This window comes from Heteronotia binoei, chromosome 3, assembly GCF_032191835.1.
Source record: "Heteronotia binoei isolate CCM8104 ecotype False Entrance Well chromosome 3, APGP_CSIRO_Hbin_v1, whole genome shotgun sequence".
Lineage (NCBI taxonomy): Eukaryota > Metazoa > Chordata > Lepidosauria > Squamata > Gekkonidae > Heteronotia > Heteronotia binoei.
The window spans coordinates 159,372,453-159,444,541 of NC_083225.1; the positions used below are offsets into that span (position 1 = coordinate 159,372,453).

At 42.4% G+C, this 72,089-nt stretch overlaps 1 protein-coding gene and 2 long non-coding RNA genes across 3 annotated transcripts; all 3 read left to right on the forward strand.

Moving 5' to 3' along the window:
* The first annotated feature begins 297 nt into the window (after positions 1 to 297).
* LOC132568674 (uncharacterized) lies at positions 298 to 23,999 on the forward strand. Its single transcript, XR_009555206.1, has 5 exons — positions 298 to 456; positions 2,346 to 2,542; positions 6,391 to 6,484; positions 23,071 to 23,129; positions 23,378 to 23,999. It is a non-coding gene; the product is annotated as an uncharacterized LOC132568674 (long non-coding RNA).
* A 12,016-nt stretch (positions 24,000 to 36,015) lies between these two features.
* On the forward strand, positions 36,016 to 39,422 carry HMGB1 (high mobility group box 1). Its single transcript, XM_060234725.1, has 4 exons — positions 36,016 to 36,191; positions 36,363 to 36,508; positions 36,734 to 36,908; positions 37,509 to 39,422. The coding sequence occupies exons 1-4, from the start codon at positions 36,042 to 36,044 to the stop codon at positions 37,686 to 37,688; spliced, it is 651 nt and encodes a 216-aa protein (XP_060090708.1). The 5' UTR covers positions 36,016 to 36,041; the 3' UTR covers positions 37,689 to 39,422.
* Positions 39,423 to 51,206: 11,784 nt separating this feature from the next.
* Positions 51,207 to 57,108, forward strand: LOC132568992 (uncharacterized). Its single transcript, XR_009555233.1, has 2 exons — positions 51,207 to 51,294; positions 56,962 to 57,108. It is a non-coding gene; the product is annotated as an uncharacterized LOC132568992 (long non-coding RNA).
* The last annotated feature ends 14,981 nt before the right edge of the window (positions 57,109 to 72,089 follow it).

Sequence of the window (72,089 nt, forward strand, 5' to 3'; positions counted from 1 at the left end):
GGATCGGTGCCAGATCGGGCCGCAGCAAACCGCCACCGCTCGTTCCTCAGGCTACGTCTTCTCTACGTCCAAACAGGCCGAGGCCTTGCGCAGCTTCCGGCGTGTTCCTCTCAACTGTTCCCGGCTGAATAGGGCCTGGCTCCTCCTCCTGGCTGAGGCAGGCATGTGAGAGCGCGAGGAAGGAAAATGGCAGCCGGGCGAAGGGGTTGCTGGTGGTGTCCGTTTTCGTTTCTGTGAGCAAGAGAGGAGGGGGAGGAGGTGGGTAGAACTAGGCCGGCCGTCCCCTCAGGCTTGAGCGAGGCGTTGAGGAGAAGGGAGTGGAAAGGAGGACGCTCTTCTGTCTTCTCTTTCGAGCCCGAAAATACACATGCGTTATAAAGCGCAGGAAGTTTGAAATCCGTGCTTTAAAAAGGCTGAAGAGGCGCTTTTCTTGTCAAGGGCTTTTCAAGCAGACTGGTAGGAAAGAGATTACTCTTGCCGAGTTTCTTGCTTAGCTTCAGAGAGAGAAATGGGATGGGGGGACTGAAATCTATGCAATACTGATAGTAGTTTCCTATCAAACCTACACTTCCTTTACTGATGTACTACTTAAAACGCATCACGTATAATTTAGTTAACATATGAAATTCTAATCTTTGGCATATGTATTCCACTTATTTTATTGGCATTGTTTAAACTCTACCTTTATTGCTGAGACTCAGCAGATTATTACAGCATATAAAACAGTGCAATGAACAAAAGGCAGCTCATGGACAATGCAGTAGGACTAGGGCAGGGGTGGCAAAATTTAAGAGTCACAACATAGACATCAGATGTTTGAGAGCTGCAAGACAGGAAGGAAGGAAAGGTGGAAAGAAAGCAAATAGATGGGTGGAGGTGGAAAAAAGCAACTTTAACTGCATTTTCCAAGCTGCTGACTGGCTTGGTTTAGTGATGTGATTTAAAGAGACAAATGCCTTCTCCAGGCTGGCCGGTGGGGTGGGGGACTTTGAGAACTACACAATATTTGTGAAAGAACCACATGCGGCTCCCAAGCCACAGTTTGACCAGCCCTGGACTAGGGTTAACAAATTACAGATTGTGAACAATACTATAAACAATACAGAATGTGAATTGCAAAGTATAAAAAATGCAGTGGACTGCAATCCAATTCCACTGTAAAGGTGACTTCCTAGGCTGTTCCATTCTACTATGGGTCTGATCTCTTAAAAAAAAGGAACCACTCCCTTGAAAACACCTTTTGCACATTCTGTGCAGTGATAGAAGAATAGGAGCCTTCCTGATCTCAGGCCCACCATTCCATGTTTATGGCATTTAAAACTACGTTATGGTTTTCTATAAGAAAAGTTGCAAATATACCCACTACTTGAGAATTGCAAACTGCTGCACCCTGTGTTACCTTAAAACATGTGTCTTAATTTTTGTCATGTGAGAGAAAGGGGGGAAAGGATGAAAGTAGAAAACAAATTCTGTGGTAAACAAAGAATAAGCATATCGTATCTGGACAGAAACAGTCTTACAGGTGGATAGTCTTATCGAATAGGTAGGACTTCCAGCATATTTGGTTATCAAGGTAAGGATTAATGAAAACACTGACCCCTTTAATAATGTATCATTTGAACATGTTACAGCATATTAATTCTTGTTGCCCGAAATTATTTACATTTAAACCAAAAGTCTATCCCAAAATGTTGTCTGTGTCTTCATTGTGTGTATATTATCTTTATATTATTTTATTTGGGGGGGTGGGGGGTGGGCTCCCTCTGGGAATCCTACCCCCCCAGGGAAAGTGTATGCGCAATACATAGCCTCTCCTCTCCCGGTGTAGTGAACGCCGCGTGGTCACTGTCTGGCTATGCCTGGCAGATGGTCACTGCAACGGCCTCTCCTGCATTACTGCATCCGTAGCAACACCTTCTCGCTGGTCCCCCCCGTTTTCACAGAGTTTGCTACGTCATGGTGCGACCGAATGTCCGGCGGTATAACCGGATGGGCAGGCTGGGCCCACCAACCTCGCCAGCCTAAGAGAAGGAAAACTCTAACATCAAACCCGGGCAGATAGAGCCCGTTAATGTAACACCTACCACCTGGAGGACTCGCTGCCGGCGTCCCGGCTTACTGGGCCATGGCAGATGACCCCCAGGTGAAAGGGTGGAGCCAGTACCGCGCACACTGCGCTTCACCTAAAAAATTCCTCTGCGCAGGCCTGAAGGGCATATCCACATACACAACCCACAACGCAGACGTGGACTATTGCACCCTTCTTAAATCTTCGTTCGCGAAGCCAAGCCGAGAGAGAGAGAGATTATTTTATTTATACTGCTTGCAATCTGCCTTTCTCATAGGGACTCAAGTACAACCAACATGACATAAAAATGCCAGCCTCCAGGTGGGACCTGGGAATCCCTCAGAATTGCAGCTCATCTCCAGACTACAGAGATCAGTTCCTCTGGAGAAAATGGATGCTTTGGAGGGTGGACTCTGTGGCATTGTACCCCACTGAAGTTCCTGTCCTCTGCTTGCTCCATCCCAAAATTTCCAGGTAAGAGTTTCCCGACCCTTCCCCCCCATCCCTTGCTGGTGGGCAAGGGAGACCTGGCAACCCTGACATAATGATATCTAAAATAAGAAATTTCATACAATACATTGAGTAAAACTTTACTGTAAAACTGTGTCACTAATTCAAAAAGCAAAACAAATTCATAAGTTTCTTTCACTGCTTGCCAAAATTTCCCATTTTTCTCCAGATCTGTGCACCTCTGTTCTGAGGTATTTTCTCCTTCCTCATTTGCTGATTCTCCACCTGCCTTTCTTGTTCATTTTATAATCTTAAGGATGTTTCATTCCAGGATTTCACAGTGGGTTAAATTATTCATTGAATGTGCAAAGTGATGGACAGATTTACGCAAATATCTTCAGGTAATTCAAATAAAGTTTACTTTAGACAATGAACAGGTTTAGCAGTCCAGTGAGTGCTTAACATTCAAGCATCACTGAGGAAATTTTTCTTGGGCTAGTTGGATGACTGACAAATCTTTTTTTTAATGGTTATATTCAGAATGTATGGATGTAAAAATATAACAAAAATGTCCTGTTTTTAATCCATCAGTCAAATTTCTGTACCAGCTTTTTCCTAAGGAACTCGGGGTAGCATGGAGTGGTTCTTACTTCCTCTGTTTTATTGTTGTGATAACTCATTGATCTTGTGTGACAGAATCATAGAGTTGGAAGGAACCTCCAGGGTCATCTAGCCCAACTTCCTGCACAAAGCAGGAAATTCACAAATACTCTCCCACAAATACCTGAGTCGTACTCCCTCAGCCTCACCTACCTTATAAGATTATTTTCAAGGTAAAATGGAGAAGGAGAGAGCCACGTTTCCTCTCTGAGGCACTCAGGAAAAAGGTGAAATAAAAATGTGATGGATATGATAGATACATTTTGGTAGAACTGTAAAAAACCTCAGTACATATAACTATATTGTTATAATACTGCATTATATTAATGAAACTCTCAGGTTTTAGATCAGTAAGTACAAAGTCTCTCACTAACTGCTTATTGCCTCATTTGTCCTTGATGGAGTGGTGTTTGGTTACCATGCAGAGTATGATGCCACTGCTGTATCTGCTTCCATGTCCCTCTAAAGCAAATATTGAAAAGCTCTTGTGGGTCGGATGTATCCCACCAGCTGTAGTTTGTTTGTAACTTTTTACAGTTCATAGGCTATAGTATCTAATTATACCTGCTCTGATCAATATAGTTACCAACTCCTGGTTGGGAAATTCCTGGAGACTTGGGGGTAGAGCCTGAGGAGGGTGGAGTTTGGGGAGGGGAGGACCGCAGCGGAGTATATTGCCATAGATGCTACATTGCTAGTTAAACTATACTACTACAGAAGTGCCTTATTAACATATGTACTAGTATAGCATAGTTCCAGAGGGTAGACATGCTGGTCTGCAGTAGAAGAGCTAGATTCCAGTGTAGTAGCACTTTAAAGACCAAGAAGATCTTTGGGATACAAACTATCAAGAATCAAAGCTCCTTTTGTCAGATAAAAGTTGGAATGGAGTTAGTTCCTTGAGTCCTTATATTCTAATCTGCAAGTGGGAGGTGTAAGCCGAAATGCCCTCAAAACGAGGTTGGGGAATTAGTTAGGTGGGCACCTGGCTCACTAGGAATCTTTTTACCAATATATACCAGGCTCAACCATCCAGAGGGTAATGCTCAATAAAAGGACTCTAATTTAATAAAAACCAATTGTAATTTATTTAGAATAATAGTTCTTCCACACAAGATAAAAATACAAAACAATCACACATTCACACAGGTCTAAGAAACACAGATAGCTTGATAGGGGAACATATAAGGGTAGACAGACAGGGTAATATTTACCTCTCGCAGACTTCAAGGAAGGCTCCGGTGGCGACAGTTGAGGGAATGGGGGAGGACCCGAAACTGATCAGGAATCGGGGATGGATCTATGCAGCGGAAGGTGGGTTGCTGATAGAACCACACCTGTGGGTAGCTAGTCCACAGGTTATAAGGCCTCACCTGTGCCCTTAGGGGATGGGAGGCAACGGGGAGGAGGAATGGGAGGCTCTGTGATGACCATGAGGGCTGGACATCAGCAGAGCCAATGGTGAGTCCTTTGGTGACATCCAATTGGGTGTTTGCTTTGACCAATGAACTTCACCTTCGTCCTGGGCAACCTGGAAACTTCCAGGTTGCGACAGGGCCTGGGGCGGCTCCAAGGGTGTCAGTATGGAAATGGCTAGGTACTTGGGATTAAGTGGGCTTATCTGGGAAGGTGACAATAGGGAATCAAATATTGGCCTAGGTATCCCCGGTGGAAACAAAAGGACTTGGTTGTGACAGGAGATGTTCTTCCTCTTTTCTCATCATCTTCTGGGCAAGAGTTATTGTTTAGGATATTGCTAGGCAATCAGGACTAACAGTTGAGCTATTAATCCATTCATGGGGCAAATGGGTTGCTTGCGGGCTAAGGGTGACTCAGGGTGTGTACGTGAGCTTCTCATTATGAAGGAATGAAGTCCAGCCTGGCAGGAAGATGGCTACAAGTGGTGTTAGCGAGACAGAGTGGATTCCATGCTCAGTGCTTCTTCACCGGTTGCCTGGATAGCTCCGTGGCGGCGCAGCTTCTTCCCTACCATGGCGGACCCACGCAGTGATGGGGAAACGTCCGTGCACGTTGGCAAGCACTCTATACCTGTTTAGAATGCTCGCACACTTAGGCTGTTTGTACACATGAGTCCCTTTTAGTCCCTGGATGGTTTTGCTCACATCCTCTGGCCAAAGGTGTGCGAGCTCACTTCTCCAGGCGCCCTGGCAACCATACTGGTGACTATGATATTGGGGAAAGATGGGTCATTTCCTCACAGAGGTTTGTCACAAAGAAAGGAGTTAGGATGCAGATGTACAATGCGAAAATATAATCAACTGAATTAGCATAGTTGCCAACCTCCAGGTGGAATTACAGCTATCTCCAGACTGCAGAAATCAGTTTCTTGGAGAAAAGGGTGGCTTTGGAGGGTGGCATCTATGGCAACATACCCCACTGAGGTCCCTGGAAAGCACTGGTGTAATTGTTTTCAGTGTTCAAACTTACAGCTAGTCTTTTTGTAATTGTATTTGATTACATCTGTCCAAATAATACACTTCTTTTTTGTTCCTTCCAAAATTTACATTGTCTGTTTTCACTTTTATTTTTTCTTACCTCTTAGATGCTTAGATGGCTTTGGGTAAAACAGTTTGCAAGTCTCAACTATTTGATATATCAGGCTGCTCTGAGACTGCTTTGGTGGGGAGCATAGGGAATAATTTGAACTAATAAATAAATAATAAATTTCCAGTTTTGCTTCTAGAAAACTAATAATTTATACTTTTAAATTTCATAGATATATCATGGTATGGTTTTTCTAACTTTTATGTTATTAATACAGTAAGTTTGGTAAGAAGATATATTTCCATTTTTTCTTAAAATGCCTCTAAGATACACACCCCTCCCCCAATGTTTTTCAAGGCTTCAATCATTTTTAAAATGTACATATCTCTCCAGATTGTGAATTAGGGTTGCCTTGCTATAGTATTTCTGCTTCTCCCCAAAGAGTCAGTCTGACAAAGTAGTACTGGGTGACTTCATCTCCACTTAGTGATATTTGTGCTGCAAGGTTCAAAAGGGGTCCATTTTGCACTGTTAACAGTGCAATTCTAAACATTTATATGCTTCTAAGTCAATTGAAGTTAATTCTCTTTAGGATTGCTCTTTAGATAGCTATGTGAAATCGATGGGGAGATTGTCCATGAATATGCCATTAATACAGTATGCTCATCATGACACTCATCACTGTTTCTCTTTTCCCTTTGTTTCAGAAGCGGTGGCTTTCTAGAATTGATGCCTGCATCCGTGACAGTCTGAAGAACCAGTAAACTGAAACTTAATCCAGACAAGGTCAATGTCCCATTGGTAGGTGATGTTGCTGTCCATGGAAATAGTACTTAGTATGTTTTGGATGTGGTTTCAGTCCTTGAGATTAAGGTTTGCATTCATTTATTCATTTATTTTAAATTCATTTATTATTCATTTATTTTAAATATTTTTGTGTTGTATGTTTAACTGAAGCTATGCAGAAACTTCCTTTGAATATTCAGTGTCCAGGTGCTTGTAGCTCAAAGCGCCTCTACCGATCTTTAGTTGATGTGTCAGTTGTGAACACACCTTTAAATCTGGTTGTTTTGGTAGCTGTCTATACCTTAACAATGTCCAGGTTAGATTGTTGTGATGAACTTTAGATGGGATTGCCTATAAAAGTACTTTAAAACTTTAGTTGTTGGTAGTTGATTACGTTTTGCCAGTGCTAAAACATTTTCACTGCCTTCACCCATCCCAGTTCAAAATGGAAGGAGTCCTGAATAGTCTGAAACAGGAGTATCTAAAAGACAGTTTTTTCTTGTGTGAAGTTGCGTATTCGCTAAGGTCATCTGAAGGATGCCAAACTGAAAGTAACAAGGGAGCAGGCCTTCTCTATAATGGCCCCCCACTGGTGGAATCAACTACCGGAGGAAGTGCAAGCCCTGCGGGACTTTAATCAGTTCCGCAGGGCTTGCAAAACCACCCTCTTTCTGCAAGCTTATAAGGAACCCTAAAAGCGATATCTAACCATCGGAATATACCTATTGAATATAGCACCTTAATTTATTGTAGTTTTAAAATTTTATGTAACTGTTTTTTAAATGTATTTATTAACTGTATTTTATAATTGTTTTATATAATATCATGGTATATACCATGTCCTGTTAGCCGCCCTGAGCCTGCTTCGGCGGGGAGGGCGGGATATAAATAAAATTTATTATTATTATTTATTATTATTATTATTATCTGAAGCCCTCTTCTGGATATTACCTCTACCAGAAGTCTAGTGAGTTTCCATTTAGGCCAGAACTGCTTCTGTGGTGCTCTACCAGAAGTCTAGTGAGTTTCGATTTAAGCCAGAACTGCTTCTTAGGTGAACTTCCGAAAGGCTCACCAGGTGCCTTCACTTCCTCATTTAACACCAGGTAAAATATCCTATTTGTAAATATCTTTGATGGGTTGTTATTTAGGGTGTATTCTCCATGATGATCTGTGGAAGCAGGAATCAGTGGGGTGGAGACATGTGAGAATGGATGGCCCCACATACCCTGTCACTGAATTGTTCATGGCAATTGCTGCCCCACCCACAACCTGTTTGTCACACTGGCAGAGAAGCACCAACGCAATGAGAATCTTGCTGCCTCCATTTTGAATGCTTGAATTTGCTTGACTAAGCATCTGCACAGACATTTGCCCATGGCCACCCTGCTGTTTTTCCTGTGAGCCAGAGCAAAAAAAAGCGGGGGTTTGCTCAGGCTTAAACAGAAAAAAATCCTTTTCTGTGTCTTGTGAAAACTTGGGGGGGGGGGCACAGTGGGAGGGCTTCTAGTGTCCTGGCCCCACAGATGGCGCCTGGTTTTTTGGCCACTGTGTGACACAGAGTGTTGGACTGGATGGCCCATTGGCCTGATCCAACATTGCTTCTCTTATGTTCTCCTCCCTCCTTCTCCCTGAGGGAAGAGGAAAACAGCAGAGGCTGCTTTGCTCGGCTGCCTCAATTGCACTGGAGGAATGCAAAAACACCTCTAAGACCTTTAACACAGTTTTATTCAAGGTATCAGGGCTCTCCTCAGTGCAGCTGAGTTCCTCCCACTTTTCACAGTGTCAATTCCCTGATCCAGTCTTTCTCAATAGATCCAGTCTTCCAGCACATTTCCTGTGTAGACTGCAGATTTTGAACCTAGGCTTCCCAGATAGTAGGCTGTTAGTGACCACTATACATCTGTGTCTCTATTCTTTCACTGCCTCATAGGAGTTGCAGTTATTTTTCTGGGGAAGATTATAATTTTATAGAAGATAAACACAAAGCCCTCAGTCTATGTAATGGTGCCTTCACATGTTCTTAACCAGCACACAAAGCAACTTATGTACAAAAGCTCACAATGCCCAACCATTTCATGTTTTCCCCAGGGTCGTAGGGCACAGAGCATTGACCATGAGATTTCTGTAGTGAATGTCAATAAATCAAAAGCAGGCTTCCAGTTTACGGATACACACCTTAACAGCATAGTCAAGATTGCTACAGCACAGACATTGTCTCTGGATTTTGATGCAATAATTCAGAGCAAGTGGTGTCAGTTATCAGAGACAAACAAAAAATTCAAATATGCTAATGTTTTAAGCATGTTTTATTTTAAGTAAAAGATATATCTTTAGTTGTGTTTGTGCCCTGTAAAGTTTATATCTTCACCATCTGGCATTAGATTTTATGACACACATCGCCCGGCCCAGCAAGGTTTCATTTATGTCCGATCCAGCCCTCATAACAAATTAGTTTGACACCCCTGCTCCAGATCTATTTTTCTTTGTAGTTTTTAACTACTAAACAACTTTTATGGAGAAGCTGGAGACCTTATGGGATTGTTCCGTGTAATTATAGCTGCCATACTGCAGTCGGAGCCCTCTGCTCATGACCTGATGAGAGCCAGTTTGGTGTAGTGGTTAAGTGTGTGGACTCTTATCTGGGAGAACCGGGTTTGATTCCCCACTCCTCCACTTGCACCTGCTGGAATGGCCTTGGGTTAGCCATAGCCCTGGCAGAGGTTGTCCTTGAAATGGCAGCTACTGTAAGAGCTCTCTTAGCCCCACCCACCTTACAGAGGGTCTGTTGTGGGGGAGGAAGGTGAAGGAGATTGTGAGCCGCTCTGAGACTCTTCGGAGTGGAGGGTGGGATATAAATCCAATATCTTCTTCATCTTCTTCTTCATCCCAGCGGAAGCTGGTTCAGGTAACCGGCTTCAGGTTGACTCAGCCTTCCATCCTTCTGAGGTCGGTGAAATGAGTACCCAGCTTGCTTGGGCAAAAGTGTAGATGACTGAGGAAGACAATGGCAAACCACCCCGTAAAAAGTCTGCCGTGAAAACGTTGTGAAAGCAACGTCACCCCACAGTCGGAAACGACTGGTGCTTGCACAGGGGACTACCTTGTTTACTCTTGTTTTACCTTTTTATACTTGAGCATGAATCTGGCAATGTGCTGAATAAAAAATTTATGCTGTGATCAGATTGCTAACTTCTTCTGACATGGGTCATATTGAAGCCTGATGCTCCTACTTCAAGAGATATGGCAGGCTGGAAAAAATTGAGAGAGACCTTTCCCCTTGTTTTTTCCAAAGACTTTTGCCCCCAGTTTTTCAAATTGAAAAGTTGATGAATTTTGGAGAGGACAAAACAAATTGTAATGAAATATTTTGTTTTATAGAATGAGTGACATACATTTTAAGACAGTATTTTAGTTACTCAAAATGTGTACTATGAACATTCTTAGGTAAAATAATTTACAGCATTGATAATAGTTGTACACATTGTATACATATAAATTATCAACATATTATATTCACTTATTTGGGAAAGTTTTAAGCTGTCCCTCTGGAGACTTACAAAGGCAACTTACAATTAAAATAAAGTCTGAAAAGTGAGTGAGCCATTAAAAACAAGTCCAAGTACATAAATAGAATAAACCTATACTTAAACAGACCTTGGGCTGGAAATAGATCATAAAACAATTGAAAGGATAAAATCCCTAACAAAAAGCTGTATAAAAAGAAATGTTTTGGCCTGGAGCTTGAAAGACTGCAAGGTAGGGCCTGGGTAAGCCTGAAGGGAGGGCATTTCACAGGCATGGTGCCACCACAAAAAATACCCAGTCTCTAGTCATCTTCTACCTCACCTGTGACGGTAGAAACACAGAGCAGAGCTTCAGAGGCAGATCTTAACTGGTGGGCTAGACAGTGTGGAACAAGATAAGAACTGAAACTTTGAATTGATGGCCAATGATGTATAGTGGCTAAAGTGGCAGACTGGGATCTGGGAGACCTAGTTTCAAATCCTTACTCTGCTGTAGAAGCATGTTGAGTCAGTTCACACACACTCATGTTCAGAACTAAGAAACTATCAACTTGGTATTCTTAAGAGGAGTAGAGTCTGAAAGGTTTTTTTTATGCGTATTTGTAAAGTAACATTTGGCACCCTATTATCCACATGTTATCCACAGGGTTGCTGTGAAGATAAAATGGAAGAGAGGAGATTGATATAAGTTGCATTGGGTCCTCACTAAGGAATAAAGCAGGGTATAAATGAAGTAAATAGTGCCCAGAAAGAGATGGTTAGCCAGTGCAGGTCTCTCAAGTTATTAATCTAGCAGTTATTAGATTTATAAATTTGAGTCATAAACCTATTAATTGTTAGATTATTAATCTAATAAATGTCTTACCTCCTTCTCCACTTCTCCCAGTAGCAGATTTTCCTGTTAACTTACTTTAAAGGGGAAATTAAAGCAGGTTTTTCTTCAGTATTGCTCAGTGTTGTTGTTTGTTTATATACTGCTTTTCTTCCAATGGAGGCCCAAAGCAGTTTACAATGTTCTCCCTTAGTCCATTTTATCCTCACAACAGCAAACATGTGAAGTAAGTTAGGCTGAGAGGGAGTTACTGGCCCACAGAGTGGAGATGCAAGCGCCAGGGTTTTCATCTGTGATGATCTTCTCAAGAGTGAGCTTCTTTGGTGGCAGAATTCTGATGAATTAAGGGTTCAACTTCATGTGTAAAGTGCTACAAGAATTGTGAATCTTGAAGGGGACTGGCTTCATGTTGGTTTACTATTCCCAAGTAGATATGTTAGTGAATTGGTTTAACAAATCCTTAAATAGTTGCTCTACAAATGTGTGGCCAATGAACCATTCCAGTGCCATTGATTCTTGACCTCCTTATTGTTAGCAGTCAAGGAGGGTGCCCCAAGGCATTGCTATGTTTGTTCCTCCCCACTTTCCTCTTTTCTGTTGCACCTCAACATGCAATCTCTTAGGTGCTGGTAGACTGTGTCTGCTCCATGCATTCCAAAAGGCGTTCAGGTCCTTGAGCATAAGAAAAATGGTTTTTTCCTCTCCCAGTTACTGTGTCAGTGGGACCTGCCTGTCCCCCTTGGACAAATTTGAGGTTATCCCGTCCATTCTAATGTGGTCAACTCAAGGCATTGGATTTGTGTCACATTTTGAGATAGCTTTTAGCTATTGACATCTACACAGCAAAGAAGTACCCTAGGGAGAAGGAGGAAGAAGGTGGGGGAATGGACAAAGAGCAGAAGGGAAATAGACACGGTGCAGAAGGAAAGATTGGAGGAGGAAGGGAGTGGCTGATCCTGGAAGGACTATGCGTCCCACTGTGGTGGTTTGAAGGGGAAGGTCCAGGAGGGCGGAGCATGAAAAGATGTTAATGACTCAGTGCGCAGAAGTACTGGAATAGAGGGGCTGGATGAATGGAACTGTGCCCCATCTGTATTAAAGACTAGACTACATATATTTGAGCCTGTGCACTGGCTTTTTGTGCACCACAGATTCAGTGTTCCTCTTCTCTGAGCTAGAAGCTCAAGCAAAGAATACCAGGAACCTGAATTTCCATATGCAGGCAGTCCCATGTGTAGTCTAATTGGGCTGACTCAAGTTAAGATATCTCTTGGCAGTTCTTATTTTACTCATGACTATGAACTGGGAAGATACAGCTGTAGACACAAATGTGGTCATTATTTGGTTGCATTTTAGCACTGAGATTCAGAACTAAGGCATTGTCAGCTTGGTGTCCTTAAGAGGAGTAAGGAGTCTGAAAAGTATATTCTCTTGATTGTGTTGCTTTTAATATGTTTGGTTTTTTGTATTGAGAGCGTGTAGAATAACGGAAGTGTCTAGAGCAGGGATCACATACTGAATACACTTCTCTTGATAAATTAAAAGGTAAGATTGATTAAGCAGTGTATTTTAAAACAACTGCTTTTCAAGAATATAAGAATCATAAGTAGTAGACATACTTTTTGTAGAAGCATTTCCTCTTACTTTCACATATTGGTCTCCCACTATGCTGATTTTAATTACATAACATTCTAAGAAAGTTTCTGTTTCTACAAGCATCTTAGTGATTATAAACCTGTGTACTTAGGAGTGAAATATTGATTAGAAATGAAAAACTAAACTGTTGAAAGTAGTAATTGGAGCAGCATAAGGCATTTCTAAATCAGCCAAGTGGGCACTGTGTTTTCAGATACTCTGGGAAAAGTGCAGATAGGATTCAGGGGTCTTTGCAGAACATAGTTTCTGCTTATGAAGTGGTGTAAAATGCAGTGAATCTCTCACCCCACTCTCCACTTCTCCCAGTTGCAGATTTTCCTGTTAACTTATTTTAAAGGAAAAGTTAAACCAGGCTTTTCTTGATTTGAGAGTCTTGTTATGTCAAGGTTCTCCTGTTTCCCTGTTCTGTGAACTATATCTTTTTACATTTGTGTACACAATTACAGTTGTTCAAATTCATTATTTAAGGAGGGGGACTAAGATGTCATGGAGGGGGCGGAAGTGTATGTGGGAAATACATTAAAATTTTATACCAATAAGGTGAACAGTCAAATGAAATACAGCTTGCTTGATGTGATGGTAAGAATGGACCCTAAAGAAGTTTGTCAACATTGCACCTATTGGAAGAGAGTATACACTGGTATTACAGCAATTGCTTAAAATATCATCCTGTTATATAGAACACAGACAAAAATACATTGGCTGCTATGTGTGAGAACTAACAACAATTTTTTAGAATAAGAGCCAGTATGAACCACAGGGTCTGAAATTAGAACCAACTTTTATGTTCTTCGTTGGTGTGTATAACATGGAACACCTCTTATGTTCTTTAGGGTGAGGGACAGCTGGCATTCTGAGCTGTGATCCATTCTTAGTTAAATGCTGAGCTGCTGTAATGTTGCACAGTATTTTATATGTATTCTTGGAGCCAATACAGATGTTGCTACAATTTATTAACTGCCGTCTATAACTGCTCCTCTTGAGTGAGCTACTGGCAGGGCTTTTTTTTCCTGGGGGAAAGTGGTGGAACGGAGTTCTAAAACCTCTTTGTGGAAACAAAATTCTCCAAAAATATTTAAAAGTTCGTGAGAGGCACCTGTGGGTTTCTCCATTTCCCTCTTGAGAATTCTAGCACATCTTTTTCCAGAAAAAAATCCCTGGCTAATGGCATGAGATAAAGAGAAACACAACAGATTACAGAAGCTTGTGTATTTTGTGTCCTTCTTTCAAACACTAACTAATTTATTGAAAAACAAATGAAAATCTTAAATATAGCATCTGCAGCTCAGCAAATGGCAGTGGGTCAGCCATAGAATGTTGGCCAATAGTTCAGCTACCTGGTAGAAAGCTGCTTATTCACTTTATTTGGGGTAGAGAGAACTACCTGGAGGCAGACAGGAAGATGTGGCAGAGGGGAGGGGGTGGGACACAGGGAACATTCAGCAGATGCCAAGCAGGAAAGACAAAGGATAGCACAGCTCAGACTTTATTGTGCTGGAACCGAGTGCAATGGTATCCCAGGTACAACATGGACAGTCTCGCCAGAGGCGGGGCTCCACTCAGAGCAATGGGCAGGAACAGCTGACTTAGCAGGGGGGAGGGTAGGAGCGCCACAAACGGAAGTCTCTGTGTTGAATTCCCACCTGCAAAACAGAGACAGAGATCAAGAGCACCTGCAGGAGGGGCAGCTGGAGCAGGGGGTGGTGTTTCAGCCAAGGATTTTCTTAAAGGGACAGCCTCTGCCCCACCTCCCCACAGGCATCAGATCAGCTGCCAGACCACACCCCCTGACAGGGATGGGAACAAGGCAGAGAACAGACCAAGGGAAGGGGGCTAGCAGTAGCAGGGGGCGGCAGCCGTCCCCGCCTGAGCCCACTGCCTGGTCCAAGTGCCGGCGTTGCTGTCATACCACCCCAGCACAAACAAGGGGAGGATGAGGAAATTGGGGGTGCACATTCACACTTACCCAGCCATGGGTGACCGTCGTCACATGCTGAGCCTCAAGATGCTGAGTACCCGTTGAGACTTGGAAACGAGAGCGGTTAGCCCCAGGGGAGAGATCTCACTCTCCTCGCAAGTCAAAGAGCTTGCCCTATTTATATCTAAGCAGCCTTGCTGTGCAGTGTCTACCCCCAAAGGGCCCCAACCCCTGCATATCAGGGATCTCCCCGGCAGAGTCCTGTGCAGCGTGCCCTGCCCTACCTAAAGGGTTGTGTAGGCCAGAACGGAAGGCTTTGTAGGAGGGGGTGCTATGATTGGGTGTTGCAAAGGGGCTCATCCCGCCAAGGGCATGTGCCATTTAGTTGGCTCCCAAAGGGGTTTTGAGGCTGCACCAGGAGCAGCAGCAAACTTTGTTTTCAGGATCCATGGGTCTCTATGGGATATGCCTGCATTCCTGTCACCATAACTTTGCGCCTCTCGCAGGGGGCATTCCCAGGCTGAAAGGTCTTAGGAAGCCGACTAACAGTGGCCACGCCCCTGGGACTGCCGCCTTGTACACCGAAATAGCACCATGCGCCCCAGTTCCGCTGCTGCCTAAGTGCAGTGCCGCCTCGCCAGCAGCCATGGGTGGGCATGCACTGAGGCGGGCGTAGGTGCAACTCCCATTTGCACTGGCAGAGAGGGAGTTAGAGCGTCACAAATCCAATTTCCGCTGGAGCAGCAGTTAGTTGGCTTCCAAAGCGCTTTCAGCCCCCCCTCTTAGGATTGCTCTCTTAAATTCCATATTCTAAATTACAAATGTTGCATTTGGTGTTTAAAGTGGGAAAGTAAGTATTGCATATATTTCAGTTTTCTCCAAAATTTTCCTCAAAAAAATTGTGGCTTCAGAATTTCTGGAAATAGTACCTCTCTGTCTGTTCCTCTAGATCAGAGGTGTCGAACTAATTTGCTACGAAGGCTGGATCTTACATAAATGCCACTTTGTTGGGCCAAGCCATGCGTGCCATAAAATGTAACATGAGATACCGGATATATACATTTTATAAAGGTGATTTCAGATGTCAAATGGCAATAGCAGGTGAATGACAGTAGCAGGCTTGATTGGATTAGGTGTGATATGCAGAGGGGTAGTAGGGATGGAGATACCAGTGTTGGTAATGAGACAGGAAACCTAGGTCTCAATTCCATCCAGGAGGATTTAGTCCAGGAGGATGCAAAATAGACATAAATCTAATATGAGAAACCACAATATTCAGTTGCTGACCTAAGAGTAGCAGTGCTCTTGTAAAAGAATTTCAAAGGTGGATTAGAAAGCAAGACTGCTGAATTGCAACTGATTAATGAAGCTTAAGACCCTGCATCCTCCAGGACTGAATTGAAAGCTAGTTTTCCTGTCTCGTTACCAATTTGTACTATTATAATTTCGCATCAGAAATCACTCCACTCTTCAAGATATAAGGACCAATCCAGGTGAACTAATTTCTAATCAGGGACTTTTTGGAAGGAAAGAGATCCAGATAGGAAGAGAAATCCTATTTTTTTTAAAACAACTTTTCAGGATAAGCCAAAATGTACATTGTACTTGTCTGAAGAATTCATCCACCCTCCCTACCTCCCTCTGAAGGAGTATGCTTGTGCACAAAAGCTTATATTTGGAATAAAACATCATTGGTCTTGAAGCTGTTTTCTTTCTCTCTCTCTCTCTTTCCTTCCCCTCACTTTCTCTCCAAAAGAGTAGCAGCAGCCCTGGAGAAGGAAGCAGAAGCTCTGTGTATGTGTTTGTGTGTGTGAGGGGGGGGGGGCTTGTCTTTGTATCTCTCCCGCAGGAAGCAGCCATGGAGCTCTCTGTGTGCCTGCATGTGTATTTGTGTGTGTGTAAGAGAAAGAGTGAGGGAGGCAGGGAGGGAGGCAAGAGGTAGGAAACAGGAAGTAGGAAGCAAAAAGCCACACACACACACATATACACACACTGTGGCTAATAGCCACTGATACACCTCTGCTCCATATTTTTATCTAACCCCCTCTTGAAGCTGGCTATGCTTGTAGCTGTTACCACCTCCTGTGGCAGTGAATTCCACGTCTTAAATCACCCTTTGGGTGAAGAAGTACCTCCTTTTATCCATTCTAACCCGACTGTTCAGCAATTTCATCGAATGCCCACGAGTTCTTGTATTGTGAGAAAGGGAGAAAAGTACTTCTTTCTCTACCTTCTCCATCCCATGCATAATCTTGTAAACCTCTATCATGTCACCCCGCAGTCGACGTTTCTCCAAGCTAAAGAGCCCCAAGTGTTTTAACCTTTCTTCATAGGGAAAGTGTTCCAAACCTTTAATCATTCTAGTCGCCCTTTTCTGCACTTTTTCCAATGCTCTAATATTCTTTTTGAGGTGTGGTGACCAGAATTGCACACAGTATTCCAAATGAGACCGCACCATCAATTTATACAGGGGCATTATGATACTGGCTGATTTGTTTTCAGTTCCCTTCCTAATAATTCCCAGCATGGCGTTGGCCTTTTTTTATTGCAATCGCACACTGTCTTGACATTTTCAGTGAGTTATCTACCACGACCCCAAGATCTCTCTCTTGGTCAGTCTCTGCCAGTTCACACCCCATCAACTTGTATTTGTAGCTGGGATTCTTGGCCCCAATGTGCATTACTTTGCACTTGGCCACATTGAACCTCATCTGCCACGTTGATGCCCACTCACCCAGCCTCAACAGATCCCTTTGGAGTGCCTCACAATCCTCTCTGGTTCTCACCACCCTGAACAATTTAGTGTCATCTGCAAACCTGGCCAGTTCACTGCTTACTCTCAACTCCAAATCATTTATGAACAAGTTAAAGAGCATGGGACCCTGTACTGAGCCCTGTGGCACTCCACTGCTTACCGTCCTCCACTGCGAAGACTGCCCATTTATACTCACTCTCTGCTTCCTATTAATTAGCCAGTTTTTGATCCACAAGAGGACCTATCCTTTTACTCCATGACTCTCAAGCTTTCTAAGGAGCCTTTGATGAGGAACTTTATCAAAAGCTTTCTGGAAGTCAAGGTAAACAACATCTATCGGGTCTCCTTTGTCCACATGTTTGTTCACCCCCTCAAAGAAATGTAACAGGTTAGTGAGGCAAGATCTTCCCTTACAGAACCCATGCTGAGTCTTCCTCAATAACTCGTGTTCATCAATGTGTCTACTCATTCTGTCCTTGATAATGGTTTCTACCAAGCTGTCTTAATGTCTAGGTGCTCTACAAGCATATTTCTAGATGATGCCACACTCAGTAGTGTTTTAAGTGTAGCACTTTTGATAACTGGTGCAAAAGTCTCTGAATAATCAGTTCCAAATTCTTGTGCATAGCCTTTGGCTACTAGCCTTGCTTTGTAAAAGTCTATAGTTCCATCATCTTTGTACTTTATTTTGTAGACCCACTTGCATCCAGCAAGCTTTCTTCCTGCATGTAGCTTTGTAAGAGTCCATACATTTTTTTCATAAATGGATAGTATCTCTTGTTCCATTGCTTGAATCCATTTCTCCTTTTCTTCATTAGGTAAATCACATACTTTTTTCCAGCTCTAGTGTTCCTCTTTAGGTTTCACAGTCTCTCTAGATCTCACAGTGTCACAGTATCCATATTTCTGTGGTGGTTGCCCTTTTGTGCTCCTTTCTAATTGTCTTAAAAGGAGTGGAGGTTCTGTCGCTCCCTGTGGTGCGGTCCCCATTTCCCCTTCTGGTTCAGTAGAGTCTTCAGAACATTTTCAGTGAGTTATCTACCACGACCCCAAGATCTCTCTCTTGGTCAGTCTCTGCTGGTGGTCACTACAGATAAACAGAAACACCAATCTTCAGAAGCATCATCATTAACCTCAGGATCAGATTCAGATTCTGCATGCTTCTGTGTGCTAACTTTACATGCCAAGCATAAACACATCTCCTATGGTCACACTTTATGCCTTCAGTCTGGCAAACAGTCTTTTCCACAACATCAACACCATCTGACCTTTCACTTACATCCATAATATAATGAACTCCATTTCTTTCATCCAGTTTAAAACTAATTCCAGAATTCTTCTGAATAATTTCACCTTTATCAAGATATACAGCATAATTATTTCTTATAAGTACTTGGCTTGAAAGTAAATTCTCAATTGATTCAGGTGCATAAACTACATTTTTCAGTCTTAGTGGCATTAAATCTCCATCAGTGGTAAGCAATTTCATTTTGATCTCACCCACACCACAAACTTGTAAGGGTTTCTGGTTGGCACCTATCATTTCAGGTCTCTGACTTTCATCCAACTCTGAAAACATGCCCTTATGTCGACAAATATGCATAGAAGATCCACTATCAATCAAAAATCTTCCTCTTTCACCAATAAAATTCACATTATTAATATGCATGATACTTTCTCTGTTCTTTTCTTTGTTCCCACCTGGGCCATGTGACTTGGAAAATTTCTGGTTTAAAAATTTCTGGCTGCTATTATTTCTATGGCCACGAGATGGTGCCCGTGTTCCCTCATTTGAAATATGTGCTTTAACATTGCTATTCCTTTGTTCAGTAGCAGCATCACAATTATTACAGTATCTTGCGATATGGCCTTTTTGCCTACATCTGTGGTATATTATATCTCTTCTTGACTTATTCCTATACTGTGGTTTCAGGCTTAAAGCAGACATAGAATCAGACAGTTCAGGGTCCTTGTCCCCACATCTGGAGGCTGCTTCCTCCTTGATAGCATTTAACAGGCCCTCCAGACTCAAATCCTTTTGCAGTCTCAAAATCATCTTAATTGGCTTGTAAGTACTGGGTAGAGCTTTCAATATAGTTGAGATTAAGTCTCTTTCTGCAATGGGTTAACCAAGCTCCTGGAGTCTGGATTGCATTTATGCACATAAATTCCTTCAGACGTTTAGTCACATTCTCCTCATCTTGCACTTGAAAACCAAATATTTTGCCCTTTGAATCATGAATTGTGCTTATGGGAGTTTTGTTATATTTATCTTTAAGGCATTCAAGCATTTGTTTTGCAGTTTTAAGAGTGTGCAATTCAGGAATTTCATATGCCTCAATAGATTCTAAAATGAGAGTTTTTGCAAAACCATCTAGCCGTTTAAAATTTGATTTTTTCTTGCTCTTTCTCAGGGGGATTTTCAGACAAAACTCTTTCAGCTCCATAAATCTCAAGTCTTTACGTTAGGAGCAAGAGCCAGAATGAGAAATTATTCTTAGTTAACTTCAATTCTAAACTAAATCCTATCACTGGTAGGTTACTCACGGTACCAAAACCAAGATTTCAGTGGCTGTTCCTGAAGACGTGGAAACAGAAGATCCAGTGGCTCCTGCAGACGTGGAAAAAGAAGGTCCAGTGGCTCCTCTCTCTGGGCTCGACATTTTTCACAGCAATCAGGCAGGACAGGATTAAAGATTCTTCCTTCCTCACTGGAGAGAAGGTGGCTGAATGTGCGTGTGTGGTTGCAGCAAGGCTTTTCCAAGGTCTCCGACGTAATCCACAGAAAAGGGTTTTAAAAGCTCCCAAAATTCTCTTTCTAGCACATCTGAGGCTTTTAGACAAAAGTAGCAGCATTTCCAGATTGAGACGATCTGAATTCAGTAATTGCAAGAGAAAAAAAAAATACATCGTTTTAAAATTGAGGCTTGACTGCACAGCATTGCAGCTTGCTTTCTATTGCTTTCTAAATGCTCTCAAAGGCGATCCAGATTAAAAAATCATTTAGAGTTCAAAAAACAGTCCATGCTATAAGCTACCAGCTTGACGGGAAAAACCATCCTCTGCTACCAATTTTGTTAGGGAAATTCTGTTTGAAATTCTGTTTCTTTATCTCAAACAGTGTGATGGATCACTGGATCAAATAATCATTGAGAGGCATTTAACATGAAAAAGCAAAAACATATTTATTTCTACAGGGAAAGGGTACTCGGAGGTAAAAATAACGAACACTATAGAACTACATGCTTACATTAGAAGATCATGTGCTTAATGGAAGACCACTTCCTCCTCCTTCTTGAACTCTCTGCCTGAACAAAGGAAGTCACCTGACTAACTAACCAAACAAACAAAACCTGCTTCTAGACCTTGATTGACGGCAGTCAGTATCTTCTTCCTAGGTCATGAAGACAATAGGGAATCAGGCACAGTGTTAACCCTATAATAACTGGAACTTTAGAACATTGCAAAGGACATACAGAACAGATATATATTTCCAATAGGAAGCTGCTATGACTGCTGTGGTTTGTGGGTTTTGGAAAACCGTTGTTTCTAGCAGTTTAGTTCTTACACCAGACAATCTGTCCTGAATCTTCAGTTGGAAGCACCAAGTGAATAGTGTCCCAGCACCCAGCCTGAGGTTAAAGATAAGTAGCCGTAATCTACACTAGCTGAAACCTCTATGTTGTCCTAAAAAGAAGTCCACAAGGAGTGCACTAGAGCAGTGACGGCAAAGTCTAAAAAGAGGTGCATGGATCAATACGGCAAACTTAAAAAAGAGGTAAGAACATTTGGCCACATTTGACTTTACTATCAATAGATGTAGCAGCCCATGGCAGCAAAAAGAAACTGGAATTTCATGGTACTTTATTCCAGTTCTTACTTCATCAGATGGATGTAGTGGGTCCTCTTTAGACAGACAGTACTATATGAAATGAAAATGGGTTGAACAGCAGAGTCAAAGCATCATGAATTGACCTTGCAGTTGCCTCTTTTCTAATTTCATGTAGCAATATGATGGCAGCCCATAACTGGAGGTTCTATACCAGTGCTGATGTCTTGGTGCTCTGAGGAGCCTGTTCATCTTTTTTATTTTTTGATAAAGTATTTTAAACCCAAGTTACTATTTACAAGCAATTGATAGCCAGTGACAGTACATAACACAGATCAAATTTATCTGTACTTACTATGAAATTAGTAAAATGACAATGTTTACAGTTTTCAGCATATGATGATCCATTTACTTCTTCCCTATGATTTACATGCATAATTTATAATAGCTATGTCAGAAGTGCTGCTACAGTGGTCCATAACGTTTTTCTAATTACATGGAAAGCTTGAATGTAGAAGTTGTTGTAACAGCTGCTTGGCAGATAGATATGTAGCTGGTGAAGTTCTTTATGCCACTTTTTCTGTCTGCTTGGAAGAGCTTTCGTTAATGAAGCATCACAGCATATGAGCCTTACAAGGAAAAAAGCACTGCCATTGTATATGCAAAGTGCTTCCGGGTAAAGGTTTCAGATAAGCTCTATGTCTGTCTCTGGAGTCACAGATAAGGTGTGTGCTCCTTCTCGGAAGACAAAACCATACACATGTAGTGTGACTTAGTAGTTTGCTATCAGTCTGAATTCAGAGTATGGCAGATAGAGCCTTGTCCTATTATGTTGCTCAAGCAACCTAAGTTGTTTAGTTTAACTGGCCCTATTTTCATAGGAAGCCGAAAAGACACAAAATATACTGCAATGTGATATTTGAAGCAAGACTTCCTTACTGCTCTGCTGCTATGCATTGGTTCTAGTGGATACCTTTCAGTGTTTGGGGGAAATGCCAATACCAGTTGCAAATTGTGTACCCGTCCTAATTTGCGACTGAGCTAGTGTTGAAATTGCCAGACCTTCATTTTTGCTGGAGTGAGGTATTCCTGATGGCCTTTGTTCTTCATTTGCTGAGCACAGATAATGATCTGTTGGGACCATGTGCTGATACATGTTCCATAGCTGTATGGTTTGTCTGTCTCTTATTTTTGAAAAAATATTTCTACCCCACTTTAACATGCATGAACAGAGGAAACGTCATTATACTCAGTCAGACCAAGGTCAGTATTGTCTATTCTGTCTAGCAGCAGCTGTCCAGAATTTCAGCAGAGGTCTCTCTCATCCCCTACTGCTTGACATTTATTGGGCCTTTCTGCTTATAAAAAACCTGCTCTTCCACTAAGCTACGGATTTCTCCCACTTTCTCATAAAGCTCAAGGATCCTTACAAACTGTGAAACAGACTTAATTAAAGCTACAATAATGTTACACAAATATCATAACAAAAACGTTTCACTATAAAATATCAAACATAATGGTAAACAACAAACATCCAAGCAGAGAGAACCAAAACCCACTTTGCAGCAGCCAAAGTCCCAAGTCAGCAAAAAAGAACTATGAAAGAGCACTGACTTACAGGTCTGTCTGAAAGCCACTGAAGAAGGTTCTTGGCAGGCACTTCTATTAGCAGGCTGTTCTATGGGAGCAGCTATGGGGAAAACTCATGTTTGAGCTACAGAGGTATACACCATCTGGTAACAAGGAACAACTAGTAAGTATTACCACAAAGAGCATAGGTTAATATCACTCTTAATAGGTTTCAGTGAATCTGGATGAAAAGTCCTGCATATTTGTGAGTTGTTTACAAACTGTATGTTATTCTGAGCTGTTGCTTATGTCCTCTATCAATGACCTGTACTTGGATTTAGGCCTGGAGATACTGATGACGTAACCGCAGGATCTGGCAGATCCTCTAGAATTGCTTTCCATTTCTGGCAGGCAGTTCCTTGAGCATAATAACCATTGGCAGCTACTTGCCTAATCTTGATAATCTTGCCTGTGCATTTCCATAACATTCTTGTCTTCCTGTCTCCTTTTCCTAGTGTCTGGCCTAGTGTCCACATACAAGTTGATTGACAGAGGATGAATGCAGACTCATGAGGTAAGGATGGCTGGTAGGTCCAGTAGCTCATGGCATACAGCCCCCAAGGTATGTCAGTTCATAGCTTCTAGATCCACTGACGCACATGAACTTTTAAGAACGGTAGCAAGGAGCCTGTGGTTCCTGTTGTGGATTCAAACAGAGCAATTACTATCCATTCCTTTGTAATCTCACTTAATCCGTGATTCTGTCTGTGGGATTATTCATGAAGACTGTTTGGAGGTTACATTCACACATTTCTTTTTCAGGTACTGCCTCAGAATGGCTCCACTGGCAAGGCCTATGTGGCTCAGCAGAATTCAGATTCAAGACCCTTGATAGTAATTTCTAGAATAAAGAGAATGTGAAAAGATTAGAAATTATTGGAGGTAAGTTATTGTTTGTAATAGTTCTCAGAGTGTGAGTCAGGCCTCCCTAGCTATGTGCAGATGCTGGATGACAAGGCCCAACTTCTTTATTCTGCTTTCTAGTAATTGTATTGATTAGACCTGTTGGCAGAGGACTAACATGTCATTATAGTACATTTGACATACCTCATCCATGTGTTTCTTTGCCAGTGATGCAACATCTATGTTGAGTTCAGATGTATTTAGATAAGAACAGAGTATTCACAGCAGCAGTCATGATCTAATCTATGTTAACTTTCCATCTACAGAGGGAAATAAATCTAGCCCTAAAAAGTCTGAACAGGATAGACTCAGATTGTTTTGTCAATTCTACTTCAGAGTTGAGCCTCCTTCTGAAGACTTTAAAAATATATGGTGCACTGAAGTTAGTTGATAATGTTCTTTCACTGGTTTCTGGATGTTGTCATTTTTTGTTGCTCTAGTCCACAAAAGCTGCTGCTACAATAAATCCATTGATCTAAGGTGCCACAAGACTCTTATTACTATAGTAGATTGACATCTCTGCACTTTTGAAACTTGTCATTTCTGAGAAAACATGCTGAAAACTATGGTATATACATACAAGAAAGTAATCCTTGTCTCCATGAGCTTAAATTCAGTAGCATAGAATTTCCTGTTGTTATGGAACTGCATTTGAGGGGAATAGGGGAATGAGAAGTTCTAATGACAGGCAAAACTTGTGCAAAAGACAACACTTTTCAGAGAGGAAAAGGTTGCCTTAGAGGCAACTAGGTTCTATGCATAATTACCATTACCATTTTTTATTAGTGCTCGTAGACCAACAGGCCATAAGCAAAACAGAGAAAACTAGAAAAATTACAGTAAGGTACAGGCAGACAAGGAGAAACACAAAGGCACAGAATTATGGATAAAATATTTACATTAAAAAATGGTTCCCCAACCACTGGGCCGTGGACTGGTAGCAACCGGGCTGTGAGGCAGAGGCGCTGCAGTGCCCCCACCTGCCCGTGACCTGAGTCGGCAGAAGGGGCTCTGCTGCAACCTTAACCTACCCCTCATTTATAGACCCCTGCCAATCATCTGATCAACATGGGTCTTTAAATGGGAGGGGAAGCAGATTGGCCTTCTGCTGCCTGGCCACCTAGTGGGGTGAAAGCAGAAATAGCCCCAGTCTCCCCCCACCCACTGTGACTGGGAGATAGAATTCTGATGCCAGTTGGGATTGTTATTCAGTCTAGCTCCCCATGTTGTGCCAGTCCTGGGCAAGGTTAGGATTGTGTCTGTGCTGAGTAGGAAGGGTGGATCCTGCTGTAGCTACATGACATCAGCCCAACTTGGCCAGACATTCTGACAGGAATCAGGAGAGAGTAAGCTTGCATCCAGATCCATTAGAGGCTGCTTACCTTCCGAAAAGAGCAAGATTTTACCAATGTAAGAATCAGGCCCACTTGTGAGGTAACATAAGTTCTGAACTAGAAAGCAATTAGCTGCTGTTACTCAAATCAGAGGTACTACTGCATCTAGGTTATACTTCAGTAGGAGATCTTAACCTCGTATCCCCAAGTGAAAACTTAAAATGGTACAGTGAACAATTACCTAGGTTAGAAAAATCCCTGGAATAGAATGAGCATTAATGGAATCTGATCCATTCTTTAGAGTTCTAAACTCTGAATCTTCAGGACTAGTAAGTAGCCTTTTCAGTTATGCAAGGACTTTTGCATGTCTCAGTGGGGGTCCATGGCTGAACCCTGCTTCAGTTCTGCACATCATGTGTAAAATCAAGTCTATGTATACAAGTATGCAAAATGATGTCTTTTTAAAATATTTATGCATCCATCAACTAGTTAAAGAAGCCCTATAGGATAGGGAATATAGCACATTTGGCCTCAGTTGATGAAGAGGAAAGAAAATTGAATTTCATGAGAAAGGAAAGTACTTTTCATCAGCACTGATCTTTACGATATAACTAATTGTCAAGCTATATGGTTAGCTATTAGTTTCTTTGAGAATGATCCTTCCAGATTAGAAGAAAATTGCCTAAAAGAATTAGAAATGATAAAATTCTCTGAACAGTGAATAAATACAGCTATGCTGCTGTCAGATTATACAGCTAGACATCTGGCTGCAGCTGTTGCTTTAGGAAGGTATACATGCCTCATATCTACCAAAGCTATTGAACGAGAACAAAAACTAAAGCAGACAATATCCCATTTGAACTGTTTATTTCTCAAACTGATGAGGCATTAGAAGAATTAAGAGGTGGGGAGAAACCAGTGTCACTGAAAGAGTCTTAAGTATTACCGTATTTTGCCTCAGTTATGAGCTCAGGTCAAAACCATACACCAAACTTTACATTCATGTTATGCACAAAATAGACTTCAAGACTATAACTATGCTTTTCCTATCAAAGTAGTAATACAATACAGATCGTGGTCACCGAAGAATACTCAGGGATGTTTAAAACAGAGTTTTGAGTATATATGATGAATGTCCCAACTCCTCCTCCTTTTCTACAACAGACTAGCAGTGGGAAGGGGTGAAGCAAGATCAGTAGATTCTATCCATGATTATAAGAAGTTACCCTAGAGTTTGAGGAAGAAGGGCAGAGATGAATCTTTAATCTGTGTAAAGTGTCAGTCTGCATTGTAATTAGTGGAGGAAGTAAATACCTGACTAACAAAAGGTATGGTGGAAATGGTACCCCACATTAGGTCTCAAAAGGGTTTGGTTCCGTGTTCCCTCTAGGCTGAGTTAGTGTGAGCTAGCTCACAGGTTTTTTAGTCTCCAGCTCACACATTTTTGTCTTAGCTTAGGAAAAATGGTCTCAGAGCTAACTAATTTATGCAGTAGCTGTCAACTATAATGCCAGTAGCTTACAAAGAAGCATTTTTGCTCACAAGACTCCACAGTTTAGAGGGAGCATTGGTTTGGTCTGTTTTTCTCATGGACTAAATGGGGAAAGGGAGAACGAAGGTCCATATTGCCCTTAGGAGTAGTGAGTATTTAATGAAAACTTAAAAGTTCAGAGATTTTTTTTAAAAAAATCCTGTTTCAGAAAAAAAATGGTATTAGATTTAAAATATACTTATTTTCAGGTTACAATAAATCCTATGCACAGAAAATTCCAGTGCAAATGGCTATCTCTAGTACATTATTCCATTCAGGAGAACCCAGCAAAGAACTAGCTGCAGCCCTTGGGAGTTTATAAAACATACAGCTGTAGTGATAGCTTGCCAGAGATTGAAAAATGCAACATTTTGGATGATTACCATATTATTTGCTAATAATTTTAGGTAACTGGCATATTATTGCTGCTTCACAAGAAAACCTCTCTTGTACAACTCTTGTACACTTGTGGCACAAGTGTCTGCTTTGGCAGTTTACAGAATTTTGAAATGTGTTGTTTGTTTACAAAATTTATGTCCTGCCTTTCTGTCCTCCAAGAGCTTACAGGGCCTACTGTAAGCTTTTGGAGGACTGGCCACATTAGGGGGGTGTAGCCTAATATCCCAAGGAGTTCCTACTACAAAAAAAGCCCTGCTTATTGGTATTAAGCTTCAGTTTAGTTGGCCCACACCAACTCCAGAACTGCCTCCAGGTATTGGTTTAGGGTTTCTCCTTTTTATCTGGAATCAGCTGGAAGCACAAGATAGAGCTGAGTGTCATCTGCATATTGATGACAACCCAGCCTCAATCTCCAGATGACCTCACCCAGCCATTTCATGTAGATGTTAAAAGAGCATAGGGGACAAGATGGAACGTTGCAGGAGCCCACAGGCTGAAGGCCAAGGGGCTGAGCAGCAGTCCCCCAGCACCACCTTCTGAAATTTAACCTCCAGATAGGATCAGAACCACTGAAGAACAGTGCTTCCCATTGCCAACCCAGACAGGCTGTCCAGAAGGATACTGTGATTGGTAGTATTAAAAGCTGCTGAGAGGTCAAGGAGAATCAACAGTCACACACTATCTCTTGGGGCTAGTCATCTACTGGGGCAACCATGGCTGTTTCAGTCACATAATCAGGCCTAAACCTAGACTGGAAGGGATCTAAACAATTTGTTTCATTTAGGAAAGTTTGGAGTTGTCCATCAACCACCTGTTCAATCATCTTGCTCAAGAATAGAATGTTGAATACTAGTTGATAATCATTGACATCTCCTGGGTCCAGGATAGGCTTCTTTAGAAGCAGTCACATCACAGCCTGTGCTTCCAGCTTGTTAATATAACCAAAAAGAAGGACTTCCGGGATCGGAAAATGGTGAGCTGAGCTGCTTTCCTTAACGGGAGCAGGCTGGCACTTCTCTTCGGGGTAGTAAAAGGCAAACTAATGCCTTCTGCCTACTTTTCTCAGCGAGAGAATTGTCCAAGATATGCACAGATACTTTGAGGAGACTTACCTTGGCTGAAAGGGAGTTCCGGAGGGGGCTCCTTTGAGGGATCTCCGGAGAGAAGTTGCATAATATAACCAAAAAGAAAGCACAATAGTTAGAAGCTAAGTTACAGTAAAATCTGTTTTCCACTGTTGCCTGGCACACTCAGTTAACAAGCCTGCCAGCTGCAGCTGCCTTAAGAGTAGGTAGTGGTGGAGTGGACTCTGAGGCCCAGCCATGGATGTTACTGGTTTTTGGGGAGTGCCCATGCCCCAGGTCATTTGCTTTTTGCCCTTATGCAACTGATTGGCTGTGTGACAGGCAAGGATTTAAAGGCCCAGAATGTGCACTAGTCCTTTAAATTCCCTTCTGCTACACAGCAGATCGGTAGCATAGGGTGTGGGTGGGAGGCACATTCTGGCCATCAATTAAGTGGGATCACAGTGTGAATATCATACTAAATACAAAAACATAACTGTGATATATGGGCTACTTTCCCCGCTTTTTTGCCAGCAATAGAAGAAAAGGCTTCATTCCTGCTTAAAAATGAAGACTGGTGTGCTCTTTATATAAAAAGTATACAAAATATTTTCCTTTATGAGGACTCTGTACTTGTTGTTTTGGAGACCGTTGTGCCAGCTCTTGAATAGAAGGTTTGGAAGCTGCTAAAGAAAAATGATTGGCTTGCTCCTTATATAAAAGTGAATTGCAACAATGGGTGGTTCCTTTGTAAAGTCTCAGTGCTTGTACCTTTGAAGAGTATTTAGACAGTAATGAAACAGAAGGTTTTGTACTTGCTTACTAAAAGATACTGCCTTGCTCCTTCTCACAGCCCAACAAGAAGAAGATATTAAGACTTCTGATGAAGTTGTAACATGAAAAAAGTTTACAACTAGTTACCGTACTTGTCCTGTATTATAACTCAAGAACGAACTCTTTTGAAAATGCTGTATTACAACACAAGAATGAACTTGGTTGAAAATGTTTATATAAAATTATTTTTATAGTTATTGTTAATTCTCTATGTCATTATTTTTATAGTTTTTGTTAATTCTCTATAGGAGCATATTCAACCTGGGCTGAAGGCATTACACTGGTTTGCCTATTGCATACCGGGTTTGTTTCAAGGTGTTGGTCCTTACCTTTAAGGCCCTATATGGCCAGGGATCTGCATATCTTAGGGACCGCCTTTCCCCACATGTTCCCCGGAGAGCATTTCAGTCTGGGTCACAAAATCTTCTCTCAATCCTCGGCCCTAAGGAGGCCAGGCTCATGACAACCAGAGCCAGGGCTCTCTCTGTAGTGGCCCCATGCTGGTGGAATGAGTTGCTGGAAGAAATTAGGACCCTACGAGAGATACAGTTCCACAGGGCATGTAAGATGGCACTCGTCCACCAGGCATTTGCAAACTGGACTGCTGGCCACTACAGTTCTCAGGAAACATCTGGACCACCTCTTGCAAGCTGCTCTATAGAGAACATGTTCTCTGCCTATAGAGAACATAAATCTGAATGTAAGATCATAGCATCAATGTTAATTTTCTGTGTTTCAAATTGTTTTATGGTTTTTATGTCCTATTATATGTTCATACCCATGCATACACATAGCATGTAAGCTGCCCTGAGCCCACTTCGGCAGGAAGGGCAGGATATAAATGGAACTAAATAAATAATAAAATAAATAATGATGTTTGTGAAATTCATAAGTAGATTTATTTTTTTAAAGTATAGCGGCCCATATATCACAGTTATGTTTTTTAACATTCTGGCCATCACCAGAGCATGTCTCTCCCCCTGTGCCCCTCCCCCCACACAGTATCTGAACACATTGTAGGGAGCTCCCCGCCCATGGACTGTGGCAAGTAGGGATTTAAAGGAACAGAACTCTACATGTCTTAGCTCTTTCTATCACTGTGTAGCTGTACAGAAGGAAGCTATCCACTATGCACATAGATACCACCCATTCTGCTGCCCAGTGAGTGGTGCTCATGACTAGGAAACCACCAGTACCCTTGGCCTGCTCTACCTCTACCTGTTCTCATGCTGTGGAGGACCAGGAATTATTTAGCTAACTGGCAACCCCAATTTCCCAACAGTACCTTGCTTTTGCAGCAAAACAAATAATTTTTAAAGGATGATTTTAAAAGCTTTTTTCTATAAACTTGTAAATGTGCCTACTGCTATTTGATAGACATTGAGCACAGTGCAGTGTACATCTGAGTAAGTGTGTTTAGGATTACAGTTTAAAGTAAGAATGAATTTATATAATCAGACAGCAGATGGTCACCCTAACGAGCATTCTGTTTTGACAGTATTCTGTCTCTCCATAGAACATAAACACAGGCTCTTAGAAATGCTTTTACAAACAATATTAAGAGTTCCTGCCAGAGGTTGTGAAGTGTTTGGTGGTATAGTTGCACTTTTCTCAGCATTGTGTGTGTCAAGTGTGAGAAAGATGCACTTATCCAGGCAGCTAATGGCTTGAGGATGTGCACTGAGAAGGTCTCTGTAGAAGAAAGCAGTATTAAGGTATAAAATATTATAGGAACATTCAGTGGAGAAATGGTTCCAATGCTATCTGTATTGTAATGAATAGTGTTAATTCTGAATAAATCAGTGTTTGTCTCATTGTGTAAAAAATACAATTTTAGTCTGGTATCCTGACTAGGTAAGCTTTATCACTGGATTTTGTCAGCCAGTGCTCAAATTATGTCCATGTGGCTGCTGAAATTTATTTAATGGGGTCTGCTCAGAGTCCATCATAAATAATTGAAAAAGAAAAACTAAAGGTGTTGTCTAAATATGTTTTTAAAGTTACAAAATAAATGCCTGGTGCCTTTGCATTAACTTAACAGAGCAATGGACCATGGGAGGTTTACTTGTTACTGAGCAATTGGGTAGAATAGTATCTGTACACTTCCTCTTATTTCTATAAAGAGCAAGGGCATAAATCTGGTTTATTTGTTTTTTAGATATTCCAGAACTTGGAATATCTGGAAAGAGACTAGCAGTCCTGTGACTACAATGCTACAGTGGTAGCAGCAGGTATATACAGAAATAAATTAATCTGTAAATATTGGCCTAAAATATAATAGAAATTGATCATGGGCTAAGTATGCCAGCCTCCAGGTGGGACCTGGGGATTACCAGGAATTTCAGTTTATGTCCAGACTAGAGATCAGTTCTGGAGAAAATGGATGCTTTGGAGGGTCTATGGCATTGCACTGCACTGTGGTCCCTGCCCTCCTCAGGCTCCATCCTCAGATTTCCAGGAGTTTCCAGTTTGGATCCAGCAACCCTGAACCCCGCCCTCCCCCCCCAAATCCCCTGCTGGTAGCTAGGGTGGGACCTGGCGACCCTGTTGGGGCCATGAATATACTGCCACCAGTTCTTATTTCCGTACTGGATCAGCAATTGTGAGAGATTATTAAAAACTTGTAAAATAAGGAATACTAGATTCTGTTTTATGTACATTATATTATGCTTATAGTTTACTTTGTTGAGGGATATTGTTAAAAGCAGTGTACAAAAAGCATTAAAACCAAGTGGGGACAGTAACAGGGTCGATTTAATCTATATGAGAAGCCTTCCTGTATGAGTGTATAAGATTTCCATGCACCTCAGTTTATTCATACAGAAAACGGGATTAAGGATTGTGCTAAAATTTACTTGCTGATCTGTGCTATTAAAGGTGTTTAATTAGTGTGCATTTCAGATCATTCAGTGACTTAAGTACAGTTAGAGTAGATAAAGTTACTTTAAGTAATTACTTATTATGTATACTGCCTTCAAGAGCGGAGACTAGGTCCGTGCTGGTGTGGTTTTGGAGCCCTTTAGAAAGGTTACGGGCATGCTTATTTGACACTAGGAACGGCTGCGTAGTTAAGGCAGTCAGCGTCCTTTAGGCTGTGTTGAGTTATATGATTGCCTATGAGCCGGCTCTCTTCATACACAGCAGTACAGCACTAGTTTCAGCCTCAGAGCTGTACATCCCGCCTCAGCCATCTCATTTTCAGTCAGTTTTATATTTGCGCGCCCTTTCAATCCCTAGTGACGTGTTTCCCGTCACGTCCAATCCATAGCCTGCTCTGGTAAGGACAATGGAAGGCTCTCTTCCAATCATCAGAGCTCCTGGCTTGGCGGTAGCCAATAGGGAGAGGGCGGTGTTGAGAGTAATGTTACCAGCGCTGAGAGAGTGAGGAGGCTGCGTATCGATCCCGCTCACAGCCATTGCAGTGCATTGGACTACATACGAGATCCAGGCAGCTTTGGTGGCCGGTGTTGAGTGCGTTTTGTGGCGCGTGAGCGAAAGATTCTGAGTGTGCGGGAGTGGGACACGAGGTGAGTATCCCGTGAGGGTTGTCTGCCCGAGCTGACTTATGAGGCCAACCCTGAAAGCTCGGGGGGGGGGGGGGCGGCGGCATGGATTGGGGTGCGAAGGGGCAGGATTTGCCCCGCATAGGTACACAAAGGCTGGGTCCGAATCATACACTTTCCTCAGCGACCGGAAAGAATATACTAGTGGGTTGTTTTTTTTTAAGACGAGGGAAAAACCCCGGTGACTTTGGAGAAGTGGGCGAAGAAAGACCCTCCGATGCCGGGAAAGCCCCCTCCCTTTGAGCTCGAAGATAGAGGTGCAGCCCTGATCCGGATTGGTTCTGTAGATGGGAATGAAAGGGAGTGCTGATCCGGTTCGGCCTGGCGAGACCTGGGTGTGCGTTGTGGGGGTGAGAAGGAATCGGGCTGAGCGTGTTAATAAGCTGCTTACATCTTGCCTTGGCCATTGCAGAGAGCGAGAGGCGGACTTTTCCGGGCACGCCGCTGTGGCTCGGCTGAGGGGGGTGGGAGGAGGGGAACGGGCCGGGGAGGGTCTCGTGGTGGTGGAGACGGTGGGGAGAGAGACGTAGCGAAGGCTGCTGAATTAGCGGGGAGTCTCAGGGCGTTGTTGGCCTCGGGGCGATAAATCACCTCGGGGAGCTGCGCTCGCTGTAACATGGCTGACTCAGAGCCGTGTGTAGAAGAGAAAACAAGGCGAGAAGAGACTGGCTGGAGCGCAGGCAGGGGGAGGCGCGGACCGACGGGCGGGGGCGCAGTTCAGGGGAACTTTTTTCAAGGCGCCTTTTCTGCCTGGGCGAGGAAGGGCTGCGGCGACCGTTTAAAGGCCCAGCAGAGCGGCCGGCCGAGAGACTAGAAAGGAAAAAATGTGCATTTTTGTGTGTGTGTCTGAGAAGGCCCCCCCCCCCTCTTTTTGAAGGGGGCCTTCAAGTGGAAACGAGACGCTTTTCACCTCTTCCGCCCCCCCCCCCCTCCTTTCCAATTGCCTGTAATGGCTGAGTCTGTGCGCCAGAGTACAGAGCGCACCGCCACACACACACACACACACAAAGGGAAGGAAGGAAGGAGCCATATTCTGTATGAGAAGCGGCCATTCCGAGAAGCGGTCTCGCTGCCTACTGAGCCCAATGCAAAGGGGAGCGCTATTGCCATGGCTGTACCAGCGGCTTCGCCAACAGTGGACTCCGAGTACCGCGCACCCGCGGAAGAAGCGGCCTTTCCGCCGCAGCGGAGCGGTCGCGACACGCATTTCAAGGGGACTTTCTCTCATCAGCAAGGCGTTTGCACAAAATGGAAGGAGAATCGCTGCTGTCGGTGGTGACCTTTCACAGAAGCCTGCGCCATTGTGATTCCTTCTCTCCTCCGTCCCCCCCAATCCGTGGGGGGAAAATTGTATGAAATACACAACCAGGCAGAGAAAGAGCCAAACTCTATAGGGCTCTAGATGTAGTTAGTTTTACAGTTAAGAACGCTTGTCCTTGTAGGCTCAGCGTTTCAAAACTGCCTTTGCAGCCGGAGGTCTCTTGCGCCGACCTAATTCATGATAATCAGTAATCTCTTGGCAGGCATATGATATGTTGAAAGACTTTATTTTTTCTCAAGCAGCTAGAAAAGTGACTTAGAACATGTTTTGCATTAGTTTATACATAACGACTTTTTTTTAAAATCAGTTTCCCATTTAAACCTTTTTTTAAAAAAATCTGCTCAAACATACAATAAAAAGATTAATTTTTAAAAAATAAATTGAATTACTTGACTTTTGAAAAAAGCTCAAGTTGTATATTACCTTGTAATGTAAAAATAATTATGTAATGGCTGGGATAAGTTGAATGCTTCTACAAATAAAAGATCTAAGATAGGTATGGTATAAAAAGTAAACCCTTAATTTATCCCCTTTCCATTATCAAGCCAACCAAGCATCCTTACAACTCTGGGTGGCAGCCCCTTCCCTGGCCTCGGCTTCACTGCAAGCATGAGTAGCTCTTAGAGCTTTAAGGCTTGTTTACTTGAGCGAAACTTTAGACCGGACATGTTTAGTCAGAGAGCACAAATCTTTTTCTGTCCACATGCCAAACTCGATAGGAAATTCTGCATTCTGTGGCAATACTAGCTAGAACTGTGCACATTTCCTTAGTCAAGTTGTGTAACCTTTAGTAGATGAACTGTTTTAATCATTGCATATCTATGTTATTACTGAATGTGTAATTTTAATACTTATTAATCTAATTGTGGGATTTTACGTCGTGAGCCTGTTTTGGTGGGGAGGGTGGGATATAAATCAAATAAATAAATAAAATCTCTTCGACAGTCATGAATCCTCTCAACTTTTAATCTTCCTAAGAAATAGAATCTTTGTGCAAGTTTGACTATGCAAGTTTTAGGCCTTTTGAACTATACCAGTGGAGTATTTTTAATTTGAAGAACAGCCACTTTGGGCCTGATTTACATGGCCTTTTCTGTGGAGTTTTTTGTCCTGTAACCGGTTCACATAACACCCTCTTTTCACCAGTTTGTTTTAAATTGGTACTTAGCAACTGGTTGTATAAGCACGTTCATTGTGTACTCAGACAGCAGAATACCCTTGAGTTGTCATGTTCCCTCTTCCATCCCTTCCATGAGTATTTTGGAATCTGAGCTTGCAACAGATTTTTCACAAGAGTTACAGCAAAAAAACGAATGTTCTAAAAGAATGATGCTGATCAACCTGCCTTTATGCAGGGACTAAAACTACTGTGACACCTTAGAAACGTAACTATTGTGTGTTGTCAAATAATGAAGTAGGATGTTCATATAAGTAAATCTATATGTCCATATAAGTAAAACTAAAGAGTTATAGTGCTCCTTATGGTGGTATTTGTAGTTATGCACAAGGACAACTTGCTTCTATGTGTGATACTGGACTCCAGGCATAAGAATAGGTATTACCACAGATCCAGTACCTGGGGGGGCATGCACAGTGATCTTTGCCTCATTGGGTTGGTGTGTGCATTCCTCTAGCAGATGCTTGGTGTGTCAGCACTGACAGCACCAGTTGCTGGGGGAGGCCATGAATCCATTCCCTTTCATTGCCAAATAGGTGATTGGTGCTGTTAAAGCTGACTGTGCCCACCATCTGTTCAGATTTATGCATGGAGATCTCTGTGTGAGCTGCTGCTATGCAGAATGATTTTTTTTTAGTGTGTGCTGATATTATAAACTGGGGAGAATGTGATTTTTGCAGCAGTTAAAGGAGGGGAAACGATTTTCATGTTTTAGCATCTTTCTTACTAGAAATAGTAATTGTAGCATACTGGCTCCAGTCTAGTGTCAGTTTTGTGGAAGTTGCACTGAACATAGGATTAAACGTGCACAGGACTTGGCATTTGAAGAAAGATAAACTATTTCTTCAGGAGCTAATACCAGCATAACTTAAACCAAATCCCTGAAAATGGGACTGCGAGAAGAGTAGCCTCTTATCTAATTACATTCAAGTTCATTGCAAAATGTTAATAACCTTGGGTGGATCCAAGACCTAGTAATGGTGAAAGGATCCACCAGTAGGAGAACATAGTCTTTGCATGAGCCCAGTCCCTTGATAGCAAATTATCAGAAGCTAACTTTCCAATTTCACCTTCTGGCGCAAGGTCCTCCACAGTGGTTATGAAATAACTTGCTAAAGACCCATACTTGCAGGGATTTACAATCAGTGGTATGTTTGAGTTTTGTTTGCTTAGATAGCTGTCCAAGAAAATAGAGCTTAGATTGTTGGTTTGAACTATTTTTTGTGATACAGTGCCTTACAATATAGAAACAAAAAACTCGGATAAAACCCACAGCCTTTGCTTTCTTTCAGGTATCAGTATGGGAAAAGGGGATCCTAAAAAGCCGAGAGGTAAAATGTCCTCATATGCCTTCTTTGTGCAAACTTGCCGAGAAGAGCACAAGAAGAAACATCCAGATGCTTCTGTGAATTTTTCAGAGTTCTCAAAGAAGTGTTCAGAAAGGTGGAAGGTAAGCAGTTTGAGTTTGTTTTTAATACTAGTGTAGTGAATAGCCAAATAAGTGCGAATTTACAAGCAGCAATTTGTTAGGACCCAATGTTTTTTCATTGATAAGTTCTAAAATGCCATAGTGGAATTGAGTAATTTTGACTTGGGTATTCATATGGAATTGTTCTTATAGACTATGTCTGCTAAAGAGAAGGGAAAATTTGAAGATATGGCAAAAGTTGACAAGGTTCGTTATGAAAAAGAAATGAAAAATTATATACCACCTAAAGGAGAGTCAAAAAAGAAGTTCAAGGACCCAAATGCACCAAAGAGGCCTCCGTGAGTATTTTTTTCTAGTTATCTTTTTCTTTAAAGGCAACCTTTATTGGCATAACCCTTCTGGTTATCACATATTGCACTATTGGTCAGCAAGTGCATTTTGTTCCACTGTATTTGTATTAATGTTTTTTGTTAGTGTTCTTTATGTAATACTAAAACTTTCTTACCCTTCTGCTAGCAGCTCAGTGGCTTTAATCTTTGTATTAATACTTATGTTCTCTTCAGTTCAGCGTTTTTCTTGTTCTGCTCTGAGTTTCGTCCAAAAATCAAAGGAGAACATCCTGGTCTTTCTATTGGAGATGTTGCAAAGAAACTTGGGGAAATGTGGAATAATACTTCTGGAGATGATAAGCAACCCTATGAAAAGAAGGCTGCTAAACTGAAGGAGAAGTATGAAAAGGTAAACTGTAAATAGCATTTTTGCTGTTCCAAGTATTTGTGTCATATTGGTAACTCAAGCAAAAAGAATGGAGCACAGGTTTGGAATATTAGTTTGCTGTCAATTTCGTTTCACATGCCACGCCCCCTTTTGTATTGCCTAAAGTTTTTTTTAAAAAAAGAAAAGCTTTTTTAATTAAATGTACCACCCAGGTGTTTTTGGAAGCCTGTATATTCAAGATATCCCATTAAATGCTATTAAATGTTAAAATATGTCATATTTGGAATTTGTCTTAGTGCTAACAGCAATTCTAGTTCTGTTTGTCTTGTAGTTAAGTTTGATATATATATTCTGTAAAAGTCAAAGATATACTTACTGCGAGCTAAAGGTGGCACTGTCTCCTCTTTAATTGAAGCCTGAAACTTCTTTTAATAAGCATTATGTGTTTCTTTTTCTATATTAACATACTGTTATGCTACTAAATATGAAAATTTTGAATGATAACTGTCAGTTTGGAGTTGCATACATTTCTGTGGAGGGTGTGGATATGTATCCTTTACACTGGAAATTCGTAAGTCAAGCACATAGGTGTAACAATCCTCTCACTCCTCCTTTCCCAAGGATATTGCTGCCTACCGGGCTAAAGGAAAACCTGATGCAGCAAAAAAGATAGCTCCTAAGCCTGAGAAGAGCAAGAAAAAGAAGGAAGAGGAAGATGAGGATGAGGACGATGAAGAGGAGGAGGAAGAGGATGAAGAAGAAGAGGAGGAGGAGGAGGAAGAAGAAGAGGATGACGAATAAACCTCCTAAAGCAGATTTTCTTGTCTATAAAAGCATATAACCCCCCTGTACACAATTCACTCCTTTTAAAGAAAAAAAAATGAAACATAAGGCTGTGTAAGATTTGTTTTTAAACTGTACAGTGTCTCTTTTCTTTCCAGTTTCCCTTTTCCTTATCTTTTTTATTTTCTTTTGTATAGTCAACACACTACCAAACGTGTCTCTAGGTATCCCTATCCTTTAAGTGGTATCTCAGTGGCCACTAACCTTGCCTAGTACAGTATGGGGGTTGTAAATTGGCATGGAAGTTTAACGCAGGTTTCTTGTTGGTGCACAGCACAAATTAGTTATACCATGGGGGTGTAGTTCTTCATCTTCAGTTGTCTCTGCATCATAAAAATAATAGCTGTTCTGTTCTCTAAATACCACTCTGTAATTGCAAAACAAAAAAAAAGTTGTAGCTGTTGACGTTCTGATTGCTTTCAAGTAAATGCAGTTTTTTATTAGTATTGTTGTCCTTTTAATAGGTGCCCTTGTAAAGTCATTATTTCCTCCCTCATTTTTTTTCCTTGGAGACTTGTCCTTTGTTATACCCTTTTGGGATCACGTCAGAGTTACAGTTTTGTCTCTTTGTATAAGTAGCTGATATAAGAACTTTGTTCTGCATACCCTACATAATCATGATAGGGTAGGAAATATGTACAGGCATATGTGCAAAGCAGTTTTTTTTTAACTGTAACAGGCCACTTAAAAAATACACTTGTTTTTAGCCAGTCTGTATTTGCTCAGCTTTTGCTGTGTACAATATTCTACTGAGTTGTGTAAATTTACCAGTCTTTGAGGGATAATAGGCATAAAATCCAATTCTGTGGCATGAAGTACCTTCAGGGGATAAATAAGTTCAAGTCAGTGTCCTTGGAGGACCTATAAGAAAGAGATTATATTCTGATTTTGATCTGTGAGGAATTTGCATATATGACTTCATTGGCTAAAAATGAGAGTTATATCTGCAAATACTTGAACACAGAGCTGGGTGTACCCAAAGCAGGTAATGTTAAATACTAAATTAGTGTAATCCTTTTAGGATGCCATGTCAAGTGATAAGTTGTGGGCTTACTACCAGGAGAATGTTATGCTATAAATGTTGGATAGGAAAGGATTTTACTTTGCTAACATTTTCTATATTTGGTACCATTGTTTGAGCTGTAAAAATTCATGTTTTCCTAGCCATACTTGTTTTAGCCCATTTTCAAACTTTAGTGTCACAAACTAAAATGAGATTTTTTTTTTCTGTTAGCTTATAGCACATTCTGGATATTGGCTCATTTTGTAAGTTAAAAATAGGTGTATGGAAAGAAACTCCCTCCTTTCCATTTAGATGTGAGATGCAACATGGTATTCCAGTGATCTCTGATTTGATGAAACATAGGTTGCTCTGTAAACCAAAGTTAAAAGATTTTTTCATATTTGGTAAAAGTTGCTGGCAATTCTAACTCTTCCATGTTTACCTGCAGACTAATATGGGGATTAATTGACAATTCTTTAGTTATGAAATTATGGTTCTCAAGTGCCAGTGTTTAAAGATAGCATTCTTGTAATTTTACACACTTTTTTGATGGAGTATTGTTTTGTTATACAATTTTGACTTTTAAGATTCTTACTTCAATTTGCATTGGTTTATGTATAACCTCAGGAGAATTCTGAACACCTGATTTCCTGGTTGATACTAATAAAGTAATAATTACAGAGGTTTTATATATTTAGTTAAATGAATTCACGTAAATCTTTTTTGTCTACATTTAAGTATGTTTCAAGCAAATATATATTTTTTACAAAAACTGTATTAATCTTTTAAAAGAAAATGTCACAGTAAAAAGTAACAATCACACTGACCCAAGAACAGCACAACATACTTCCTTTTGAGGAGATCTGTAAGCATTATTCTAAGATTTTCATTAAATATGACAGCTCAAAAGTTAACTTTCCTATTTCTATGGCAAGTGAGCAATGGAAATGTCTTGCCAGTACTTGAAGTGGAAGGCAAAAGAATTCTTCAGTGGGCAGTGCAGCTAGAAATCAGTTCTTTGAGGAGATTTTTTTCCCCTCAAAAATTTGTAAAATCACATTCTTGTAGATAGGCTGAGAATAACTGGCAGCTAGATTTGTGACATTTCTGGAAATTTTGAAGAATGGAGTCAAACATTCAATACTTACCATCTTCTGAAACAACTTTTAACAACAAAAATATATGTTAAATTACTTAGTATATAAAATTGCAGTATTTGAAATATGGAATTTAAAAGTTATCAGTACCTTAAGTATACCCAATACTTAAGAGGAAACTGCAAGCTGATGCACCCTATGATATCTTAGTACATGTACTTTCACTTTTGCTTCCTGGTTAGAGCGCTCTCAATGATAACTTTCAGTTTTCCTCCAAGACATTTGTATAATTTCTGCCCACCTTCTTGCTTTCTCCCTACTGCAATAATCTTTTATCTTGTTAGTGGGTAAATGTCACAATGGTTTGAGGGAGAGATGAAAAGGCCAGCCACATCAGGTCAGAAGGACAATAGAAGACATGCCACTGTTGAGAAGCAATGAAGTCCTTCATGCTCCCCTTGTGAAGATTAGGTATCCTAGGTGCAGAATGGCATCTTGGATTTAAGAGGTGTCTGGCTACAGCCTGCCCACCTTGTCTAAAAGCATTTCACTCATTCTAAAAATATTTCATAGGAATTTTTCCTGTAAACTTCTCCCCCCCCCAAACAAATTTCCAATTTTCCGTTGGGAAAATTGGGGGGGCACTCCCCCCCATCTTCACATCTCTAGTGGCAACATGCTTTTATGTTTAGAGGTGGAGTTCTGCCATCCAGCTTGAATTAGTTCCAGCAATTTCTAAAATGTTTTAGATCAGATTTTTTTGGAAACTTACAGATCACTTGAGTTCATTTAACAACTTGTATATGCTAGCATTGCATAAGGCTTTATTGGTAAAAAGTTCTACAAGTTTTTAATACTTTTAAACAGCTGTTTTGCTGAGATACTAGTCTTAAGATGTATCATCTGAACTCTGACACGGTTCACATTCTTTCCTGGATAGCTGCCTTCTACGTTAGGTGTGAAGTGGAGGGGCTAGCATTTGTTACTGATCTTGATGGAGCCACCACTGGCAGATACCTATTATGGCTTCCTAATGTCATGCTAGCCAGGCTTGCACATACAGGCCTTCATGCCCAGGACCTGTTTCATACTATATTATATATGGGATCCGAGGGAAGTTGTAGACTCTTTCACCATGTAAAGACTATCTGAGGTGACAAAACTAACCCGAACAGCAAACTCTTGCATTTTCAAGCTTGAGCAAATCATAAGCAATACTCTGTCTAAGCTGTGGAGTCTTGTGAGCAAAAATTCTACTTTGTGAGCTACTGGCATTAAAGTGAGCCACTACATAAATTAGTTTGCACTGGGGCCATTTTTCCTGAGCTAAGAAAAATGTGTGAGGCAGAGGCTAAAAAACCTGAGCTAACTCACGTTAACTCAGCTTAGAGGGAACACTGATGATAACCAATGTTTTCTCTAAGCTGCAGAGTCTTGGGAGCAAAAAATCTACTTTGAGCTACTGGCATTAAAGTTATATTCAGAACGTAAGCTTTTGTGTGCATGCACACTTCAGACAAGGAATGAGGTACAGTAAGCAGAGTCACATATAGCTGGTGAGGTTTGGAATGCCAAGTGGTACAAAGTTAAAAACCAATAGAATAGTAAAATTAACAAATTCAGAAAACCTTTGATCTGGGTTGCATTAGTGTGGGAAACCATAAAACAGTAACATGTCAATGTGAGAATGCCTGTTACTTATTCTATTGCTAATAAACCTAGGGTAAAAAGAAGGCATTTCTTAACTCCTGTTTCTAATTGTTCAAATAGTTTAGAATTGCCAGCATTCAAAAAGAGTTAGATGGGCTTAATGAACATTTCCGTTTCTTATGCCGGCTTTAAAAAATGGTGGTCATTTATTAACAGCAGCTTCAGATACTAGAGAAGTAGAGGAAACAGGATCTTTACTTCCAGGTGCCACATGCTTCCTGTTTCACCTACTTACTGGTACTGTCACAAATGGATATGTTTTTGTTTTTTGAGGGTTTTTTTTGTCATTTTAGAAAACACATTGACAAGGTTTGGGGTCTACAGGTAGAAGGCAGAGAAGTGAAAACTAACAGTGGATGCAGGGCAGCTGAGGAATGGAGAGGAACAGGAAACACGACTGCCTTGCCATTCTGTTGTCTGGACAGATGCAAAAGGCATTCTATCGCAGTGTGTAATTTACAGTGGCAAAAGTAGTGGTTTCCTTACTACTCATTTGATGCAACAAGAAATAATGAGTGGTATAGCACTTGTATAGCTGAATTTGCAGCTATCTTTGCTCACTGGTATTTCTACTACTGACATAGTTTTGTGGAGGAATGGAGGGGGAGAAAGCTTTAGAACTGAAAATCCATGAGCACTTTTTTTCAGGAAAGGACTGTGAAGAGGATGTTATGATCCCATGGGTCCTCTCAGCTGCAGCATCACTTTCCCACTGGAATAATTTCTGAAGCATCCAATAATTTTGGGGGGGCGGGGCAGGACTGCTGAAATGAGGTCTTTATCCAGCAATTTATATGGGTTGTGATAAACTTCACTAAAATAGAGGCTAGTGTCCCACAATGAGTTCATTTACTGCCAGCCAGGCATGTCACATTCTACTTGGGTTTTTTTCTGATTACTTTTTCTAATTGAGCAATTTTTAAAAGATTTATTAATTTGGATGGAATTGCAGGCTCATATATGTCACCTGCTGGGAACAAGGCAAATTACCACAGGACTTTCGCGATGCAATCATCATCACCCTATACAAGAACAAAGGGGAAAAGTCAGACTGCTCCAACTACCGGGGGATAACCCTGCTCTCCATCGCAGGCAAAATCCTTGCCAGAATACTCCTGAACAGACTGGTGCCCACCATTGCAGAAGAACTCCTCCCAGAGAGCCAGTGCGGCTTCAGAGCTAACAGGAGCACCACCGACATGGTATTTGTTCTCAGGCAGCTCCAAGAGAAATGCAGGGAACAGAACAAGGGTCTGTATGTGACTTTTGTCGACCTTACCAAAGCTTTCGATACCGTTAGCAGGAAAGGCCTGTGGCAAATCTTGGAACGTTTAGGATGTCCCCCAAGGTTCCTCAGCATGATCATCCAGCTACACGAAGACCAGCGAGGCCAAGTCAGACACTGCAACGACCTCTCGGAGCCCTTCCCAATAGGCACAGGTGTAAAGCAAGGCTGCGTTCTCGCGCCAACTCTCTTTACGATCTTCTTTAGCATGATGCTTCAAAGAGCCGCAGTAGATCTAGATGAGGACGATGGTGTCTACATCCGCTATCGCACCGATGGCAGCCTGTTCAACCTGAGGCGACTAAAGGCACACTCCAAGACAATGGAAAAACTCATCCGAGAGCTACTGTTTGCTGATGATGCTGCACTCGTCTCCCACTCGGTATCAGCTCTGCAGCATATGACGTCCTGCTTTGCAGAGGCTGCCAAGCTATTCGGCCTAGAAGTTAGTCTGAAGAAGACAGAAGTTCTCCACCAGCCTGCACCCCAGGAAGATTATCACCCTCCCTGCATCACTGTGGGTGAATCAGTTCTGAAGACAGTCCAGCAGTTCAGCTACCTGGGGTGCATCATCTCCTCAGATGCCAAGATCGACAAGGAGATTGACAACAGGCTGGCAAAGGCAAACCGTGCATTTGGCCGACTGCACAAAAGAGTGTGGAGCAACAAGCATCTGAAAAAAGGCACAAAGATCAATGTTTACAAAGCGGTTGTGATGACAACCCTCATCTATGGCTCCGAATCGTGGGTTTTATACCGTCATCACCTGCGACTCCTTGAGCGCTTTCATCAGCGCTGCCTTCGCACCATCCTCAGCATCCACTGGAGTGACTTTGTGACCAACACTGAAGTCCTCAAGTGGGCAGAGGTTACCAGCATCGAGGCACTGCTGTTGAAGACGCAGCTGCGCTGGGCAGGGCATATTTCTAGGATGGAAAACCACCGCCTTCCCAAGATTGCCCTGTATGGTGAACTCTCCACCGGCCATCGAAATAGAGGGGCACCAAAGAAAAGGTACAAGGACTCCTTGAAGAAATCCCTTAGCACCTGTCACATCAACCATCACCAGTGGTCTGACCTAGCCTCAGATCGCAAAGCATGGAGGCACACCATCCACCAGGCTGTCTCTTCCTTTGAGAACACACGCATAGCTGGTCTTGAGGACAAAAGGAGATTGAGGAAGAATCGCACTGCTACAGGACCAACCCTAAATCAGACTTTTCCCTGCAGCCGCTGTGGCCGGACCTGCCTGTCCCACATTGGTCTTGTCAGCCACCAGCGAGCCTGCAGCAAACGTGGACTATTGCACCCTTCTTAAATCTTCGTTCGCGAAGCCAAGCCGAGAGATATGTAAACAGCAAGTTTTTCATCAGTATGATTCTTAAGGTCAGCCTGTGATTGTACAATCATACTATTTCACAGGTAAGTATAGATCTTCGAGGTCTCTGTGCTTCACACTCATGGGATAGAGCGCCTGCGCCGATCCCCGAATTGGTACCTAAAAAGCCCGGGATTTTTTCGCGCTCGGCACCAACAGGCATGTGCAGGCGTCCCAGTGTGCATGCTCGCTGGTGCCAGCGCGAGGATCCCGCCAGTTCCTTTCTGACCGCCGCACTGAGAGGATCTGCTTTCGTGTCCCCGGTCGGTAAAGTAATCTTAGGATTGCCTTTCTTGTTGTATATAGCCCGTTTGTTATTTTCTTAGTGTAGTTAGTTAGTTAGTTAGTTGTTAGATAGTGTTGAAAAAGAAAAAATTTGTTGGACTTGCCCTTCGGGGCCCAGTTTTCCCCCATTTTCCCCCTAAGAGACTTTCCTGGGTGGGTTTTTTCCTTGACGTTTATGGAAAGACGGGGTTTTTTTAAGAGGTGCCGCTCCTGTGGGAAGAAGATTGCCCCCCCCCCTCCGATGGCCATTTCCTCTGTCTCCTTTGTTTGAGCGAGGGACATTGTGTGGATTCTTGCTCGCACTGCCTGAGTTTTTCCAAACAAACTTGCAAGAATCGAGCGGTGAGACTTTCGGCTGCGTTAGTTGAGTCGACACTTTGTCCTCAAAAGATGGCATCGGGCCCATCGGTACCGATGGGAGAGGCCGCAGCCACAAATGTCACATTGGCCGATACATCGCCGATCAGGACCGAGATGCCAGTCGAGCACAGGCGTTCCACAAAGCGACCTTCTGAAGAGTCAGTGGACACCCCAGCTAAGAAGCATCGGGATGACTCGGGAGACCCGATCCTCCGCACCAAAGAAGGTGAAATCTGAGAAGCGGAAGAAGAGATCGTCCCGCACTCCTTCCCCTTCTCATGACGCTTCAACATCAATGTTGACTGCTCCACCGAGGAAGATCTTGGCGTCCCCATATCGTAGCCCTTTGGTGTCGAGAGGCAGTGCTTCGCAGCAGTTGCATCTATCGGCATTGGAGCAAGAGATCGACCTCACTCAGCGCTCCCATTCTTTGGGGTTGAGGCGTCTCAGTGAGAGCGACTCTGTCTCAGAGGTGGAGGTGTTGGCAGCGATGGAGCCGTTGGCACCGCAGGATCAGGCAAGAGATTGGAGAGAGCTGGAACCGACCACCGTAGCTCGCCGCTTCCCGCTGGTTCCACCGTGGGAGCAGCGCCAGTGCCCTCCCTATGCCTATCCATACCCGCCGTACCAGTGGTACCCCCCTCGGGAGTTTGCAGACTGGGACCAGCAATCCGAGGCATCCCATATGTCGAGGCTTTCCCAACATTCTAGGTGGCGTCCCTCGGCATTGATGTCCGTCCCGCCTGAAAGATGCGGTGTGGTGGTGGAGGAAGTCCAGCCTAGGTCGTCGGTGTTGATCCGGTCACCCGTCAGAGAGTCAACGCCGGTGCTCTCGAAACATTCTTTGAGGAGAGAGTCTTCATTGTTGGACTCTGAGGTCGGTACCGACGATCCGGACAGGGCTTTGGAACCTTCGGCAGTGTCTCACATCGCTGAGGATCTTCCCATTTCACCATTGGAGGATCTAAAGTCGTATGGGGACCTGGTGAAGAGAATGGCACTCTCTCTCCCAGTGACACAACTGCAACCCATTGTAGACGACACCGTATTTGACATCATGCAGCGAGATACGTCTACTGCAGTTGCCCTGCCGGTGACAAAGATCATCTTACAGGAGGTGAAGGAGCCCTGGGCGAAGCCTGCTTCTACACCTGTGTCATCAAGAAGGTTGGACCACATGTACCAAGTCCAAGAGGCCGGTGCTGAATTTCTCTTCATGCATCCAAAGCCCAATTCGATGGTCGTATCCTCCTTGTCAAAGGCTCACAAGACGCACTCCTCTCCACCAGACAAGGAGGGAAAGAAGCTGGACAACGTTGGGAGGAAGTTTTACTCTGCTGGGGTGCTGGGAGTAAAGGTATCTAACTATGCTGTGTGCATAGTTAGATACCAATACTCAGTGTGGGAACAACTTACCCCCCTCTTGTCTTCCCTGAGTGAGGAGAAGAGGTCTGCTGCAAAGAAGTTGCAGAAAGAAGGCTTTGCTGTAGCCAAACAACAACTGGCTGCAGCAAAGCATATGGTGGACGTCTCAGCAAGAACCATCACTTCTGTCTGCCTCCGCCGCCACTCCTGGCACAGGTCAACGACCCTCCAGCAATACACCAGGGCCCTTGTTGAAGATCTGCCCTTCGAGGGCGAAGGCCTCTTCAGCTCAACCACCGACAATGCACTCCAGGAAATGGATAAAAGCATAAAAACTTCCAGGAACTTGGGTGTCCCGGCATCTTCCAGAGCTACGAAACCAAAACAGTGGAACAAACCTTGGTCAAAGAAGCCATATCAAAAGTTCTCCCCGGAACAGCAGTGGAGACCTCGCTCTGCCCAACCTGAGAGTAGGTCCCCATACGGGGAACAATAGAAACCGCTACACTTCTACACAGACCACTGGCAAGTCCAAGGGCACTTGCCCTCAAAAGCAGGGCCTTTGACTTTCTGGTAGCACGCGTCACCATCCCCACTTCTTCGTCTATCCGCCTCTGCCCATTCCTGTCGGCCTGGGAGTCCATCTCTACGGACAGGTGGGCGCTTTCCATCGTTGCGGAAGGCTACAAAATAGATTTTGCTCAGATTCCGAACCAATCTGTGGTAATCACCATACCCCCTTCCCCACCTCTGCTGGCAGAGGTGAGCAACCTCCTACAGAAACACGCCATAGAACGGGTTCCGGTGGAGGCCAGGATGGAAGGCTTCTACTTTCGTTACTTCCTAGTTCCCATGCGGGACGGGGGGTTGAGACCAATCATGGACCTTCGGAATCTGAACAAGTTTATTCTGTACCAGAAGTTCAGAATGTCCACTCTGCAAACAAATCTGCCCCTCATCAACCAAGGGGACTGGCAACGCTGGACCTCAAGGATGCCTACTTCCACGTCAGCATCCATCCTGCGTTCAGACGTTTCCTTCGGTTTGCAGTAGGTTTTCAACACTTCCAGTTCAAGGCCCTTCCGTTCGGCCTGTCCACTGCACCTCGGGTGTTCACGAAGATGATGAGCATTGTGGCTGCCCACCGGCTTCAAGGGATAGTCATCTTTCCATACATCGATGATTGGCTCCTTTTGGCAGAGTCGAAGGAAAGTTTGTCAAACCATATTGCCGCCACTCTTTGTCTTCTTCACACCTTGGGTCTGCAGGTCAATTTGGAGAAATCACACCTTACTCCATCACGGACAGTTCAGTTCATAGGGGCTTTGCTGGATACGAACCTTCATCGCGCTTTCCTGCCTCAGCAGAGAGCGATGGACATTATCAACCTTGTCGAACTTCTGCAGAGTTGAAAGTGGGGCATGGCACAGCAGCTGCAGCGGATGCTGGGGCTGATGGCGGCGACTACAAGCGTGCTGATCTTTGCGAAGCTGAGGATGAGAGGCCTACAACTTTGGTTTCTTCGTCAGTTTCAACCGTTAAGGGACTCACCTCGAAAGAGGTTTGCAATTCCCCCTGTGACACTTCAAACACTGCAGTGATGGAAATCAAAGGACAACATTTGTCAGGGAGCTCCCTTCCACCTACCTGTACCAACAGTGATGATCACAACAGATGCGTCTTTATGGGGTTGGGGGGCCCACATGGACGCTCTGTGTGTGGGGGGCCCTTGGCCTTTGAAATTGACTCATTGCCATATAAATTACCTGGAACTGCTGGCAGTTTATTTTGCTCTTCGATCCTTCTGCCCCATGGTGGCGGGGAAGGTTGTTGTTCTGCTTACGGACAATACCACTGCCCTGTGTTACATCAACAGACAGGGAGGGACAGTTTCTCGATGGCTCTGTGAACTGGAACTGTGGTCGGAGTGCCTGGACCACGACATCTTTGTGAAGGCTGCGCATCTCCCAGGGGTGCTTAGCCTGCAAGCAGACTCCCTCAGCAGAGGTGCGGCTTCCCCACACGAGTGGGAGATACAGTGGCGCTTCCTTCAACCCGTGTTTCAGCTCTGGGGGTATCCTCAAGTGGACGTCTTTGCCACAGCCGAGAACCGGAAGTGTCCTCTGTTCTGCTCCAGAGGGGGCTCGGATCCAGAGTCGTTGGGAGGTGGTTTGCTGTTCCCATGGGATGGTTGGTTCCTATATCTGTTCACACCTCTGCCACTATTGACAAGGGTGGTCAACAAGATCGCAAGAGAGAGTCCATACTGCATCCTGGTGACTCCGTGGTGGCCTCGGCAGAGCTGGTTCCTGATCTTGCTCCAACTGGCGAGGGGGGTCTTCTACCAGTTTCCGGCGGAACTGGATCTTCTGTCAGCTCAGGACGGTCATGTATTCCATCACAACGTGCCCCACCTGAAGCTGACAGCGTGGTTCATCGACCCTGTGAGTTCTCCAGCAGAGTCCAACACGTTTTCATGAATAGCAGGAAGCTGTCTACCTGCACTTCTTATGATAGGAAGTGGTGGAAGTTTCTTCAGTTTTTAGTTGATCCTACAGTTTTGCCTCAGAGGGCGGGACTGCCGGTTATTTTTGAGTTTTTGTTATCTCTGGTGGATGCTGGCCTTGTTTTTTCCTCCATTAAAGTTTATCTGGTGGCAATATCTGCATTCCATGAACCAGTGGAGGGGCATTCAGTTTTTGCACACCCTCATTCTAAGAGATTTTTGAAGGGTTTGCTTAGGCTTCATCCTCCTTCGAGATCACCCCCACAGTTGTGGGATTTGACTCTAGTGTTGGACAGGCTGACTCGGCGTCCTTTGGAGCCAATGGCCACATGCTCATTACAGCTGCTATCTTGGAAGACTGCTTTTTTGGTAGGCATCACATCAGCACGCCGTGCAGGGGAGCTCACGACTATGCGTTGTGACTACCCATATTTAGCTTTTCAGGAGTCTGGAGTGTCCTTAGCTCCTGATATTTCCTTTCTCCCCAAGGTGGTTTCTCGGTTCCGCCTTAACTTAGAAGTTTGGTTGCCCACGTTTTATCCTACACCTTCCTCGGATGAGGAACATAGGTTGCATGCTTTAGATGTTAAGCGTGCCTTATTGTTTTATTTGAGTCGCTCCAAGAGTTTTCGTAAGGACCAGCATCTTTTTGTTTCTTATGCTGCTCCTAAGTTACGTTCCAGAATCTTGTCTCAGCGGCTTTCAAAATGGCTCACTGAGACTGTTAAACTGTGTTATTTGTTGGCTAAGAAGCCGTTACCTGGGCCTATTCACGGACACTCTACAAGAGCGATGATGACGTCAGTGGCATTCCTGAAAGGCGTTTCCCTGACGGACATTTGCAAGGCTGCCACCTGGTCCTCTCCGCATGCCTTTATGAAGCACTACACGCTGGACGTGCATGATTAACAGAGGACTTGTCTGGGAGCTGCGGTGCTGCAAGCTGTTTCTTCTGGTTGACCGTCTTCCCGCCTCCAGGTATGTCTTGCTTGCTAATCTCCCATGAGTGTGAAGCACAGAGACCACAAAGAAAATAGACAGGTTGCTTACCTGTAACTGTAGAACTTCGAGTGGTCATCTGTGCATTCACACTACCCGCCCTCCTTCCCCACTGCTGACAGTCTCCCTCCAGTAGGGGCTTTCAGTGGTCAGGAAGGAACTGGCGGGATCCTCGTGCTGGCGCCAGCGAGCATGTGCACTGGGACACCTGCGCATGCCCGTTGGTGCCGAGTGTGAAAAAATCCCGGACTTTTTACGTACCGATTTGGGGATCTGCACAGGCGCTCTATCCCATGAGTGTGAATGCACAGATGACCACTCGAAGATCTACAGTCACAGGTAAGCAACCTGTCTTTCTTCCTGTTGGAATTGCCTGAATAGAGTTTTATCTGGTTGATCACCAAGGCATACTTGGGAAAAGGGTGTTCCATATTGTATAAATATGCATATATAAACAGCAGAAAGCTGTCCAGGAAAAATGCTAATCTTTTACTCTGAGTGTAACTGAAGAACTTAAAAACACCTCTATTCGTGTCTGAACTTAAATGTTTTAAGTCAGGGGTGTCAAATATGTGGCCTATGGGCTTCCTTCTCCCTCTCGCTTGCTTCCTTTCATGTCACAGCTTGCTTTGCCAGGATTTTTCAGGAGCTATAGAGCAAAGCCTCTGTTTTCTCCATTGGGTGAGGCTCCTCTCTTGGGGAGGGAAGCAGAGAAGGAAGAGCTTGCTTTGATACTGACCACAGAATTGCAAGAGTGCTAATACTTTAAGCATGTTTTATTTTAGGGGTTTTTTTTAAAAAAAAATCTTTAATTGTCTTTGTCTGTGTCCTTTATAAAGCTTTTATCTCTACCACCTGGCATTACATTTTATGACACACATGGCCTGATCCAACAAAGTCTCATTTAAGTCAGATCCGTCCCTCATACCAAATGAGTTTGACATCCCTGTTTTAAATAATGAGTATTCTGCACTTCTTACGCCACAACTCCTAAGGTGGCTTCCAACAAGTGAAATGTTATGGTACCAAGATTTGCAGAAACTGGCAGCAGGGAAAAGGAAACGGTTAAAAGAACCATACTAGCAAATAGAAAAAAGCAGAAAAAGCCCAAAACAGTTGTAATGTTGCCAAAATGTTAGTAGGCTCACTACCAGGCAAACAAGAATGGAATCTTCAAGTGCAGATACTACAGCAAAGTGCTTTTAGCCGCCCATTTCACTTTAGAGGATGGAGACACACAGAGCAGGTACCTCGGCTGAGGTTATATCTCAGTTGAGGGCAGGCCCATACTGCTATGATGTGCATGAGAAAATTATGAATGAGATCAGAAGGGGTGTTGGGAAACAAGAATGTTGATTTTCTTATACCTCTCCTAAAACCTTGAGGAATTTGGTATTGTTCCTAAGAAGAGAGTGTTCATCCAGTGCATTCCATTATTAGGGTAAACGTTAATTGTGCTGCCATCACCCACCTTCCGTTTGTCAGTAGTATCCTTTCTAGAGCACTGTCTTGAAGCTCTCACCTGCAGCCACATTTGCTCTGAAATAAACTTCCAAGCATCAAGATTTGTGCTGGGGTAAGAGCCAAGTGTCAGTAAAATATCAGGTACTACATAATTAGGAGAGTCATAGGCGCCCAGTTTGTTACATGCGATAATATAGTGCATGCCTGAATTAGTTTTGCACTTCAGGTGTACGGTGAGTTAGTCAGTAGAAATGCTTTATACCCAATTCTTTTGAGGAGTGCAGCATGGCTTATCTTCCCCAGGACTCTCATACAATCAGTTTATGGGGCTGTAGCTGCTTAGCTGTGTTATATATCTTCAGCCCCATCTTATGGTAGCTAGGCTAAAATAAGTACTCCCTCATCCAAACCAATGCTGTATTCATATGGTGTGATAAATTGGTTTGGCCTGATCCCAGACAGTTGTGATGCCCAAATGTAGATGGTCTAACAAAGTGGGGTTCAGAATACGGTTTGTAGCTGAGTTGTGCTCACTGTGGTTTCTGAATTCACAAAGCAGGTTTGGTGAGTTGTCATTTGTGGCTATTTGCAGACATGGCAGTACAAGGAGATGAGGAAAAAGCAAGAAGCAGAAAAATGGAAGGGGGTGAAAGTGCCAAACAAATGCTGAATTGGATTGTTATGTAAATGAGGGTGAGTTGGTGTAAAGCCTTTCTCCTCTCCCTGCGCTTGAATTAGCTTTCAGTCTCTGTGACCTGTACTGGACTCATTCTACACCAAACCCCCACTCCTCATCTACTGTTTCTAGGCAATAGGGTTGTCAGGTCTGGGTAGGGATTTACCGGAAGAGTTTGGGGGTGGAGCCTGAGGAGGGTGGGGAATGAGGTATAATGCCATAGAGACCAACTTCCAAAGTGGCCATTTTCTGCAGGGGAGCTGATCTCTGTCACCTGGAGATTAACTGTAATAGTGGGAGATCCCCAGCCACCACCTGGAGGTTGATGAAAATTAAACAATAACAGCCATGATATACCGTATTTTTTTGCACCATAAGGCGCTCCGGAGGATAGGACGCACCTTCCTCCTGGGGGGGGGCGATCCGCTGCCTCTGCCTCCGATCCGGCGCTTCCCCCGCGCCTGCCTGCCTGGCTCCATCTTCTTCAGGCAAGCTCCGGGATCGCTCCACGTGGCCCCACCGCAAACCCAGCGCTTCGCAAGCGCCGGCTGCGGAGGGGGCAGCGTGCTTCCTCCTTGCCTGTGTGCCTAGCTTCAGCTGTGATGTTTAAAGCAAGCGCTGGGATAGGAGGGCGGAGGGAGCGATCCCAGTGCTTGCTTTAAACATCACAGCTGAAGCTAGGCACACAGGCAAGGAGGAAGCACGCTGCCCCCTCCGCAGCCGGCGCTTGCGAAGCGCTGGGTTTGCGGTGGGGCCACGTGGAGAGATCCCAGCACTTGCCTGAAGAAGATGGAGCCAGGCAGGCAGGCGCGGGGGAAGCGCCAGATCGGAGGAAGAGGTAGCAGATCACCCCCCCCCCCCGAAGGTACGTACCTTCGGACCATAAGACGCACACACACACACCCCACTTTTTTGGGGGGGGGAAAGTGCGTCTTATGGTCCCAAAAATATGGTATTTACAAAAAAAATTCAATGCTTTCAAGTGTTTGATTAATATTAATACTGTTCTGTGAATTCACATTGACATAAATATCACTCGACAGAATTTAACAAGCACAGTCCAATAACATGATACTCTTCTTTGTTGCAGGAGACTGCCTGGTCCTCTTCATGTCAAGTGTCATCCAATGCAATTAAAGTGCAAAAAGCCAAGAAAACATTCTTTGTGTCCCTGTCTTTCTCACTCTTGTATCAAGCAGCATAAGGAGTCACAATTCTGCAGACAGGGTAGTTCAAATGATTGTTTCAATAGGCTTCCTCAGAGCAGAATACATGGAGACTCCACAAAATCTTGTCCTACTCCAGTTCCTTGGATGCATGAATATCCTATGAGAGAGAACATCTTATGCTATTTAAATACAAGAGGAAGAAAGACATAAAGAACATTTTCTTGGCTTTTTTGCACTTTAATTGCATGGGATGACGCTTGAAGTGAAGAGGACTCTTCAATGCTTGTAAGAAGCACAACTTGGGGGTTCATATAGCCTGGGCGTTCCAGTGTGTATTACTCAAGTTCTTTCTGCCCACTCCCAATCACTCCTATATTTCTCTGTGCTTGCTTGCTTGTGTAGAGACCTCCTTGAGAGTCAAAGCCTACTCAAGTGAAGGCCAAGAGAATGGGCATGGCAAGAGGAACGAAAGCAGGAGGAAGGGAGGGCAGAGAGAACTGGCAAGGCAAAAAGAACCCCTCAAGGGCCAGGAAGGTAGTATTCCTGGCCATAAAAGTAGTGATTATTCTCTAATTCTCCCAAACCATGACTCTGTAGTAAGGAAGCAATAGACTTGAGTAGGGAAAGTGAACACAGTGAGGAATAAGTAGACTTCTCAGCTGTAAGTGGACATTTGAAATAAGGACTCTGTTGTTATGAGCAGAGCCTACAATAAAACACAATTTCAGTGGTCCCCCTGCTGTCTGCCTTTTGCAGGATAAGGGTGGAATTCCTGAATGTAGAGGCAGCCCTTGATCTCAAAGGCTTTACCAGGGTGTTACTGAATTCTATGACAATTTTGGCTTGATATAAAATTGCAAGAGGTTTTTAAAAATTATTTTACATTTTGTATAAAAGTTTGCCCTTTTTCCGAAATACGTTAGCTAACTGTGATATAAAGAAAGAATGTGAACAAAGTTTCACTGATACCACTATTACATTTCTAGAGAAAAGGGCAATCCTATAGAAATAAACTAACCTCAATCTTACCTTATAGGCACAGTGGGCAAACTAAACCAATAAATCTCCTTTAACTCATAAAAGTTCTTAATTCGAGACCTAATTCTTACTGAAGTGGTAAACCTATGTCTGGACTATAGTGTTACAGGCAAAGGGGTACATGACTAAGCATTTGATGTATTTTTATCCTGTTTTTCCAAGTAGCGGCCTCCTCATCGCTTTATCATAGTGGCTTCCTCTTTATTTTATCTGCAAAACAATCTGGTTGTGAACAAAAGGCTGAGAGAGCGTGACTCCCATAGGAAGAAATTTCAGAATGTTGGGAGATTCTGTACCAAACATTTTATGACTGGGTGCTTCCTGCAGACCCCAAAGTGGTGTTTCCTGGATTCTTCTGAAGCACCCTCTATTCAAATGAGGTGAAAGGAAGCCAGGCTTTGGCAAGAGGTACGTTTAGGAAAAGAAGCGAACAGGCATTAAGAAATGCACAGGTAAGCCACAATGGCTCCTTGAACACTGCACTGATGCTTACTGTTTAGCAACAGTGCAAGAAGCAGTACTACACTTGGCTCCTTTGAACCAGTGCCCAAGATGAGTGATGGACTGGATGAGAGCAAATAAATTAGATCCAGGGAAGCTGATAGCAGGAGATTTGGTGGACTGGCTAGCTATTTATTTGGGGTTAAATTCTCTCAGAAGAGGCAGTTGCAATCTGGGACTAACTTTTGCTTCTACTCATAAATGGCCAGTTGGCAGAGTGCTCTTTACTAGTTTTGATTGGATTGTTTTGAGGTCAAAGAAAAGTTTTTTATTCCGCTGTGCATTGGGAAGAATGTCCCCAGTTTTTTTCCCCCAGATTTCAGATTTTTCTGCAAACTGGAGGTATTTTTCAGGTTTGTAGAAAGACCTGTTTTGTCTGTTCACAGCTTCAATCACCAGATTTAAATATCCTCATTAAGTATTTAAATATTTGGTCAGCTTTGCTATTAGAATACACAAGTGAAGTCTCGGGGGGGGGGGGGGTCTCTTCCCGTCACTGGAGAATCCTCTTATGTCTCTGTGGTGGTGGTAGACTTGGGTGGGGGGGACTTGATGTGGTATGTAAGCCCAGCATCCTCCTCTGCCACTGCTGTCTACAAGGCATCTTCTTCTACCACAATCTGGGGGTGGAATCCCATATCTGCCCCCCCCCCCAGTGTTAAGTCTGGTGCAGCTCCTGAGCCTCCTGGGCTGCTGGGTCTCCACTGCTGGACCAAGCACAGCTCCCAGGCTGCTGCACTGCCAACAATGGATGCAGTGCAAGAAGCACTGCAACTCTTGGCCTTCTGTGTCTGTAATATCAGGCCCAGCATGGCTCCCATGCTGCCACGCCACTGATGCCAAGCCCAGCGTGGCTCCCAGGCTGTTGCACTGCTGATGCCGGGCTCAGCATGGCTCCTGGGCTGCTGGAGCTAAAAGTGTTCTCTGCACTTGTAGGGAGGACACCTTTTTATTTAGGGCGGGAGATGTTAAACACCTCCATGTATTTTTAATTTTTTTTTTTAGATTTTTCTGCAAACCCAGAGGGTCCCCCAAGTTTGCAGAAAAATCTCTTTAGTGTCTGTGTGGTCCTGATCCGCAGATTTAGATGTCCTCAGATGGGGGTCACACATGGTTGATAGTATATAGATGGTACTCAGAAGTTTACTTCCACTGAATGTGGAGGTTCAGTTTGCTGTTAGCTGCCCTGAGCCTGTTCACAGAGAGGGCAGGATACAAATAGAAATAAATAAATAGTCATCATGAGATACAGCAACCAAAATTGTACACCATATTGCACATGAGGCTGCACCACCTATACAAGGGCATTACAATATTGGCTGTTTTACAGCATGAGGTTTGCTTTTTTAAATCATTGCTGTGCTCTGAGCGGCCATGTTCATTGAATTGGCCACTACACCCCTACCAGTTCAGACATCATCAGCATCTATTTTACATTAGAATTTTCTGCTTTATTGCATATCACCACATCTTCATCAGCACTGAACTGCATTTATTATTATTGTTGCCCACCCTCTGACATCCTTCAGGGACTCTTGACAATCAACTTTGGTTTTCACCATCTTGAACAATTTTTGTATAATTTGTATGCGGAGTCCCCCATCCAAAAACACTGCCACAAGTGGTATCATACCAGTTGAAGGTATATGTCAAAAGGCCCAGCCATGTACTTGTACATGTGACTCAGTGAGGCCAGTTCCGCACTGGATCTTTAATCCTGGTTCAGTCCTGTTCCCAAACTGACATTCTACACTAGAATAATAGAATCATAGAAACCAACTCTACGATTCTGTGATTCTAGTGTAGAAAATCTGTTTGGGGACATGGCTGAACCAGGATTAAAGGTCTAGTGTGGAATTGGCCTGAATGAGTATTTGCATCCTCCATAAGTAGCACAATCCATTGCTTGTGTCTGTGTGCAAGATGGATCTTTTTGTCTCCGTGAAGCAGTTTGAAATGTGGTTATGCATGTGCAGGTGATTATTCCGGATGTGCATGTGTGAACAGCTTGATTGGAGTGAAAATATTGGCCAATATATGCCACAACAGCTTTTTGGGCATCCAGGAAACTTTGCAAGGGTCTCCCTCAAAATCTACCCATTGGCTACTGGACAGCCAAACGCTATCAGCATTTCTCCAAAATGAGGAACTAGGTATTTTGTTTTTTAATAGAATGAAAGCTGAGATTCTCAAGCTGTAATATTCTAAATTGTGTTTTAAGAGCCAGTTTGTGCACTTGTACAGAGAAATCACAGGTGACTGGAATATCCAGCCTTGCCTTTCCCTCTGTGTTTCTCTGTGAACAGAAGGTGGGGGGGGGAGAGAGAGTGGGTGGAGACTCCAGCCTGCAGAACAGCTCCTGCAAATGTAATATGCTGCTCCTCTGTTTTGTCAGTAGCCGGAAAGAACTGAAACAACAGCCACAGCTAAAGCAGAGACTTCCTTATTCAGTTTTAATGGCTGCAAACTACAAACGCTTCCTTATGATCTAAGCTTTATAATTCTGAGAAATAAAAGTAAAAGCAATGACCTGATGAATGCAGATAGTGAACCAAACCGTTATGGTTAATGTATTGTGAATGCTTAGAATACTTTTAGAATTTATCTGTTTTAGGACATGATGTTGAGGCCTTTAAACTAAATGAAGAATCTCCTGCAAGCCTTGTTGAAATATCCATAGTAATATCTTTTCCTCATACAACGTGAGGGGTGGAATGTGGGAAAATCACCTTGCTATACAAGGCTAGTCATGCTTCCGTTCTTTTTTGTTCTACAGCTGTTTAGCAAACTGCCAGATTTTTCTTGCTAAAATCAAGCACCTTTTCCCCACCCCCAGTCTTTTAAAGTTCCATAAGTTTGTTTCACACAATGAGAGAGCACTATTTTAGGGAGCTGGATATTTGCCATGTTTTTAGAACAAATCTCGTTAGAACAGTACAACAGGGCAGCCCCCTCCCCCCGAAATGGTTTTCAAAACACTGAAATTCCAGGACGGGACCCTTCTCATAAAAGCCGAAAAGCAGACAACAGCAGAATGGAAAGACAGTTACTGTTACGATCCTGAAACACGAGTTCCTGTAGCGGCTCAGCTGTCCACAAAGGAGAGCAGTACAAAGTGTGTCGTTGGAGTCAGATGTTTCTACCGCAACAGCCATATGACCAAGCAGTCTCTCAGACAAAAAGCATTTGCTCGAAGGGCAGGCCTCAGCCAAGTTTTCTCGTGTTTCATGCATTCAGAGTGAATTCACAGATGTTGTGAAGAGCAAGTTGCTGCCACCCAGTGTTTGCTGGCCCCCCCAAAATTTAAAAACCTTGAAAAGAAAATAGAAAGGTTATGTTGGGTTACAACTGAGTACTGTTCAGTTAAACACAGGAAAAAATATAATCTTGACTCAGTATGTCAGAGGTGAGCCGTTTTGTAGAAACTAACACAGATCCAGCAGCGCATGAAAGTGCTGTTTCCACAAGGCTCAGCTAACTTTGAATCACTCTGTTTTGTTTTAGGTGGGTAGCTGTGTTGCTCTGAAGCAGCAGAACAAAGTTCAAGTTAGGGTTGCCAAGTCCAATTCAAGAAATATCTGGGGACTTTGGGGGTGGAGTCAGGAGACTTTGGGGGTGGAGTCAGGAGACATTAGGGGTGGAGCCAAGATCAAGGCTGTGACAAGCATCATTGAACTCCAAAGGGAGTTCTGGCCATCACATTTAAAGGGACGGCACACCTTTTCAATTCTTTCCTTCCATAGGAAATAATGAAGGATAGGGGCACCTTCTTTGGGGGCTCATAGAATTGGACCCCCTGGTCCAATCTTCTTGAAACTTGGGGGGTATTTTGGGGAGAGGCACTAGATGCTATACGGAAAATTTGGTGCCTCTATAAAAAAACCAGCCCCCCCAGAGCCCCAGATACCTGCGGATCAATTCTCCATGATTTTCTATGGGAATAAATCTCCGTAGAGAATAATAGAGTTCCCAGCAGACATTTCTCTCCCCTCCCCCTGCTTTCTGACGACCCTGAAGCAGGGGGAGGGTCTCCAAACCGGGGGATCCCCTGCCCCCACCTGGAGATTGGCAACCCTAGTTCAAGTCCCATGGCACCTTTAAGACCAACAAAATTTTATTCAAGGTATAAGCTTTTATATTTGAAGAAGTATATCTGAAGAAGTGTGCATGCACTCAAAAGCGTATACCTTGAATAAAACTTTATTGGTCTTAAAGGTGCCACTGGAACTCAAACTTTGTTCTATTTTCCAAATAATTAACAAGTTTTGAACCAATGAGGATTTTGTGCTATATGTCATACTGTTGTGGGGAGCAAGGCTTGCTTTCCCAGTCACCTGGAATCTGTAGAAACAGTTAAGTACTTGCTAGTCCAAGGAGTTTATTAGGAATATAGAAAGATAAGCAGACTTCAGGCTTAGGTCAAGAGCAGTTTTCTACTTGCATAAGATAAATAAGTACTTTCTGGGTCTGGCTCTCTCCCTTTCTTTTCTTTAACTTTGCCTGTTTAGGATTCTACCCCAAGTATATTTGTTTTTCTTTGTTATTTCGAGCAAAACAGAATTTACACTGAGAAACCTGTCTTTGATTTTTTTTAACTGCTTTGTACTTGATATTTGATAATTTTCAATTTATAACTCTGCCATCAACACAAATATAAGTCAACCATGAAAATACTGATCCATGTACCTAATTCTCAATGTGGCCAAATCTGTGGATGCTTAAATACAGAAATTGGAACCATGAATAGATAAGATGGATCATTCTGTAAACCTGAAAAATGCACCAAGTTTGCAGAAAAATCTGTGTATCAATCTAGATTAAAATGCACCAAAATAATAGAAGCAGTCCCTGTAGCTTTACAAATGAATGCCCTCAGTGGCCATTTTTAGGAATCCACACAATATTGACAGCCTTCAAGTCTTGGTTTTTGTCAGGAAAAGGCAGGGAAGAGGGGGCAGGGCCTCCCAAGGAGCAAACGTCTTTTAATTTCATGGCCACCGTCACCATCTGCAGTGATCTTGGATCCCAGAAATGTGAAGTCTGTCACTACTTCCATGTAATGGGGCGGATGCCATGATCTTAGTTTTTTTGATGTTGAGTTTCAAGCCTACTTTTGTGCTCTCCTCTTTCACCCTCAACAAGAGGTTCTTTAGGTCCTCCTCACTTTCTGCCATTAGAGTAGTGTCATCTGCATATCTGAAGTTGTTGATGTTTTTCCCGGCAATCTTAATTCCAGTTTGTGCTTCATCCAGGCCAGCATTCTGCATGATGTACTCTGCATATAAATTAAATAAGCAGGGTGACAATATACATCCTTGTTGAACTCCATTTCCTATTCTAAACCAATCAGTTGTTCCATATCCTGTTCTGACAGTAGCTTCTTGACCCTTATACAGGTTTCTCAGGAGACATGTGAGGTGGTCTGGTACTCCCATCTCTTTAAGGACTTGCCACAGTTTGTTGTGATTCACACAATCAAAGGCTTTAGCATAGTCAATGAAGTAGAAAAAGACATTTTTCTGATACTCCCATGCTTTCTCCATAATCCAGTGAATGTTGGCAATTTGATCTCTAGTTCCTCTACCTCTCCAAAACCCAGCTTGAATTTCTGGTAGTTCCCGATCTACATACTGCTGAAGCCTAGCTTGTAGGATCTTTAACATGACCTTGCTGGCATGTAAAATGAGTGCAATGATGCGATAGTTTGAACATTCCTTGGCATTACCCTTCTTTGGGATTGGAATATAAACTGATCTTTTCCAATCCTGTGGCCACTGTTGCGTTTTCCAAATTTGTTGACATAATGTGTGCATCACTTTAACAGCATCTTTTAGGACTTTGAATAACTCAACTGGGATATCCTCATCTCCGCTTGCTTTGTTGTTAGTAATGCTTTCTAAAGCCCATTTGACTTCACACTCCAGGATGTCTAGCTCAAGGTCATCGATTTCACTGTCATGGTTGTCCGGAATATTGAGATCCTTCTTGTATAATTCTTCTGTGTATTCTTGCCACCTCTTCCTGATCTCTTCTGCTTCTGTTAGGTGCATTTTTGTCCTTTATCATGGCCATCTTTGCACAAAACATTCCCTTGATTTCTCCAATTTTCTTGAATAGATCTCTTGTCCTTCCCATTCTATTATTTTCCTCTATTGCTTTGCATTGTTCCTTCAGGAAGGCCTCCTTATCTCTCCTTGCTGTTCTCTGGAAGTCTGCATTCAGTTGGGTGAATCTTTCCTTTTCACCTTTGCCTTTTGCTTTCCTTCTTTCCTCAGCTATTTGTAAAGTCTCATCAGTCACTTTGCTTTCTTGCATTTCTTTTTCTTTGGGGTGGTGCTGATTGCTGCCTTCTGTACAATGTCATGAACCTCTGTCCATAGTTCTTCAGGCACTCTATCAACTCTAGTTCCTTAAACCTATTCTTCACCTCCACTGTATATTCATACCCCAAGTTGTACCACATAATTTCTGGAGAATATTGTTTTGTGTGCATATTTTTGCTGCTACATTGGTAAGATGGTGTTTATAGATCAAGGTTCTGTCCATGGAAATGCCAAGTTATGTAGGTGGTATGGTTGTGTGTCAGTCGGGTGTCATCAAGGTAGATGTTCAGTTCACAGTTGGCAAGATTGTTATTGAGATGGAAACAGCAGCATTCTGCTTTTCCTGGATTTGGGATAAACCACCATTTATATTATTATTAATATTATGGTTTTATCTGTTTTATCTGTTTTAAATGTTTATTCCCTTATATGTTTAAATATTGCTTAATTTTATGCTGGATCTATTGTTGGAAGCCGCCCTGAGCCACCCGTGGGAAGGGCAGGATATAAATTCTAAATAAATAAAAAAAATAAAAAAAATTTACAGTAGCAGTCAAACAAAATTTTGGAGTCCCTAGTCAGTATTGCCTCAGTCCTTTCAATTGATTTGTGCCTTACTGCAATCACCATGTCATTGGCATAAGCAAACTTTTTGGGTATTGTCTCAGGAACACCAGAGATGTATAGCTTGAAAAGAACTAGAGCAAAGATCAAGCTCTTGGATAGACCGTTATTCAGTTTCTTCTGCTTGCTGATTGACTCACCCATAATTACTTGGAATGTTATCTTCCCCAGGACTCTCATACAATCAGTTTATGGAATGTTCTATCACTCCACATGTTATTTAGGAGTTGAAATAATGTTCTGCAAGAGAAAACTCATAAAAACTTCTACAGCAGACCATCCCTCCAGACTGTGTTATGAGCAGTAGTCAGATAGACAAAAACTGCTGATGTCTTGACACTTTTGATACCCTCCCTCAATTAAAGTTGTTAAGCTGAAAACTCTACTGAATGTCAATGAGCAACTGGAGCTGCCAAGCTGGAGCCCTAATTTATGTAATTATAGTAGCATGACAGGTTTTTACACTACATTTTTATCTATCTGAGTCTATGGCTTAAAAGCTACAAAAATGTCAGAACAGTTACCTCCAGAATAAGGGAACTGGGACAGAGTTGGTTTTTCTATGGCTATTTAAAACGATGCAGTCATACTGAGAAAGTCCTCTCTCAACAGCTCCCCCATGTCATGTCAGTCAGGGCCCAACTGCGGCACAGTTCTGATGTCACATATCCTTATGTGTGAAAAATTATACTAGATGCGAAGTATGCCACATCAGAATGATTATATTTGTGAGTTCTATGTGTCAGGGATAGGGTTGCCAAGTCCAATTCAAGAAATATCTGGGAACTTTGGGGGTGGAGCCAGGAGACATTGGGGGTGGAGCCATAAACAAAGTTGTGACAGGCACAACTGAACTCCAAAGGAAGTTCTGGCCATCACGTTTAAGGGGACCACATACCTTTTTTCCCTACATTAGAAATAATGAAGGATAGGGGTATATTTTGAGGTTCATAAAATTGGACCCCCTGGTCCAATCTTTTTGAAACTTGGAGAGCATTTTCAGGAGACTCATCAGATACTATGCTGAAAATTTGGTACTTCTATCTAAAAAACATGCCCCTCTAGAGCCCCAGATACCCCGGGGAATAATTCTCCATTATACCCTATGGTCCAGCAGACATTTCCCTTCCTCCCTCCCCCCACCGTTTCTGATGAACCTGAACCTCCAGTGGGCCTACAAACCGAGGCTCCCCTGCCCCCACCTGGGGATTGTCACCTCTACTCATGAGATGCTGAACTTTCAAGTTTTTCACAGTAACACAGGGCAACAAAAGGTTCAAGTTTACCTTCACACTATTCAGGCAACCTCTGCAAGGATTGTGCAACAAACGGAAGGTCTGGGAGAGAGACTTCCGGGATTTGGAGAATGCTGAGCTGACCTGCCTCTCTAAGGGGGGCAGACTGGAGCTTCTGTTCGGGGTAGTAAAGGGCAAATTTTTGCCTTCTGCCTACTTTTCTCAGTGAGAGATTAGTTCAAGATATGCACAGGAAACTTTGAGGTGATTTACCTTAGCTAAAAGGGAGTCCTGGGGGGGGGGGAGCTCCTTTGAGGGATCCCCGGAGAAGAGTTCCATATTCATCATCTGCAGAAGCTTACAGAGTCATTAATTTGACATAAGCTTGACAAGATCCTAATCTTCTTTGAGACTGCTAAACATCTGATGCCGTACAAGACCAGTGTTGATCTGGATAACCTTAGAAAAGGTACTGATTGCTATCTAGCATTCCGGGACTATTTTAAAGCAAACAAAATAATATTAGAAGGTGGGAAAGAGAAAGTTTGAAAGCTTGGAAGAAGAAGAGGAGAAGGGGTGAATTTTGGACTTTGTTAAATTAAGGACAGTGTTAAAAATTGGAAAGGAATTTATTGTTTTGTCTACCTGCGGTCGTGGAGTTAAAGCACCATCGTCAGAGATCTGCAGTTTCTACAGTCAACACATGAAATACATCAAGTATCGTGAGACTTTGTTACCAGTGAGAATGTGACTTGGGGCAAGCAAAGCAGGAAGTAACTATTGAAGAAAAAGTGGACCTACTCTAGGATTGTATTACCATAGAAAAACATCAGTGACCATTACTGGGAGGCTAAATTTTAAAAAAATTAATATCTGAGCCTGGGAAGGTCGGAGGATGGCGAAATTAGGCTCATTTGAAAGGGCAAGTTCTAATCTATCAAACCTGATAGTTGAAATTTAATTTGGCGATATCAATTTTTTTGCTGTTTTTTTTAATGTCAGAGTCATAGGTAACCCGTGCAAGGGCTGCCTCATTGGAGAAGATGCAAGATCAGTTGGAAGCAATGGAAGCTAGAATGATGAAAGGGGTGGAAAAGATGATAAATGCTTGCGAAAAAGAACTTTAAAAAGATATTGAGGACTTTAAAAAAGAAATGGAAGAGCTTAGAAATGAAACAGTGGTGGTGTCAAAAAAAGTGCAGGAGGTAGAAGGGAAAGTTAAACTCCAGGATTCCACCTTAGTCAAAATGCAAGAAAAAATAACAATCCATGACTGTAAATTGATGAAAGGCAATATTTCATTGGATTAAAAAACAAAACTGTAATATAATTTGCTTACAGGAAGTTCATATTAAACAAAAGGGTTATAAATTTTTATGGAATAAACAATTGGGACTGGAATTTTTTTCATTGGCTGAACAGAAGAAAAGTGGTGTGGTTTTTTATATTAAACAAGAATTGGACCCAAAAATAATATTTAAAGATGGAAGATTTGTGGCAGTAGAAGTAATAATAAATGCAAAAAACCCCTTATTATTGAGACTGTATGCACCAAATGGTGCAAAAGATTTTTTTTTAAAAGACATTATAAAACAACTTGTTGAAGTGACATACGGCCAGGTCATGATTATGGGAGACTTTAATGGAACAATTCAGAATACGTTGGACAGATCTGGGAAAAAAATAACAATAAAGAAGGAAAATTGCCAAAATCCTTCTTTGAACTGGTTAAACAAGAAAACTTGGAAGACATATGGAGAAAATTTAATCCTGAAGTACAAGGTTATACATTTTTTTCAGCAAGACGTAATACTTTTTCCAGAATTGACATGTTATGGGGTACAAAGGACTTATAACTAAGAAAATAGAGATCTTACCCAAGATAGGTGCAGATCATAACCCAATATTATGGATTACAAAATTGTCTAAAAAAGTGAGAAGATGGAGATTAAATGAAGATTTACTACAAAATAAAGAATTAGTGACATCTCTAAAAATGAAACTAAAGCTTTCTTCCAAATAAATGATAAAGATGATATAGAATTTCAGATGGTGTGGGATGCTTATAAAGCCATAATGAGAGGAATATTGATTACATTAAACAATAAGGACAAAAGGGCAAAAGAAAAACAGATGTTGGACATTCAAAATGAAATAAAGAAAAAAGAAGGGGAATTGAGGAAAAGGCCAGGGAAAAAGAAAATTATAAGGGAGATTATAATACTACAAGCACAAATGAGACATTTGTTAAATAAGGAATTGGAATGGAATTTGAAACAATTACAACAGAAGTCCTTTGAGGGAGCAAATAAACCTGGGAAGTATTTGGCCTGGCAACTGAAGAAAAAGAGAGGAAGTAAAATTATTAATAAAATTGTGGTTGATGGAAGAGAGATGGTCGATCAAAAAGGAATGAAGAGAGAATTTTTCAAGTACTATGCTAAATTATTTAAAGGTGTTAAAGTGAAGAAGAAAAGGATGGAAGCGTATCCGCAAAAGATTAAAATAGCACCCTTAACTGAATATATGAAAAAAAATTTGAATGATCCAATTGAAAAAATAGAAATTGAAGCAGTGATTAACGCAATGAAAATTGGAAAAGCACCTGGGCTGGATGGATATACGGCAACATTTTTTCAAATTTTTAAAGAAGAATTAGTACCGAAACTTCAAAAATTGATGACTATGATAAGAATAAAAGGGAAAATACCAAATATGTGGAAGGAAGCTGTAATTTCTTTGATTCCTAAGGAAGATAGAGATGTCATGAATGTAAAGAACTATAGACCAATTTCATTACTAAATAATATATGCAAGAATTTTGGCAGAACGACTTAAACAATATTTGATAAATTTCATAAAGGAAGACCAAGCAGGATTTCTCCCTAAAAGGCAAACAAGAGACAATATTACAACTGTTGTAAATATTGTAGAATATTATGAAAGATATCCAGAGAAGGAAGTTGCATTATTCTTTGCAGATGCAGAGAAAGCTTTTGACAATTTGAACTGGGACTTTATGTTTGCAGTAATGGAGAAAATAGAGTTGGGGGAAAACTTTATAAGAATGATAAAGGCAATATATACTGAACAATGTGCAAAGTTATGTATAAATGCAGATCTTACAGATAAAATGATAATCAGCAAAGGTACAAGACAAGGTTGTCCGCTTTCACCTTTGTTGTTTATAATGACTCTTGAAATTTTATTGATGCAAATACAAGAAGATAAAGAAATAGAAGGGTTGAGAGTTAAAGGATTTATTTAAAAATATAGAGCATTTGCAGATGATATAATGTTTATAAATGAAAATCCTACACAAGTAACACCTTTGTTGTTAGCTAAAATACAAAAATATAGAGAACTGGCGGGATTTTATGTTAATAAAAAAAATCAAAATTTTTATGTAAAAATATGCAAGTAAATAAACAAAAGGAGTTGCAGAGACTAACAGGATGTGAAGTTACCTCTAAAGAAAAATATTTGGGTGTGGAAATAACAATGAAGAATATTGACATGTTCAAAAATAACTATGAAAACCTATGGCGTAAAATGGATGAAGATATGATAAAATGGAATAAGCTTAACTTGTCATTGCTTGGAAGAATAGCTGCAATTAAGATGAATATTTTGCTGAGAATAATGTATTTGTTTCAAACTATTCTGATTGTGAAAGACAGTAAACAATTTAACAAATGGCAAAGGAAGATTTCGGAATTTGTATGGTCTGGGAAGAAACCAAGGATTAAAAAAGTTTTAATAGATGCTAAAGAAAGAGGAGGATTCCAATTACCAGATTTAAGATTATATCATGAAGCAGTTTGTTTAGTGTGGATAAAAGATTGGGTGACACTGTTGAATAAAAAACTTTTAGTGTTGGAAGGTCATGGAAATAAATTCAGCTGGCACGCTTATACGTATTATGGGAAGAAAAAGATGGATCGTTTTTTCTCTCACCATTATATAAGAAATAATTTGTTGAATAGCTGGATGAAATATAAGAAATATGGTGATGAAAGAAAACCATTATGGATAGTGCCAGCAGAAGTGATAAAAATAACAGCTGAGACAGGTGAGGAAAAATGGCTGTTATACAATCAACTATTAAAAATACAAAGTGGCAAAATAGAATTGAAAACTGCTGTGGAGTTGAATATCAAATACGATTGGTTTCAAATGCAACAAATAAAGAGTTTGGTGGAAAATGATATTAAAACTGAAGGAATAAGACGAGAGCAAACAGAAATGGAAAAAGTTCTGCTTGGAGATAATGAAAAATTAATTTCAAAAACTTATAAGTTACTTTTAAATGGTCTACTGAAGATGAAGTAGTGAAATCTCAAATGATTAAATGGGCAATTAATGTAAATAAAGAAATACAGATGGATACATGGGAATATTTATGGAAGAACTCTATGAAACTTTCAACATGTCAGAGTATTAAAGAGAACTGTTTTAAAATGATGTATAGATGGTATATGACTCCTAAAAAATTGGCAAAGATGAATAACAAGATGCCAGACAGATATTGGAAATACAAAAAACATGAAGGTTCTTTCTACCATATGTGGTGAACTTGTGAAAGAGCGAAAAAGTATTGGCATATGATCCAACAAGAAATTTCTAGAATCTTGGGATATGAATTCAAGAAAGCTGCAGAGACTTTTCTGTTGGGATTACAAATGGAAAAATTTCCAAAAGAAGATAGAACTATAATTTGATACTTGCTTTCAGTTGCTAGGACGCTATATGCGCAGTTATGGAAGCAAGAAAAAATACCAGAAAAATGGGATTGGATTGTAAAAGTTATGACATGGAGTGAGATGGACAAATTAACAAGAACTTTAAGAGACTATGATTTAGAAGATTTTAAAAGGGAGTGGAAAAAATTTAGAAGTTATGTAGAAGATGAGTGGAAAGTAAAAGGACTTTGGACAATTTTTGATAAAGATTAAACTTTAGAAGAAAGAAGAATATTAATTTTAGTTCTTAGAAATTAAGGATACCTTTTAATGTTAGTATTTTGAGTAAATAACACTGGCAGGCGTCAAGTAACGGGGGGAGGGGTGATTAGAAAGAAGCATATGGGATAGATGAAAAGAAGTTATTAACGGAAATTGTTACCATATGTTATCAATAAAATAGTTTAAACAAAAAAAAGCAAACGGAGGGTCTGGGCTCCTTTTACAGCCACCTTGTTCTGCCTCCTCCCCCCCCCCTCCCCTTCAGCTTTAAAGATGCAGACACACCATCCAAAGAGGAAGACTTTCTCAAGTAGAGAGTGAAGCCTCCAGAGGGGGAAAGGCACATGATGGCTGTGGGGGCGGGACTCCCCCCCCCGCCAGCCAGCTGACTGGGGGCATGAAGGAGCCTGGGGAAGTGGGAGAACCCCCACTGGGATCTGGGGATTGACAAGCCTAGGGATGCTCTGGGCCTTTCTGGTGCAGTCTGTCATGAGCCCTGACAAGGAGGAGCTGGAAGGGTTAACAGACCTGGAAAAGTTGCCAGTTCCTCAGCTGAACAAACAGCAGCTGGCCCATCAATCACTCTCCAGGCACCAGTGTCAGCTGTTGATGATCAATCTCCTCCAAGTTTTCCTCCTCCCATCTCAAGAGTTCGAAGCAGGCTCCGGAAAGAACTTTCAGAGTGAAGACATGAGGCACACTGATGCTTCAGATCTCTCCGTTCTGAGTTCTAGCAGAGTCACTGCCAACCAGGGAGCAGGCTGATTGAGACTCCCACATAGCTCCCACCCAGGACCTGGTAACCTTGTGGAAGCAACAAGTCTATTCTCTGGCTTGCATCCATGCTCCTTCCTGATCCTGACCTGCTTGATTTCCTTGGCACCCTGACTTTTTGGCTTTTGGACATTGACTTCTAATTCTGGTTTGTGATTCTGCATTGGTGACTTGGCTCCTGCTTGACTTCCTGGACTTTGACCTTGGACTTGCTTTGGATTCCTGCTTTCCTGCACCCTGAGAATGTGACACAGTCCGTGGAAGAGTCCAGAGAGGCATCTGCCATTTTGTCTCCTCTCCTCTAAAACTCATTTTTAAGAAAGTGATTTTGGAAATGTAGCTTAGAGTCTTCATGCGAATATAATTTAGCTGAGGGGTCATGAAGCTGTTGATCTGAAAGCATTACACTAGACATTACACATGTACATTCTCACTGAAATTGGGCAAAAAGCGTGATGGACTTGCAAAACCTAAAATATAGCAGCGATGCATTGTTTGTATGCTATCCTTTTTATGAGGCTTGCCACAGGTATAGAATCTTTTCTTTGCTAGAACTAGCCATCCACTAGTGGACAAGCAGAAAACTGGCATGGGAGAATTAGCTGGGGTTTTTTTCTTCTGGTTGTGCCTCCATTCCTGGCTTTGGTAGGGTTCCAACTGTCAAGAGGTGTGGGGTTCTGTCCTGTTAATAGAAGCTTAATGCAATATTAGCTAGCAGGTGATGTCATTTTACTCCTTGCCATGAAAAGCCTCAGCTGCCTATTTCCACACATTAAGCCTCGGTTAAACGGACAAGATATTTTCCTCCAGGCCTGCTGGCAATCCTAGGCTTTGGAGGATCTACCACAGCTACTACCACCACCACAGATGTGTTCCTTTTCTGTTTTATCCCAAAAGGGGTCCCAAGCATGTTGATGTGACAAGAGGGATAAATAAAGCAAGCAGGTACATTTGTGTTTTTTTAAAGCCATGGTGTGTTTGTAGGCTTTGCAGAAGGTTGCTGTCTGAATTCTGCTAAGTCTTCTGACCTTATGCCTGAGTGTGGAGGGAGAGAGCATGTGTACTTGTGTGTACACACACACACGCATGCATTTCATGCCTCAGCTTCTCTTATTACCCAAGGAGATTCTTTCAAGACAGGGCAAGCTGAGACAGGAATCTCTGTGTGTGAGGCGGGCGTTGCCTCCGCTATTGGTAAGAAAGCTGTCATTGGGGGCTTCTGCTTTGCCACATCACTTGTTGCCAGCCTGAGGAGGTAAATCCAAATGGCACTGTTTCTTCTCGTTGCCACCATCTTAAACAACTCCAGTGATAAATTAACGAATTCAGCAATTGAAAATCTCCCACCTTTTAATGGTGCTCAAAATCTGGTGCCTGAGGCAGTTGCCTCACTCTGGAAAGCTGCCTGGCCCAGGCATCTTTCTTGCTTAAGAAGGAAATTATGCCATTCCCCCCCCCCCCCCCGCCCTCATACATACATACTCCAGACAGAGTCATTGAGATGTGGTCCAATAGATGAATTATTTAGGCAGAAATGTGACTGTAAAACATATGAGAATGGTATGTAATTATACAGCTGCACTGCAAATCTGCCCATTGGATTCCTGCCTCGACAGTAATTCTCATTATATTCTGCCTCTCCCTGGTTCTGTTTCTGGGATGAGTAATACATTTACTGTATTACTATATAATGGCTGGGTAGTTCCTCCCCCACCCCTTCCTAGATTTCCAGTTTGCTGGGAATGAATCTGCAGGGTGATGTTTTGCGTCAAAGCATATCTTAAAAAATCTGCTTGTATTTATTGCAAAGTATTTAGCACAGAATAGCACATACTTGCCTGTAGCTTCAAGGCAAAAATGAACTTAAAAACAATGCCACAAGAAGTAGCACTGTGAGTTTAAAACACCAAGAATAGTGCCTGGAAAAATCTCATGGACAAGATGTATTCCTTTTGATTGTGTATTCCCTGATGTAGTGAAGATAGTAGCTTTGTTTCTTGCCTCTTCAAGATGAAGGGCAGTCAATAAAGCCAACTATTAAGTACAGGCAAGAACTGCCTTAATTTGAATCCATAATGAAAGATTTGTTTCTGAAGTGAAAAAAAAATCATAAATGGGAGACCCACAAAGAGATTTTTTTTGGGGGGAGCATGTCATTTCCTCTTTCCCAGTATTTCTTCTTCCCTCTTCCTGGCTCTATATCTCCACCTTTCCTTGCTTCCTTCTCTCCTTCACAGCCACCAACCAACCTAACTTTTATCTGCCCCCAATATACCCTCAATTTTCAGCTGTATTTGTTATTTACTTACTTCATTTATATCCTACCTTTCTCTGCAATGTAGAGACCTAAAGCAGCTTACATCATTCTCCTCCATTTTAACCTCACAACAACCCTATGAGGTAGATGAGGTTGAGAATGTGTGACTGACTCAAAGGCATCTAGTGAGCTTCCAGAGCAGCAGAGTGATGATTCAGACCTGTGTTACCCTCAGATCTTAGTGTGAGACTCTTAGCCACTACACCACACTAGATTGTGTGGTATAGCTGCTGTTGAACAGTAGCAAGGAGCCAGTCCTTGTTAGGGTTGCCAAGTCCAATTCAAGAAATATCTGGGGACTTTGGGGGTGGAGCCAGGAGACTTTGGGGGTGCAGCCAGGAGACATTAGGGGTGGAGCCAAGATCAAGGTTGTGACAAGCATAATTGAACTCCAAAGGGAGTTCCAACCATCACATTTAAAGGGACAGCACACCTTTTCAATGCCTTCCTTCCATAGGAAATAATGAAGGATAGGGGCGCCTTCTTTGGGGGCTCATAGAATTGGACCCCCTGGTCCAATCTTTTTGAAACTTTAGAGACATTTTGGGGAGAGGCACTAGATGCTATACTGAAAATTTGGTGCCTCTACCCCAAAAAACAGCCCCCCTAGAGCCCCAGATACCCGCAGATCAATTCTCCATGATTTTCTATGGGAATAAATCTCCATAGGGAATAATAGAGTTCCCAGCAGACATTTCCCTCCCCTCTCCCTGCTTTCTGATGACCCTGAAGCGGGGGGGGGGGATGGCCTCCAAACCAGGGGATCCCCTGCCCCCACTTGGGGATTGGCAACCCTAGTCCTGGTAGCAAGTATCACAGTGGATTGCCTTCAGTTCTGGCTCTGATAAGTGCCCACTCAAAGGCCAAAAGGGCCCTGACCAATATTCCCTCTAAGCTGTGGAGTCTTGTGAGCAAAAATTCTACTTTGTGAGCTATTGGCATTAAAGTTGTGAGCAAGCAATTTGACTACTACATAAATCAGTTTGCTCTGGGACCATCCTTACTGAGCTAAGACAAAAATGTGTGAGCCAGAGGCTAAAAAAATGTGAGCTAGCTCACACTAACTCAGCTCAAAGGGAACACTGGCCCTGACCCTACTACCCCTGCTTTTTCCTGACATAAACTGAGGCTTGAAGGCTGGCGGTATTATTTTGGTTGTGCCAACTGCATTTTACCCATATTTTTGGCTCCTTCTGTTAGCAGGTATTAGAAATGTGGGCGTGGCCTAGGCTTCCCAACCCCCCCGCCCTGCCGGGGGACCCCCGAATTTGCGGCCTCCTCCCCCG

What these genes read in the sequence shown, in the direction of transcription:
- HMGB1 (XM_060234725.1), top strand. Translation starts at nt 36,042, where the DNA reads ATGGGAAAAGGGGATCCTAAAAAGCCGAGAGGTAAAATGTCCTCATAT. An exon ending in AATGCACCAAAGAGGCCTCC is followed by an intron (nt 36,509 to 36,733) that starts GTGAGTATTTTT and finishes TGTTCTCTTCAG; the next exon opens with TTCAGCGTTTTTCTTGTTCT. An exon ending in TGAAGGAGAAGTATGAAAAG is followed by an intron (nt 36,909 to 37,508) that starts GTAAACTGTAAA and finishes TCCTTTCCCAAG; the next exon opens with GATATTGCTGCCTACCGGGC.